The sequence below is a fragment of the Coffea arabica genome, chromosome 3e, assembly GCF_036785885.1.
Source record: "Coffea arabica cultivar ET-39 chromosome 3e, Coffea Arabica ET-39 HiFi, whole genome shotgun sequence".
NCBI lineage: Eukaryota > Viridiplantae > Streptophyta > Magnoliopsida > Gentianales > Rubiaceae > Coffea > Coffea arabica.
Window position 1 is genome coordinate 22,310,896 of NC_092315.1, and position 72,089 is coordinate 22,382,984.

The 72,089-nt window shown below is 37.5% G+C and overlaps 3 protein-coding genes across 8 annotated transcripts; 1 reads left to right on the plus strand and 2 right to left on the minus strand.

Annotated features, from left to right (window-relative positions):
• The first annotated feature begins 21,279 nt into the window (after positions 1-21,279).
• LOC113708624 (co-chaperone protein p23-2-like) lies at positions 21,280-28,059 on the plus strand. The gene is made up of 6 exons (XM_072083347.1): positions 21,280-21,411; positions 21,515-21,701; positions 22,510-22,672; positions 25,351-25,379; positions 25,474-25,516; positions 27,791-28,059. The coding sequence occupies exons 1-6, from the start codon at positions 21,407-21,409 to the stop codon at positions 27,823-27,825; spliced, it is 462 nt and encodes a 153-aa protein (XP_071939448.1). The 5' UTR covers positions 21,280-21,406; the 3' UTR covers positions 27,826-28,059.
• A 1,702-nt stretch (positions 28,060-29,761) lies between these two features.
• On the minus strand, positions 29,762-37,241 carry LOC113735750 (uncharacterized). Of its 6 annotated transcripts, none has more exons than XM_072083341.1 (11): positions 37,060-37,241; positions 35,454-35,682; positions 34,363-34,464; positions 33,952-34,121; positions 33,185-33,318; positions 32,928-33,105; positions 31,919-32,462; positions 31,305-31,417; positions 30,956-31,202; positions 30,273-30,521; positions 29,762-30,155 (listed from the first exon to the last, which is right to left on the minus strand). In XM_072083341.1, exons 1-10 carry the CDS (start codon positions 37,113-37,115, stop codon positions 30,294-30,296), a joined length of 2,001 nt encoding a protein of 666 aa, XP_071939442.1. In that variant the 5' UTR covers positions 37,116-37,241; the 3' UTR covers positions 29,762-30,155; positions 30,273-30,293. The 6 variants fall into 6 exon arrangements, with proteins under 6 accessions (XP_071939442.1, XP_071939447.1, XP_071939443.1 ...); XM_072083346.1 differs by having other exon boundaries at positions 29,762-30,180; positions 37,044-37,217; XM_072083342.1 differs by having other exon boundaries at positions 29,774-30,180.
• A 19,642-nt stretch (positions 37,242-56,883) lies between these two features.
• Positions 56,884-58,137, minus strand: LOC140038446 (uncharacterized). Its single transcript, XM_072083804.1, has one exon. The coding sequence runs from the start codon at positions 58,135-58,137 to the stop codon at positions 56,884-56,886; it is 1,254 nt and encodes a 417-aa protein (XP_071939905.1).
• Positions 58,138-72,089: the final 13,952 nt, after the last annotated feature.

Sequence of the window (72,089 nt, forward strand, 5' to 3'; positions counted from 1 at the left end):
TGCAAAGACAAGCACCAGCAACTTGACAATATCAGCACGAAAGAAAAAAGAAACAAACGGAGAGAGTTGGCCCTGGTTTTGAGTGTAGACAAATTGACGCCTCGATCTGAGATATTTATAATAAAGGAGCGCCGCACATTCAAGGAGAGTTTGGGTTGGAATAATGTTCTAATCTGAGTCCAAGTAGATCTCCTGTCCCACGGGAATTTAGTTAGCAGGATTGGAGGAGTTGATCTTCTTTTACAATCGGAATTGCCACTCTTACCCGTATGAGTCATCACCGAAATATTTCCCCAAGCCCGCAGAGGTTGAATTTGATTGAATTCATAAAGGACATGAAGTCTTGTGCGTGTGATGGACTGACAAAAAGAATTCCACATATCTGGCCGCGGGACTTTCTCATAATTATCAACATTGAATCCTACTTGGAATGCAAATACTACATGGAATCTGGTCTCGGGACTTTCCAATTTGACTATACATGCTTCACAAGTTCCTAACCATCTTCAGGTGCTGCTTGGTATTCACATGCTACTTGGAATCTGGCCTCGGGACTTGTGGGACTTACAGGACCTTCCTAATCATCTTGGAATGCAAATACTACGTAAGATAATCCGGCCTCGGGAAATTGAAAGCCTTAAGTGCATGCAATCCTCATTCCATGTTATCAATTAAGGACCATGACTAGGAGCTTCGTATATTAAAGGATTTGAATTGGAGATTAATGTTGTCCTGCTCCTAGGACAATCGAATTAAGTTGAAAAAAAATTGTCGAAACTCATTCACTCAAATCCTGCTTTAATTTTATTCACGAACGAGTTTCGAGGGGGCATTTGTAGACAATGGAATTTTAATTAATTCTTAAAATTACCATTGGTCTATAAATTATTTTTGTGGCTTATTTCTATCCAATCGGGTATTGCCACATGTCATGTACACTTGGAAAGTTTGGTTATTAAATGGCCAATTATATTTTTCCACGTGTCAAGGTGAGGTGTTCCAAATTTATTCAAATTGTAGGGATATCTCCACCAACCAAATCATATCATATCATATGTCTACTGGATAGACATTTAAATATTTATTTCTTATTAAAGAGATAATATTTAGAGTCGTTTGATCCATATATATCTCTTATATACTGCAATGGTCTGTCCAATCAGACGGCGCCACGTCACTTGTCCCCACAGGCTTGGCCAATCGGGAAATTATCTATCTCTTTATTGATAACTATAAAATGAAGAGATAATATTTAACTGGCACAGTCCTAATATGACTGCACGTCTTGCAAGTAAAGTGGTACACAGGTCTTCAACCTCTACCCCTTGCTACAGCTATAAATAGAGGTCTCTCAACCAAATCAAAGACACACAGATACAGAGGCACACACCAGGAGGCATCTCATACACTCAAGTGGTGAAGTTCCAAACTACTAAGGTCTGGGTCTCTAAGCTCCTCAAGTCTTCCGCATATCAAGGCTTGAGCCTTCAAATATTTTCCAGTTCTTCAAATCTTCCATATCAAGATTTGAAAGAATCGGTGGTGGATCCAAGAACAAGCTGCGAAGCCCTTGGATTGGTGTTTGAGGAGAAGAATCGAGGGAAACTCTCCACAAGTTCGAGAAAACGCCAGAGATTGTACCTACATATTTTTCTAAATTTATATATCATATATTTGTCGTGTATTTCTTTTTCTTGTCGTTTTACAGACTTGAAAAAATTTTTATCGCGTACACATATGTTCTCAAAGGAAGGTCAAGGTGCAAAGGTCCAAGTGTCACCCACTTACACCACTATTAAGTAGATTTATTTTGTAGTGTGATTGACATTCTACTTCCAGAGTTGAATGATCGTTTTACAGAGGCAAATGTTGAATTGCTAATTTGTATGGAAAGGCTTGTTCTAGATGATGGTTTCTCTTCTTTTGATAAGAAAAAGTTGATTCATTTTGCAGAACTCTATCCATCTGAATTTTCTTCAGCTGATCTAATGACTCTTGACAATCAGCGTGATATTTATATCCTTGATATATGCTCTAGCAATGAATTTGCAAAATTGAAAGGAATTGCTAGTCTTGAAGTTCAATTAGTTAAGACTAAAAGGGATATTGTATATTCATTAGTTTATTTGCTTATAAAATTAGCACTTACTTTATAATATTGAAAAGTATGAGGATTGATGAAGAGGAACTTTTTAGCAATGAAAATTGTTAAAAATTGATTGTGTAATCGTATAAGGGATTGATGGATGAATGATTGTTTGGTTACTTATATTGAAAAGATGTATTTAACAAAATTGACAATGAGTTGATTTTGCAACATTTTCAGAAGGTGAGTACTGGTAGAGGACGATTATAATATGTATGTGATATTATAGTTTTGCATTTTTTTGTTCATTTTATATTATAGTTTTTATTTTATAAAATTTTTATTATATTAAAGTTTAACCCAATTACTCTGGGGTCTTGGCCACAAGTAGGAAGTCGGTTATATATTAGTCACGTGCATAGCATAGATATGGAAAGGCGGTAGAGTTAGTTGTAACTAACTCTCCTATCACCGACTTTGCATGCATAAAGGCCAGTGGTGGAAAGAGGAAGATCATCTGGGTCTGAACAATTTCATTTTCATCATAAATCTGTTCTCCCTATCTTGTTATCAATAACATTTCCTCCTTCATCATCAAGGGGTGTTCTCCATCTTCATCCCTTCTGGTAAGGAGTTTGGTCTCTTTCTGTCTTCTATATCAATGGTATCAGAGCCTGGTTCATCCCAAATCAGTTGAAAAATCCAGTAAGAAATGGCAGAAGGCACTAGAGGCCAAGAGAATAGGAAGTTCGAAGAAACTGTCAGAAATCTGCTGACGGAACAGAGGGAACAATTCGAGTGGGAATTGGAAGCAATCAAGAATTTGGTGTTGGAAGTTTGTAGCCAGAGGAGTCAAGGACAGCAAGAGTCACCACACGCTTCTGAGAATGATCATCAAGGAAGTCGTGGGGGCAGCTATCAGGCTCCAACCAGATTTTCTCGCATAGAGTTTCCCAAATTTGGAGGCTTAGACTTCAAGAACTGGTTATACAAATGTGATTAGTTTTTTGATATAGATGAGACACCATCAGAAGCCAAAGTCAGGATTGCTGCTATGCATTTGGAGGGCAAGGCTCTCTAATGGCATCAAGTTTTCATGAAGGCTAGGATCTCTAGAGATCCACCTTCATGGGAAGAGTATGTGAGAGCCTTGGGGTCAAGATTTGGGGACTACCTTCCTATGGGGGATTTGAAAAGCTTGAAACTGAGCAGAACTGTGAAGGAGTACCAAGACTCATTTGAAGAACTGTTGAACAGAGTGGACCTCCCTGAGCAATATGCAGTAAGCTGCTTCATAAGGGGGCTGAAGGAAGAAATTCAGCTAGCTGTGAGGATGTTCATGCCCCGTGATCTACAGCATGCTGTTGGTCTAGCAAAAATTGAGGAGGCTAAGATTCTGAATGCTTGGAAGCAAAGTAAGTACCCTGGACCATCGCGAGTGCTTAGTTCTTATCCCTCAAATGCTGGCTCCTGTGTCAATTATCCAAGGCATAATAGCTCTAACAATGTCCCTCTCTTGCCCAAACCTGGGGAAAGAGGAGTGAATGATTTGAAGGGGCAGAGACGAAATTCTAAATTCTTGAGTACTGCAGAGATGGATGAAAAGAGGGCCAAGAGGCCATGTTATTGGTGTAATGAAAGGTATAGCCCTGGCCATCAGTGTAAGAGAAGGCAACTATACATGAATGAGTGTATTGAAGAAGGGCTTGAAGAACAGGAATCAGAATTCCTTAAGGATGATGAGCAGGCAGTGTTGATAGAAAGCAACTTAGCCCAAATCTCTACAAATGCCATGTATAGCTTAATGGTTCCCAATTTCAGAACTATGAGAATACATGATCAAATCGACAGAAGGGTTTTCAGTATTCTTATAGATTGTGGGAGTTCTCAGAATTTCCTATACCCCAATGTGGTAAGGAAATTTGGCCTGAGAACAGTGCAAGTTGCTCCTGTTAGGGTAGTAGTGGCTTATGGGAATTCCCTCACTACAACCACCCTATGCCCAGGGTTCCAATGGAAAATGCAGGGGCAAGAATTCTAAGGAGATGTGTTGGTTCTACCTGTAGGTGGTTGTGAAGTAGTATTGGGAATGCAGTGGTTATCTACTCTAGGATATGTTAAGTGGAATTTTGCAGAATTGAGGATGGAGTTTGTGCAAAAAGGCAAGAAGGTGGTATTAAGGGGATCCAAGCAACCATCAGTTCAGGTAGTTTCAAAGAAGCAGATGCAGAAACTCTTGAACAAACCTAAACAAATTGAATCAGCTCAACTATGTTTAGTGGCTGCAGAGAGTGACTGCAGAGAATTAACAGCAAATTGCGCCCTATGTATTGATAGCACCTGTGCCACCATGGACCCTGATGTGAAGGTAAATACTTACAAACACCAACTTGAGTTACTTTTGTTGAAATACAGTGAGGTGTTTGACAAGCCAATGGAATTACCTCCTGCTAGAATGCATGATCATAGGATTTATCTTAAGGAGGGTGTACAACCCATAAATGTTAGACCCTACAGATACCTTGCAATTCAAAAAGGTGAAATTGAAAGTTTGGTGACTGAAATATTGAATAATGGCATTATTAGACCCAGTAATAACCCTTTTTCATTCCCTGTTGTCTTGGTCAAAACAAAGGATGGTATTTGGTGAATGTGTGTGGATTACAGAGAGCTTAACAAGGCTACGGTAAAGGACAAATTCCCTATACCATTGGTTGAAGAGCTCTTTGATGAATTTTTTGGAGCTGTCATTTTTACTAAGTTGGATCTGAGGTTAGGGTATCATCAAATCAGAATGCATTCTGATGATATTGCTAAAAATGCATTTCGAACTCATGATGGATACTATGAGTTTATGGTTATGCCATTTGGCCTAACCAATGCACCATCGACATTCCAGAGTTTAATGAATGACATAGTCAGACCTTTTTTGAGAAAGTTTTTACTGGTCTTCTTTGATGACATCTTAATAAATAGCAAGTCCTGGGATGAGCACCTACAACATTTGAAAAGGGTGTTTGATAAATTACTCAAACACCAACTCAAGGTGAAGAAGAGCAAGTGCTCATTTGTTGTTGACTAGATTGAGTATTTGGGGCATTTAATTTTAGCAGAAGGGGTTAGTGCAGATCCTCAGAAAATTGCATACATACAACAATGGCCTACACCTGTTACTATCAAGGAGTTGAGGGATTTTTGGGTTTGACAGGTTATTATCGCAGGTTTATTAAAGGCTATGGACAAATAGCAAGACCTTTTGTGACGCCCCACATCTCCCTAAGGCGGACCAAAGGGTATCTGCGGACGCCTGCCCAGCTCTCGCCAGGACTCAAGCAAATCCATTCAATTTAAAACCGGACTAAACACTTCGAAGAGAACAACATGAATACAATAATGCGGAAGCGTTCAAGCTTATCAAGTCACTTAACATGTAACCAATACATCGGTAATCATAAAACAACTTAAATTCAACATACCCGTCAGGGCCCAAACTTTCAAATTTACAATTTCCAAAAGTACAATCCAAACCAGGGCCTAGTCAAAATATAGCAGGAGTCTTAACAAAAGTGTAACGAATGGTTTCCCCATACTTCTCCAAGATTCGGTCCTGTTAAGGAAAACAAAACTATAGGGTGAGCTAAACGCTCGTGAGGCCAAGAACACACATGCAAGCACTTTGTTCAAATAGCAATCCCAAATTTAATAAATAAAACCATGTCCCTTCAATAATCAATCATTCGAACAGGAAAAGTAATCAGAAACAATTCAAGGATATTGTAGCTCTCAGGAGCAAAGTTCCACTCGTTCTGCCGATGTCATTCGTATACCTTCCCGCATTGACCCTCCTGTCAACCGGGTCGGTATTTCCATTTCCGTAGATCACCACTTACTTCCCTCCGTCCACCGTACACCTCAAGGGCCCACAAGTCATTTATAAGGCGATACTCCACGAGTATGCCGAGCAAGACCTCTCATTAGGTCAAGCTCATTTATATCTCATGGCACGCCTAAGTCCCCGACCAAGCCCATTGCTGGCTCGAGTCTAAGGTCGGCCTATGAGTTTGGGCGTCCCCCATTCATTTGAAAGTCGAGGAGGTTCACTCCAACGACATATGCATTCATAACATAACATTGCATTTCATTCATTCATTCAATACATTTCATTCATTCAATACATTTCAGTCATTCATTTGAAATTAGAACGAGTGCGGTAAAGTACGCACCCGTCCTTAATTTTTAAAACTTCCAACAATTATCACAAATAAACAAGTATCACAGATTCACACACTTGACACTCACCGAGCAATTCAATAAAAATTATTTTCTGGGAGTTCAAGTGTCCACAGTAAGATCCTCTTGAATGCCTTCTTGAGCGCCTGGCAATTAATAGTGGATAATCACACAATTAACCCACTAGTCAAGGAAGATCGTACATTAGTACAATCTAAGGATTATTTCGTAAAAGGAACCTCAATTACACGTAAATCGAGGTTCAACTTCCCTTTTATTATGTACAATATTATTTGGGTTTTTATCATGAAAATCGAGGGCAAAACGTTTGAATAATACTAAGAGAATCAAGAGTTTCGGAAAAACTCCTTTGCCTTGAAAATTGAGAAATTTCAGTTTTATCTTAAATCTTTGAAAATTCATATCTCTTTCGATATAAGCCCAAAACTGGAAAACTTTATACCGTTGGAAACCTTTTGGAAAGTGTTAAAAGTTCTTAGAAGACATCTTTCCACGAATCTAGGTGGAAAGTACTCAAAATGAGCTTGAAGGTACAGGTTCGGCGTACAAGGCAGAATTAAGTTGGATTTCGGCCCACTTTGGAAATTCGGCACGATTCACACGTTGCAAACCGGCCTCTGAAATTTGTAACTCAATTAGAGTTACAAGTGAGGTTTATAACAAAACAAGCGGATAAAGAATCGGAGTTTCGAGTACCGAGATACGGTAGCTCAAAGTTGAGGAAGATTCAAGACTGAAGAAGAATTTCCAGTTTTGAACCTCCAACACTAGCAATTTAATTCGGTATCGAAACGAACTTGAATTGGTGACAAAATTGGCAGTATTTTACTCCTATATGCAAGGTATTTCTCTATCAAATTTCAGGGAAAAATACCCTCGGAAAGGTAGTTAACTACTCATCCAAAGTTCAGGAAAAATTCTAAGGCAATCTGCCTTGTGACTTTCATTTCCCAATTTCAAATCGTTTAACCAAGAGAACTATCCAACCATGGTTCATTGGTGAAATAAAGGTCTAAGATACATCCATGATACCTTTGGTAAGTGATGAGCATCAAGAACTTCAATTAATAAATCATTCCCAAGTTTTGCCCCAAATCAGTCCAAATACTACGTTTTTCCAAAACAGGGCAGTCCTCTTGTTTTAGTCACAACTCAATCAATTTAACCCGGAATGAGGCATTGTTTATGGCGTTAGAAAATACATTCACGGGACTAAAAGTTCACAGAAGGAAATGTTCTGAAATTCGGCAAGCAACCAGCTCAAAATTGAGCCTCAAGTTGCTGCCTCTACAAGCCATTCCAGCAAATCCGAGAGACAGGACAGCTGCCTTAAAACATTTGGTTCTGCTCACTCACAAAGAATCAGAGCATGAATTTTATCTCAAATTAAAGCCAGGAATGTCTAGTTTCAAACGCCACCGACGGCACTTGATTTCGACACCCGAGGACAGAGTTATGGTCAAAATGCTACCGCTGGACAGGGTTACCCGAAAATAACTTTCCAGCTTGCCTAGTTCACGAATAAATTCATTTGCCCATCCAAACGTTAATGTTTTCCAACGAAAATTTCTACACATATAATATAACATATACACATCAGGTTCATGCCAATAAATCACCAAAAATGGGCCTTATCATGGCTGAACAAAACAGGGGCAGATTCGGCAATTTCTGGTCATGACCTCTACTTGAGTTTCCAACAATAACACTCCATAAATCCATCATTATAACCATTAAACTACCATTAAATCCAACATTGATCCTCAAATCAGCAACAACAACCCAAGTGTGGGAATACAAAGAGCCCACTAGAACATTTTACAACCATACCAAGCCACCCAACCACATGCAATAGCTTAAAGATGCATTTCTACCATCATAATCCAAGTTTAAAGTGCAAGATGAAGTTATACCTCCTTAGTGCCTTAACCCAGAAATTTTCGGCCCTCTAGAGCTCCAAGAAACCGTGAAAATGCAGCCCTTTTTGCTAGCTAAATCCAACCTCCAAGTAGTATGCTAGATGATCCTCAAGTTTGGTGAAGATTGGTTGAGGTTTTGGGTTGATTTAGTGAAGAAATTTGTGAAGCAAGAGTGTGAGAGAGAGAGAGATGTTGGCCGGCTGTCTTGAGAGGAAGAAGGAGTGAAGTGTGATCAAAATTTAGCTTCCAAGAGAAGATTAAATGGGTGGTGCACAATCACTCCAAAGTCAACTCTTATTAGGGTGTGTTTGGCGCGATTAGGTTCGATTTTCTCGCGCGTTTGGTTCACTAGTGCACTGAACCTCCAATACATTTATATTCATGTAAGTATTATTCACTCTTAATTGTCCCGAAGTAAGGGTCTAAAGTCCCTCAAATAAAGTCGCGCGTGTGAAAACGCGTACCGTCAATTTTAACGCGATAACGCGAAACTTCCAATAAATTCTTATAACGATTGCACTACTAACTATCACTTGAGTATTTACTCATAAGATTACCTATTTTAGAACCATAGTACAAGTCTCTAATATTCCAAGTTTAATGTGTTACTACGCGGATAAAATCTCCAAGTACTATTCACTATTTTTACTAAACGTACTCCAGGAAATTAATTTTTAGAACGAGTCACTTTAAAAATATAACGAAGTTATATTACCATGTATTTAGGTCTAATAAGACTACAAAATATTTCTCGTGGCAAAAATCCAATTAAATAATTTATTAAGCCATAAATTAGGCATAAAATAATAGTTTTTTTTTTTTACGAGTCCTCACATCCTCTCCCCCTTAAGAAAATTTCGTCCTCGAAATTTACCTTGGTTGACGAACAAGTCTGGATACTTCTCTCTGATTGTCTTTTCAACTTCCCATGTTGCTTCCTCTAATCCATGGTTCCTCCATAGAACTTTCACTAGTGGTATCTGCTTGTTCCTTAGTTCCTTCACCTTTCGATCCAAAAGTTTTACCGGTCTCTCCTCATAGGTCAGGGTTTCATCGATCTCAATATTCTCCGGTTGTAAAACATGAGAGGGGTCTGGATGATATTTCTTAAGCATGGACACATGAAACACGTTATGAATACGAGATAAGCTCGGTGGTAATTCCAGCTTATAGGCTACATTCCCAATTCGTTGAATAATCTTATATGGCCCTACAAACCTTGGTTGTAGTTTCTTCCCTTTTCCGGACATCAAGCTTGCTTTTAAAGGCGTAATCTTGAGAAATACCACATCTCCAACAATGAACTCCAAATCCTTTCTCCAATTGTCGGCATAACTTTTTTTTTGTCTACTCTGAGCGGTTTGAATCCTTTGTCGTACCAATTTTACCTTTTCATTAGCCTCCTCAATCCAAGATACGGTAGTCGGGTCTAAAATTTTTCGTTCACCTACTTCATCCCAACAAATTGGGGATCTACACTTCCGACCATAAAGTGCTTCGTATGGAGCCATTTGAATAGAAGAATGAAAACTATTGTTATAGGCAAATTCCACTAAAGTCAAAAACTTACTCCAACTCTCTCCAAAATCCAGCACACAAGTCCTTAACATGTCCTCAAGGGTCTGAATTGTCCTTTTCGATTGTCCATCAGTCTGAGGATGATAGGTGGTACTAAAGTTTAACTTAGTCCCCAATACTTCTTGCATCTTTTGCCAAAACCTCGAAACAAATCTTGGATCCCTATCTGACACAATACTCACAGGTATACCATGTAGTCTAATGATCTCATCCAAGTACAACCTGGCCAGCTTTTCTAACGGGTATTTCATGTTAATCGGTAGAAAATGAGCCGATTTAGTCAATCTATCTACTATTACCCAAATGGCATCATGGCCTCTCTGTGTCCTTGGTAGGTCTGATACAAAATCCATGGTAATATTCTCCCATTTCCACTCAGGTATTTCTAGAGGTTGCAAAAGTCCTGAGGGTTTTTGATGCTCGGCTTTAACCTGTTGACAAACCAAGCATGTCTGAACAAATTGAGCAATTTCTTTCTTCATATTTTCCCACCAATATAGACCTTTCAAGTCTTGGTACATTTTATTCCCTCCTGGATGTACTGTAAACTTTGATCGGTGTGCCTCTTCTAAAATTTCTTTTCTAAGCCCTTCATCCTTTGGCACAACCACCCGATTTCGAAATCTCAATATTCCATCTGATCCCAATTTGAAATCCGTCTGGTCTCCCATCTTAACTTTCTCCACCAACTTTTGCACTTCAGGGTCCTTTTCCTGAGATTCCTTAATGCGTTCCATTAAAGTGGAGGTTATCACAATATTCCCCAAAATTACTTTCCTTGGTTCTAATCGAGGATTCCAATAGCTAACTTCCTCCAACAACTGAAATTCCTTAACCATCAATCCAGCCATTTGTACCTGACGGCTCAAAGCATCGGCCACTACATTGGCCTTTCCAGGGTGGTACTTAATCGTACAATCATAATCTTCTAGAAATTCCATCCATCTACGTTGCCTCAAATTCAACTCCTTCTGAGAAAATAAGTACTTAAGGCTTTTGTGATCTGTAAAAACCTCAAATGTTACTCCGTACAAATAGTGTCTCCATTTCTTCAAAGCAAAGACCACAGCTGCTAACTCCAAATCATGGGTCGGATAATTTCCTTCATGCGGTTTCAATTTCCTAGATGCATAAGCTATCACTTTATCATTTTGCATCAAAACACATCCCAAACCTTCCTTAGAAGCATCTGTGTAAACCACAAAACTATCATGTCCATTAGGTAGAGCTAGAACAGGTGCTCTAGTCAACCGTCTTTTCAACTCCTGAAAACTTCCTTCACACTTAGGACTCCAAATAAATTTTCCATTCTTCTTGGTCAACTCAGTCATAGGTCCAGCAATTTTAGAAAAATCCTGGATGAATCTCCGGTAATACCCTGCCAATCCTATAAAACTCCGAACTTCCGTTGGGTTTTCCGGTCGTTTCCATTTCGAAACAGCTTCAACTTTAGCTGGATCCACTTTAATCCCATCCTGAGAAATTATATGCCCCAGGAAAGTCACTTCTTTTAACCAGAATTCACACTTGCTAAACTTAGCATATAACTGATGTTCCCTCAAGATTTGTAAAACAATTCTCAAATGTTTCTCATGATCCTTCGTATTCTTAGAATATACCAAAATATCATCAATGAAGATCACCACAAATTGATCCAAGTAAGGCTTAAAAACCCTATGCATTAAATCCATGAAAGCGGCAGGTGCATTGGTTAACCCAAAAGGCATTACTGCAAACTCGAAGTGCCCATACCTCGAGTTAAAAGCAGTCTTAGGTATGTCCTTCTCCAAAATCCTCAATTGATAGTAACCTTGCCTTAGATCCAACTTTGAAAACACTACCGCCCCTTGCAGTTGGTCAAACAGTTCATCAATGTGGGGTAGTGGGTATTTATTCTTAATCGTAACATCATTTAAGCCTCGATAATCTATACATAACCTCAAACTCCCATCTTTCTTCTTTACAAACAAAACTGGAGCTCCACACGGAGAATCACTCTCTCGTATAAAACCCCGTTCCAACAAATCCTGTAATTGTAACTTCAACTCTTTCAACTCAGCTGGAGCCATCCTATATGGTGTCCTTGAGATAGGTGCTGATCCCGGAGTTACATCAATTTTAAAAGCTATTTCCCGTTCCGGGGGTAAAGACTCCAATTCTTCAGGAAAAACATCGGAAAATTCTTTCACTACCGGTGTGTCCTCCAGATTCACCTTATCGCTAAGGGTATTAATAAGAAAAGCCAAATATTCTTGAGCTCCCTTATTCAACAATTTTCTAGCCCGAATTCCCGAAATAAGTGCAGATGAGGCTAACTTACCCCTCACATCCAATTTCAGGGTTGCCTCCCCTGGAATACACAATTCTACAATTTTCGTCCTACAATTCAGTTGGGCATTATAACGGGCTAACCAATCCATTCCTAGGATCACATCATATCCTTTAATCGCTAGGCCTATCAAATCGGCCAGCAATTTTCTTTCCTTCACGCAGATTTTACTATTCTTATACACCAGATTAGCAATTAAACTTTTGTCCCCTGAGGTTGGGCCTGTCTAGACGCTCGTCCACGGCCTCGACCACTCCTTAATCCTTCTATTAGTCTAAAAGTGCCTAGTGCAAGAAATAGATTTATTTAAGCAGAAACGAAGAAATATATCAAAATTAGAACCAACCAAGAAAGCATTAACAATAATTTACATTCATAAGCATGTCAAGTTCGTACAATTAGCAAGTTAGGGACAATTCACAAAATATAGCACACAGGTGCTCAAAAGTATACTTTTAGTCACAGAAGACTAAAGTAAGAACAAGTGCCCAAGAGTAGGCCACACAAGCATGCAAAATACCATGGCCTCGGCACTCGCGTCACCCTAACTAGTCCTAACTGTACTGGTCAAAAGTCAAAAGGGGTCAACGACTAAGATCCTAGTCCTCAGCGGGGCTATCAGGAGGAACCTCCTCCTCGGGATCCTCCTCGGGATCCTCCTCCTCCTCATCAGGAATCACCTCAGTAGCGTCCTCGACCAATCTAGTAGCGTCAGCCATGATCTCGAAAGCCCGGTTACGGACATCCCGTCCTAGCCTAGTGAGTCGAGCCCTAGTATCCTGAAGCTCCTCATTAACCACTGCAGATGTGGCTACCTCACCCTCCAGCACCTCCTCGAGCTCGGCAATTCGCTCACCCTGAGCGCCGACCATCTGCCTAAGCTCGTCTACCTCAGCCTGTAAATCGCGGTTGGCATCCACCAACTGACGACGCTCGTCGTCCAGAGCATGCACTATATGGCTCGGGTAGGCGTAAGTCAACCTACACGGACATCGAGGGTATCTATCATACGGTGAGTAGCGTACTCGAGCTCCTCCCACTCGAGCTCGGTAGAAGATAGTCCTAAGAGGCTCATAATGACCATTCGCATGGCCATTCCCGTTAGCTGTCGAGCCTCCATTTCCGTCATTCATCCCTGCAAAATAATAATACTTTTCAGGTTAGAAACTTAAATCACTACTCAGTCCCATTATCCTGCAATGCATGCCTAACTTAATCGTTGGTTCATCCCAATCGTCACTTGAGGTAGGACTAACTTAGTTGCTAGCTCGCCTCAAGTATCACTTAGGGTAGGATTAAGTCATCCCGTATCGAGTCTTAAAGGTAGAGTATCTAACATGTTTCCCATATAGACCTCTAACCTAGCGCTCTGATACCAACTGTGACGCCCCACATCTCCCTAAGGCGGACCAAAGGGTATCCGCGGACGCCTGCCCAGCTCTCGCCAGGACTCAAGCAAATCCATTCAATTTAAAACCGGACTAAACACTTCGAAGAGAACAACATGAATACAATAATGCGGAAGCGTTCAAACTTATCAAGTCACTTAACATGTAACCAATACATCGGTAATCATAAAACAACTTAAATTCAACATACCCGTCAGGGCCCAAACTTTCAAATTTACAATTTCCAAAAGTACAATCCAAACCAGGACCTAGTCAAAATATAGCAGGAGTCTTAACAAAAGTGTAACGAATGGTTTCCCCATACTTCTCCAAGATTCGGTCCTGTTAAGGAAAACAAAACTATAGGGTGAGCTAAACGCTCGTGAGGCCAAGAACACACATGCAAGCACTTTGTTCAAATAGCAATCCCAAATTTAATAAATAAAACCATGTCCCTTCAATAATCAATCATTCGAACAGGAAAAGTAATCAGAAACAATTCAAGGATATTGTAGCTCTCAGGAGCAAAGTTCCACTCGTTCTGCCGATGTCATTCGTATACCTTCCCGCATTGACCCTCCTGTCAACCGGGTCGGTATTTCCATTTCCGTAGATCACCACTTACTTCCCTCCGTCCACCGTACACCTCAAGGGCCCACAAGTCATTTATAAGGCGATACTCCACGAGTATGCCGAGCAAGACCTCTCATTAGGTCAAGCTCATTTATATCTCATGGCACGCCTAAGTCCCCGACCAAGCCCATTGCTGGCTCGAGTCTAAGGTCGGCCTATGAGTTTGGGCGTCCCCCATTCATTTGAAAGTCGAGGAGGTTCACTCCAACGACATATGCATTCATAACATAACATTGCATTTCATTCATTCATTCAATACATTTCATTCATTCAATACATTTCAGTCATTCATTTGAAATTAGAACGAGTGCGGTAAAGTACGCACCCGCCCTTAATTTTTAAAACTTCCAACAATTATCACAAATAAACAAGTATCACTGATTCACACACTTGACACTCACCGAGCAATTCAATAAGAATTATTTTCTGAGAGTTCAAGTGTCCACAGTAAGATCCTCTTGAATGCCTTCTTGAGCGCCTGGCAATTAATAGCGGATAATCACACAATTAACCCACTAGTCAAGGAAGATCGTACATTAGTACAATCTAAGGATTATTTTGCAAAAGGAACCTCAATTACACGTAAATCGAGGTTCAACTTCCCTTTTATTATGTACAATATTATTTGGGTTTTTATCATGAAAATCGAGGGCAAAACGTTTGAATAATACTAAGAGAATCAAGAGTTTCGGAAAAACTCCTTTGCCTTGAAAATTGAGAAATTTCAGTTTTATCTTAAATCTTTGAAAATTCGTATCTCTTTCGATATAAGCCCAAAACTGGAAAACTTTATACCGTTGGAAACCTTTTGAAAAGTGTTAAAAGTTCTTAGAAGACATCTTTCCACGAATCTAGGTGGAAAGTACTCAGAATGAGCTTGAAGGTACAGGTTCGGCGTACAAGGCAGAATTAAGTTGGATTTCGGCCAAATTTGGAAATTCAGCACGATTCACACGTTGCAAACCGGCCTCTGAAATTTGTAACTCAATTAGAGTTACAAGTGAGGTTTATAAAAAAACAAGCGGATAAAGAATCGGAGTTTCGAGTACCGAGATACGGTAGCTCAAAGTTGAGGAAGATTCAAGACTGAAGAAGAATTTCCAGTTTTGAACCTCCAACACTAGCAATTTAATTCGGTATCGAAACGAACTTGAATTGGTGACAAAATTGGCAGTATTTTACTCCTATATGCAAGGTATTTCTCTATCAAATTTCAGGGAAAAATACCCTCGGAAAGGTAGTTAACTACTCATCCAAAGTTCAGGAAAAATTCTAAGGCAATCTGCCTTGTGACTTTCATTTCCCAATTTCAAATCGTTTAACCAAGAGAACTATCCAACCATGGTTCATTGGTGAAATAAAGGTCTAAGATACATCCATGATACCTTTGGTAAGTGATGAGCATCAAGAACTTCAATTAATAAAATCATTCCCAAGTTTTGCCCCAAATCAGTCCAAATACTACGTTTTTCCAAAACAGGGCAGTCCTCTTGTTTTAGTCGCAACTCAATCAATTTAACTTGGAATGAGGCATTGTTTATGGCGTTAGAAAATACATTCACGGGACTAAAAGTTCACACAAGGAAATGTTCTGAAATTCGGCAAGCAACCAGCTCAAAATTGAGCCTCAAGTTGCTGCCTCTACAAGCCATTCCAGCAAATCCGAGAGACAGGACAGCTGCCTTAAAACATTTGGTTCTGCTCACTCACAAAGAATCAGAGCGTGCATTTTATCTCAAATTAAAGCCAGGAATGTCTAGTTTCAAACGCCACCGACGGCACTTGATTTCGACACCCGAGGACAGAGTTATGGTCAAAATGCTACCGCTGGACAGGGTTACCCGAAAATAACTTTCCAGCTTGCCTAGTTCACGAATAAATTCATTTGCCCATCCAAACGTTAATGTTTTCCAACGAAAATTTCTACACATATAATATAACATATACACATCAGGTTCATGCCAATAAATCACCAAAAATGGGCCTTATCATGGCCGAACAAAACAGGGGCAGATTCGGCAATTTCTGGTCATGACCTCTACTTGAGTTTCCAACAATAACACTCCATAAATCCATCATTATAACCATTAAACTACCATTAAATCCAACATTGATCCTCAAATCAGCAACAACAACCCAAGTGTGGGAATACAAAGAGCCCACTAGAACATTTTACAACCATACCAAGCCACCCAACCACATGCAATAGCTTAAAGATGCATTTCTACCATCATAATCCAAGTTTAAAGTGCAAGATGAAGTTATACCTCCTTAGTGCCTTAACCCAGAAATTTTCGGCCCTCTAGAGCTCCAAGAAACCGTGAAAATGCAGTCCTTTTTTCTAGCTAAATCCAACCTCCAAGTAGTATGCTAGATGATCCTCAAGTTTGGTGAAGATTGGTTGAGGTTTTGGGTTGATTTAGTGAAGAAATTTGTGAAGCAAGAGTGTGAGAGAGAGAGAGATGTTGGCCGGCTGTCTTGGGAGGAAGAAGGAGTGAAGTGTGATCAAAATTTAGCTTCCAAGAGAAGATTAAATGGGTGGTGCACAATCACTCCAAAGTCAACTCTTATTAGGGTGTGTTTGGCGCGATTAGGTTCGATTTTCTCGCGCGTTTGGTTCACTAGTGCACTGAACCTCCAATACATTTATATTCATGTAAGTATTATTCACTCTTAATTGTCCCGAATTAAGGGTCTAAAGTCCCTCAAATAAAGTCGCGCGTGTGAAAACGCGTACCGTCAATTTTAACGCGATAACGCGAAACTTCCAATAAATTCTTATAACGATTGCACTACTAACTATCACTTGAGTATTTACTCATAAGATTACCTATTTTAGGACCATAGTACAAGTCTCCAATATTCCAAGCTTAATGTGTTACTACGCGGATAAAATCTCCAAGTACTATTCACTATTTTTACTAAACGTACTCCAGGAAATTAATTTTTAGAACGAGTCACTTTAAAAATATAACGAAGTTATATTACCATGTATTTAGGTCTAATAAGACTAGAAAATATTCCTCGTGGCAAAAATCCAATTAAATAATTTATTAAGCCATAAATTAGGCATAAAATAATAGTTTTTTTTTTTTACGAGTCCTCACACCTTTGACTGATCTACTTAAGAAGAATGCCTTTGTATGGCATGATGGAGCAACCACAGCATTTGATCATTTGAAAATTGCTATGACCTCTTCCCCTGTATTAACTTTACCAGATTTTTCTCAGGAGCTTGTGGTAGAAACTAATGCTTCCAACTTTGGCATTAGAGCTGTTCTGCTACAACGGGGGAAACCACTAGCATTTTTCAGCAAAGCTTTAGTACCTAAGCATCAAGACTTGTCAGTTTATGAAAAGGAAATGTTGGCCACCGTTAATGCAGTGCAGAAATGGAGACCATATCTATTAGGAGGGCATTTTGTCATCAAAACTGATCATCAGAGCCTTAAATATTTGATGGATCAAAAAATCTCAACACTAAGTCAGCAAAAGTGGTTGTCAAAGTTGATGGGGTATGATTATGAAGTGCAGTTCAAAAAGGGTACTGAAAATGTCACTGCTGATGCTTTATCCAGGTAGCCTCATGAGCCAGTCACTTCTTGGTCTCTCCATGGTATTACCACTGATATGCTGTCTGAGATACAACAATCATGGCAATCAGATCCTAAGGTATAGGAAATCATTCAACAGCTACTCTCGGGTGACACTTCCAAGGTCAAACACTATAGTTGGGACAACCAGATGTTGAGAAGGAATGGGAAACTGGTAGTGGGAGTCGACATGGTGCTCAAGGACAAGTTAATAAAGTTCTGGCACACTAGTTCTTTTGGAGGACACTCTGGAGTTCTGGTGACTTATCACAAACTGAAAGGCACTTTCTATTGGAAACACATGCACAAAGATGTTTATAATTTTATTGCTGCTTGCGATGTTTGTCAAAGACATAAATCTGATTTGGCAACTTATCCAGGTCTCTTGCAGCCTTTGCCTATACCTGAACAGGATGGATAGATATCTCTATGGATTTCTTTGAAGGGCTTCCCTGAAAACAAGTCAATATGGTAGTTGTGGATCGGTTGAGCAAATATGCACATTTTTGCCCTTTATCTCACCCCTATACAGCACTGGAGATTGCTCAGTCTTTCATGGATCATGTTTTTCAATTACATGGCCTTCCTCAGACCATTGTAAGTGATAGGGACTCCATATTCCTCAGCCAATTCTGGAAAGAGCTGTTCAAGCTATTGAAGGTCCAACTGCAATTTTCTAGTTCCTATCATCCTTAGTCAGATGGTCAAATAGAAGTGGTGAATAGATGTTTGGAAGGATATCTGCGATGCATGACTAGCGAGCAGCCGTGAACATGGTATTCCTGGCTACCCTTGGCTGAATTCTAGTACAACACGAACTTTCATTCAGCCACAAAAATCATTCCATTTTAGGTGGTCTATGGGCAACCACCTCCTGTTCACGTTCCCTATTTTCCTAGTTCTTCTGTGGTTGAGGTCGTGGATAGGAGCTTGGCTGCAAGGGAAAATGTACTACATATCCTTATGCATAATCTTCAGAAAGCTCAACATCACATGAAGCAAATTGCTAATGGGCATAGAACTGATAGAGAATTTGCAGTTGGGAATCTGGTTTACGTCAAATTGCACCCTTACAAACAACATTGCTCCAAGGTATTTTGGACCTTTTCCAGTCATAGAACGAGTGGGGAAAGTAACTTACAAGTTGCAACTTCCTGACCATGCACGAATTCATCCAACTTTTCATGTCTCATTATTAAAAAAGAAAGTGGGCTCTCTTCCTGCCACACCTCATTTACCATCCGCTACCACTGATCAAGGCCACCTATTGCTCAAACCAGTAGCCATTTTGGATAGGCAAATAGCTAAGCGGGGAAATCAGGCAATCACTCAGGTTTTAGTCCAATGGAGTAACTCATTTCCAGAAGATGCTAGTGGGAATTCTTGCATGAATTCAAGCAGAAGTTCCCTACTTTTAGTCCTTGAGGACAAGGACTTTTTCAGGGGGGAGCATCTGATACATGCACAAATAATCAGCCTTTATATTTTTGTAATAATCAGACTTTGTATTTTTGTATTTGCTTTTCTTATTTGCATTCAGGTAAGCACCAACAGAAATAATGAATGTAGTGCACAAGTAGGAAGTCGGTTACATATTAGTCACGTGCATAGCACAGATATGGAAAGGCGGTGGAGTTAGTTATAACTAACTCTCCTATCACCGACTCTGCATGCATAAAAGGCCAGTGGTGGAAAGAGGAAGATCATCTGGGTCTGAACAATTTCATTTTCATCATAAATCTCTTTTCCCTATCTTGTTAGCAATAACATTTCCTCCTTCATCATCAAGGGGTGTTCTCCATCTTCATCCCTTCTGGTAAGGAGTTTGGTCTCTTTCTGTCTTCTGTATTAGTTACACTACACAAAGAAACAGTTAGAGCACATATATATACATATGACTTCTTAAATAAACAACCCATGTCAAGATTTGCTTACTGTATTGTGACAATTCATCATGATTCATTGCTCCACAATCTTCCATTTTTTCTCGATATTCTCTAACAAATCCTTCGCGTGGCCAATCCTCCTGCTCGTGGAGTCGATTATCACCAAAGTTGAGTATTCTTGTTCCCTGTACTGCTAGATTTGGTCTTCAAGGAGGAACTTTGTTGGCCTGTTCTTGTTCTAGGATTCGGACATTTTCTCTAACGAGTCTCTCAAGTCAAAGGTTTTGATCTTCTTTTGCCACTTTTTAGCATTTTTCTGTTGTTTATGTTGATTTTTTTCATCCAGTCAAAGGTTAGCTCCAGTGAACAGACCAATATCCCCTTCCTTTTATTGTCCGGTGGTCGTGAAATTTGTATGATAATGGCTGCTTTGGTGCATAGGAATCGATTTGGATTAAAAATTTTTGTTAGAGGATCATTATGTCCCAAACTTAAGATGGAGGACTAAAAGTGGTTTATAGAAAAAGTTGAAGGACTATTCAGGGAATTTGCTCAGCGTTATACGTCAATGTTTTAAAAATCGGACCGTTAATTGAACCGGTGAAATGAAAGGGTCAAGGTTCAACCGGTCGGACCGATTCAACCTTGGTTCAATGAATTTTTTTAAAAATAATTTATATAAATATATATATGCACAAAATAAGACATGTAATGGACTAATTTAATACTTTACATGATGAAAAGTTTACTATTTTTGAACAACTTGGATTTTTAAAAATAAATTATTTATTTTTGAATTATAAGTTAAAACAAATAAATTTCATCTCAATTTCAATTATATCTACCAAAAAATCTTAAATCCAACCCAAAAATATCACAATATTTTGAAATTATACAAAATTCACGTCTATGAGAATTTAGACATTGTGAACTTAAATTTTAATTTACGTTTTGGGATTTAGAGATTGCAATTTAAAAAAGAAAGTTTGGAGTTCGAAAGAAGTCAAGAGAATCGAAATTAGAAATGCAAACTTGATAAGAAACAAAAAATGAGATAAAAGTAAGTGGTTGTGGCATTAAATAATTTGGGTTAAAAAAATAATTCTTTTTTAACTTTTTAATTTAATGGACAAAAATTAAATTAAAAGATGTAAGAAAATATCAATAAATTAAAAATAAAGATGTTTGATTAAAAAGGGAGTGACAAAAGAAAAGAGGATAGAGAGAGAGAGAGAGTTGAAAATTAAAAAGAAAGAGCCATGAGAAAATGAGATTTTGTAAGAAAAATGAAAAAAAGAAATATGAGTGTTTGTTTTATATAAATAAGTTATAAAAAAAATTAATAAGATGTGATAGTTCAATGGTTATTATATTGGTCTTCTATTACAAAGGTCATGAGTTCGAATCTTGAAAGCTACATTTTACAAAACAAAAAAAAAAGACGAAAACCGGAAAAAACCGGTTCAATCCGGTTTCGACGGTTGGACCGGTTTTTGATCGGTTTTCGAACATGTTCAACCCTAACATAGAATCGGACCGGTGCATGGCCGGTTCGCGGTTCAAACGTGCGAACCCGGCCGGTCCGGTCCGATTTTCAAAAACATTGTTATACGTATGTAAAGATGTCCGGACCGACCTGATACCGAAGATGCACCCAATAAAACCCGGTGCTAATAGTACTTCTTCAATCTGCACATCCTGGAAAATTTCCATAATCAGAAGCTACAATTTCTTCTTCAGAGAATGGGGTGCGTTGCGGCTTTCCTTTCCCTTCTTCATTTTCTTTTCTTTTTTTCCCCTCGTCCATGTTAATATCGTTTTCTTAAGCCCTTGAAAATTTTGCATTTGCAGAAGCAGACAGCCAGAGGTTCTTTGGGCACAGCGTTCTGATAAAGTTTACTTGACGATTGCTTTGCCAGATGCCAGAGACGTTTCTGTAAAGTGTGAGATTGATGGCCTTTTCAGTTTCTCTGCCGTTGGAGTTGATGGCCAGTCCTTCAGTTTCACTCTCCAACTCTATGCAAACATTGTCCCTGAGGTTTAGTATCAGACTCTCTCTCTCTCTCTCTCTCTCTCTCAATTTTTTTTTTAAGAATTTGAAGTGATTGAATTACTAGACAATTGTTTTTGCACGTATGCTGCAAATCAAGCATCGCCTGTTGAATTACTTTTCCTTTACAACTTTTATGGGAGTGTCAAGTGGTGGTTGCTAGTTGCAATATGGTACAATGTAACTTCCATGGGGCTGCATTTTTTTGGGGTAGATTTAACTTTATGGATTCAGTTTAAGATTTAGCGGGTTACCCCTTTTCCTTTCCTTTCTTTCTTTCTAATGGGTGATTCCTTGCTTTTACTGATTTTTGTTGGCACATAGCTCGTTTGTATGATGATTAAAAGTGCTGTTTTACATCTTTCTTTGTGATATGAGTTATTTGACCCGCTATGTAATATTTTTGGACTTTTACCTTGTATCGTTAGAATTTGTTTTTCATGTCAGATACATTTTATAGTGATTGTGAAGTCCGCAGTTTATATTCGAGGTTAATATCTTGAAGAACCTCAGTGTAACACCATGTAATGCGTCTAATCCAAAGCTGTTTTGTAAGTCATTGGCCAATGATACAATAGTTGAGACTTCAAATTTTTTACCCTTTCGGGCAATACTCTTATAAAAATCTTATCTAAATTTGGCGTATAGAGATGACTATGTGCAACACACTTAATGAGTAGCTTACTATGTTCCGCTAGTCGTGTCTCTTCACGAAATTCTGGACTCTCTGGTATTTTCATATCTTGAAACTGTCTTCTCATTTTACCTGTGAGATTTGACATCACTTCTATTGCAGGGATGTAAAACGAAGATTGGCTTAAGAAACATAATATGTTCAATTCAGAAAGAGAAGAAAGTTTGGTGGAAGAGACTGTTGAAGTCTGAAGAAAAGCCTGCTCCACATCTTAAGGTTGATTGGAACAAGTGGTGTGATGAGGATGATGAAGAGTCAAGTGACTGTAAGTTTTTTACCTGCCTGTTATTGTTATAAAGCTTTTGCATCTTGTGATGATTTCTCATGAACTTTAAGTGATGGATTCTTTTATATCTTTTCTAGTAAATCACATGTTATGGGTTATGTGAATGGAGTGTTGCGTTTTCTTTGCTTTAATGCTCTTAATTTATCTGATGTGTCTACTCCTCATAATAATAAATAGTAAATTAATCCCGTAGAATTTTCTTGCATAATGCGTATCCATCAAGTCATTCTTTGTAATTTGTGAAACAATCTGGTGAAGCATGGTCTTCTATTCTGATGTTCACCTTGTTCAAATGTTGTGTGTTTTCATTGCTCTTGTTCTTCATTTTTTTTCCAACTTTTTCATGGGGAAGAGGTGAGTATTGTACAGTAAGCTTATTGCTTCTCTATTTGATTTTCCAGCTTGTTGTACAGTAAGCGTATTGTACAGTAAGCTTTTTTTCTCTATTTGATTTTCCAGCTTGTTTCCTTTTTTTAAGCTGTGTATTAAAATCCACGTTATATTCTTTGTATTTGTTTACTTCCCAGATGTTGAGATACAGTTTTCTGTACTGAATTAGACATTTTAAAAACTAGCCTTTTCTTTCTCTCTATTTTGCTTCAGCTTTTTGTTCTTTTGATTATGCTTCCTAGATTTTTGACCTATTGAATTGCTCCTTGGGTGGCTAACTTTACTGGCAGCAAGTTGTTGTTAAGTAGCTGCTTGTCATTTTCCATCTCGTTTGCACACCATTTTGAGTACTAGTTCAAAGCAAAATGACTTCCCTGATTGCTACTTTCTTAAATCTGCTCTGTTTACTTACATTTCTTGTTCAATTTTCTAATACCTTTTCAACTAGCCATTGTGTCTGCCTACCTCGTTTGGATTGTAAAAGTATTCCTATGTGCTGAAAATTTGAACCATGAAACTCCTGATTTTGTAAGGGGAAAAAAGAAAGGAAAAAGGAGAAAAATAAGATTCTTTTTCCTGCACTTTCAGCTGTATGAACTCTGGGGAGTGGAGATGTTCTCTTTCCTATGTCCCATGGTCTCTTTGAAGAGCACCCACTCTCTCCCTTAAGTTTACTATTATTTTCTTTTTACTGCTTCATTTTCTTACACATTATTCTGTTGTTAACTATCTGAACAAGAGCAATCTAAGGAGTTTTTTTTCTTGTCTTCATTCATTTTTTCCGTGTATGGTTATAAAAAATGTCACTAGTTCATTGTTGAAATAGATAAGAAGTGCCATCATTCCTTGTTATGTGGAAAGTTTTGGAATCTCTTAGTTTAATTGGAGGTGGTCTGTAACTTAATACCTGTAATATTTTGCCAAGTAGTTACAGAGCAAAAACTGGTGAATTTGGGGAGGAATGAGGTTAAAGTTTCTTTTTAAATTCTCAAAAATTTATAGTCAAGATGCTTGGTTGAAGGGTACGAGTATCTAGTTTTTAGTATGCAAACCTGGTAAAAGTGGCTATTGTGTAACTTGAAACAAAAGTCTAGTTCCAGCTTGTAAATGCATGAAAGCATGTCACAAGGAATGAAGGAATATTATTAGGTATTTAGCTTTGAGTAAATGAACTTAGTACCTTTGCACCAAGTTATTGTACTGTTGTCTATTTGGAGGGTGGTCCTGTTGTGGAAAAGCGGCGGTGGCTGGAAAGACGCGTATTTTAAACATGCAGGACGTATTTTAAACATGCAGGAGTTTTCTTGAAGACATTCTAATTGTCACTGAATTAGATATGATTGCTCAGCCAATTTTGCTTTCTGCAAGTTTCAATTTAAAACCTCAAGGTAGAAGTTTGTGTGCCTGGTGAATGAGTAGAGATGCTTGACACCTACAATATCATGGGAATACGTCTGTAGCGACAAGTCTGCTGGCTTTTATTCTGCTTTTCAAACTGAATTTCATTAGTATGCTGCAGAACATGCTACTCGTATCTTTATTATCTTTCTCCTTATCCGTGGGTGAATGACAAGTGATGCTATTCATTTTGTGTGGTTCAAACAATGTTGCTTATATCCCGTAAATAAGTGGTGCCACTCTTTTTCATATTATGTGAAATCTTTCATGGATAATGTTGGATATGTTGTACCTGAAACTCGCTTTACTGTTTTATTTTGAAGAAAAACTTGCCTGCCTTTCACAATGTGTTTGACCAAGAGACGTTGTCAGCACTTCACTGCTGGTGAACTTAAGTTGCTTCAACTAGATGATCTCAAAAACAACATTGGATGTCAAATGTCAATTTGATAGAGTAGGAACTGTGTCATTGGTCTTGCCATGAATTTTATCACATTTGTATGGAATATCCAAATATTTGGGGAATAAGTGCCGCAATATGGCTTCTAATTTTTTTTTTTTAAAGTTAGTTATACATATTCTGCTTATAGATTGTTAGCATAAAGGAGATGTACAAGTAGTTTAACGCAGGCCCTATTTATAAACAATCTCCTGAACCCTACCAAAGGCTAGTTATATGTTGCTGCTGATTATGTGGCATTATCTTCCCTGCTTATGTGAAGCTGATGTACATAAGATAGATTTTTTTATCTTATATGCTAATTATGGATTTGAGAACAAGAGTTTAGTTGTTCCTTGGTGACTTTTTTGAGTTGATTCTTGGGGGTTGCCTATTTCGAACTGAAAATCTTATGTTTTCATTGCTGCAGACTTGGGATCTGATGACGACGATGTTGTGGTAGTTGAAACATCCCCCTTATCCTCAAGTACTTTTGGCAGAAGACAAATAGTCATTTGTAATTTACTATAACACTTATTTTGTTGTTATGCAGCATACTGGTGAAGATGGTAGCAGCGATGATGAAGGAATGCTTTGTAAGTTCCCATTTTCCTTTCATAAAATACCTCATGCTGAATAAATTTGCTCATAGACAAAAGCAAGCCTGGAATTTTACATGATTAGAGCCTCCTAATTCTCAAATTTAAATGCAAGTAGTGCTTTTGCCGCACTCTATCTCTCTTTTATTGTAAAAGTATCATACTTTTAGTGGGACCTCTTTTTGGGATTTTGCTTGCTAAAGTTGCATAGTTATTGAGTTACATCATAAGTTTGACATAGGCACAGAATTTTGCTCATCTTTTCCCAGTTGAATTTTACGGCATTTGGATATCCTTATAACTGTTATTTTTTTCCCCCAATCTCTGTCCCTCTCTCTTTCTTGCTTTTTTTTTTTTTTTGTTACTGAAATCAAATGTTTCAAAGAACTCTGACTATTTTATTTCTGTTGGCATACACATGATAGATGTAGATGTGCCTGTAACTTGGGCTGCAGTTAGAACGTCTAAGCTCCTGTAGTAGTATGACTTGCTAAGGATAAGTTTTTAGATGTGTCTACGTGCAAGAATATAAGTTCAGACGAGCACATAGTTTATTGGTCAATTGAATAAGAGGAGCATGTAATGATCAACATCAAACAGCAGATGCCATGTATGGATGAAACACTTGTATATGGAGTAAGAGAATATCTGATAAAAAGGTTTCAAATAGTTTGATTGACAGTTCCTGGTGAATGTTTTTTCCTGAAATAAACTTAAAGAAAATTGTCTTGTGAAATTGTTCGATTACATCTTTAATGAGGACATGAAACACCTAAAGTCTCCTACTTACATGTGAATTTTGACTTTTGCTTCCTGCTTTTGATGTGGGTGAATAATAAATATGCTTATGAGGTGCTCTCGGGGATGAAATGCTCCATATCTGCCAAGCCAAACAAAATCTTGGCCTTGCGCTTGCTCTTAGATGCAATGATGCAGGAGTTCTTATTCTGGGGAGCCTTTACTGGGAAATGGCCAATCACTGTCTGGTGTGATCTATGAATGTTATGCTGAATTTTATGAGCACGAGACTGTTGCTGAGAAATATGCTCCTGATTTTACTTTTCATTAAATACATTTTGAGTCCCTCATTGAGATTTACTCAAATCTTTTGACTGGAGAGTCTACAGAGAAAAAATCTTGGTGCCACCCTCAATGTCATGTCTAATACCTTTAAAAAAAAAAAAAAAGATAGTTCAAACACTGCAGAAGATGCCCTTCTGCAAAGCATGTGGACATCCGCATGCTTGCAGATGGATAGACTTTAAAAGCCATTCATTTTCAAAGAAAGTAGACTACACGCAAACACTTCGTTGATAAAGGACAAACTTAAAATCTAAGCCTCAAATATTAGTGAGCATATACGTGCAAGTGCCATTTTCCTCTCACGTTGTCTACATAGCTTCCCCATTGCACCCTGAAACACATGCATGCTGGATATTTATGCAAGGAAAGAAAAATGGACATGCACTCCCTTAAAGGCATTGTCAGATTGCAAACGTGTAAATACAACTTACCAGCTGGGAAGGTTTACTTCAGGTGAAGGTATTGTATTTGATGAAGCAAGGGGTAGGATTTGATGGTGGTGGATAGAACTGGGAAATGAAGGGGATATATGGAATTGGGTGGGCTTTAGTGCCTAAAAGGAGATACTTGTTGGAGTTGGGGAGATTCAATTTGGGGTTTGAATGGGATCCATATTGGATGCGGAAGAATATTTCTTGGGCTGTCTGGTGGGAGGTGTAGAATGGTTTGCAGCAAGGGCTGAGGATGGATTGGAGGTGGGACTTGTACTTGATTAAGCGGTGGGTATTGGATCTGACAGCTGTATCAAAATGGTTTTGGATGATGCTATGGCCTTGGGGATAGATAATCTCTTTGAACCTTTTTTTATATTGTTCCTTTTCTTAATGATTTTCTGCTACTAATATTGCAAAATCCACTGTGTTACCTGATTTTGCCCATTTCATTTTCCATAGCGGTAGAACCTGTATTCAATTCTGATGGCTTCTTAGCAGTTACTAGGAAACATCTGGATTCTTGTTACGAGTACCCTGTTGTCTATCAGAAGAAACATGATTTGTCCTTTTGTTCCCTTGATAATTTTGTTACTTTTCTTGGTAGTTTTCCCTCTATAGGCTGCAACTGCGTCTGGAGTCTTTCAGTCTTGAAATTTTGTTACTAATCATGCTAATACCTGACCAGATTCTAATCATATTATGTGTAGAATCTGCAACCCTCTTGTCTTGTTTATTATCTGACTCCATCTTGCAGATTTACCAGACTTGGAGAAGGCAAGAGGAAACTGAGAAGACCTTGTCAACCAACATAGATAACAACACAATTTCGGTCTTTCTCAAGTGGAACTCTACTTGAACAGAACACAAGACATAACTATGGCTTGCTCCCAATTCTGCTCTCTGGTCTCTTGGGCTAGTTCTCTCATGCACAGACAAGCTAGTCCTGTTGCCAAACAGTGACTGACTGACGTTAGATTCAGCAGGTAGTATTTATGGAATCATTACAATCCCCAATTGATGTCTAGGGAGGTGGTCTTTTTTTGTTTTTTTTTTTCCCTCTCTATAGTGTGCTGTAACAGTTGTGGATGATATTATTTACCTCTAGGCTGTCTTTCCTATGATGTTTAACCAGAGCTGATAAAGAACTTAGGCTTCACTCATTTTAAACTTTAATGATACTCCACTGGTTCCCAGCTGGTAACGTTTTATGCTGAGGTTACGGTGGAATTAGATGTGTGAACAAAAGAATCAAACTTTAATAGTGCACTATTTGAGCTCAACTTATTTGAAAATAATGTCTCTTGAGCTCTATGAGTCCCCAAAAATAGGCCCTGAGCTCAATGCTAGTCCTAAGGAGCTTGAATTTGGCACGTGTATGCTTGAGCTGAAAATGTCCATCTCAAGCTCGAGCCTATGAAGCCAACTCTGGAGCTCAATGTTGCTCACAAAGACCTCTTTTAAGTCTTGGTGGAAGTAGGAGGTCAAGGGTTTAATCCATGCTTCCCATCAGCCCCTATTTGTGGCTTTTCCCTTCCTTTCCCTTAAATTAGGTTAGAATAGATTATACAAACTGTGATCGTTGTGGGAAAAAAAAAATGCTCGAGCCTAAGAAGATTGAAGAAATGCGAGATCATTTGTTTTAGGGATATCATCAAACACTTTTTCTACTCAGCCAAACTAAAAAAATTAATCTCAAGCTCGAGTCATAAAGATTGAAGATATGCAAATTCATTGAAAGGTTTCATTGATCTTCTACCTGATTTGTTCAGAGGTACAACCAAAATATTTCAAATAATGCTAGTGAACACAAAAAATATGATATATATAAAAGTGAACATGAAACAATTGTAAAGTTGGCATCAATTATGATCTTTTTTCGGGCAACAAGGTTGGAGAAGGAGATGATTTGGACGTTTATGGAGAAATCCAAGTAGGACAAATTGGCGTCTAGGAGTGTGCTCCCAATCTAGATGGCTGCAGAGATTTTGGTCAATGGGGACAAAATATGAGGAGGGGGCAACCAGAGGTGGTAAAGGCCCCTGTTAAGGGCTGAGGGCAGAAGTAGAAACTTGGAACAAGGCTGCTTTGATAGGGCTGGTGAAGCATTTCTCGTGTTCTAGATCTACCATTGGTGCAATGGGTTTCTACAGATGTGCCATTGCTGCAATGTTACGGTATGGAAATCGGGAGTTTGTAAGGATTTTGTTTAACATTTTTTACCTTTTAAATTTTTACTTTACAAGCTTTATTGCCTTTTACATAAATAGGGTGACACAAAAATTGCACACATGCTATTCAAGTCTAGAGAAGCAAAAAGATCTAATTTATTCAAGAGGCAAAGACATTTTAATAATATCACAAACATACAGGTTCAAAGAGGTCAATGAGCTCTGGAGCCGAATACAGGCATTCAGGATTAGCTTTAGCTCGACGTATCCGAGATTAGCTCTAGCTCGATGTATTCAAATCAGCCGTAAGCTCAATGTATTAGACCATTGAACTAGAGTTGACCTTTGGCCAAACTGGTCACTGCCGGCAGCTTGAATTGACAGCCCTATTAATCTTCGCCTATAAGCTGATTTACATGGATCTAAGCTGCTTTTTATCATGTGGTTAATGCCCTGTCTATGTTCAAAACATAAAGAATCAATTGATTGCTCAACTATACCTTAGAGTAAATGAAATTGATGGGAAATATTTTGGCTTAGGCAAATCTTGCTGGTAGTTTAGGCAACAGTTATCAAGCGTTTTGCTTTTGGTATTACAACGATCAATATTTCTTGTGAACAGCATTACAACTATTTAATATTTCGAGTGATCATTGGCAGAGTTGTGGTTGCTATACTAAAGCTTTTGCTGCTATTACTTTCCTCCAAACAGAATGCACTAGAATAATGTAACACCTACTCGGTTTTGGGAAGAATTAGAGACATCCTTTCCCCCTACCCGTCCAATCTCAGAACCACTGGGACTACAGGATGAATGCTACATTAGCACTTGCACAGAGAGAGAGAGAGAGAGAGAGAGAGATTTTATTCAGCATATTTACAGCCTCATCAAATTTGCTGCTTGTTCAGTCGCAATCTTGATTAGGAAAGCTGAAGAGCAATGGTCACCAACTTGAACATAGCATGACAGAGTTAACTAATGTCAGCCAAAAGGAACTAATTAAGAAGAATGAAAACAAGAATGCAAACAAAGAGAATGTAAAGCAAGTAATGGACCCGTTACTGAACCTGATTATTCACCTTCCCATATCATGTTGAACATTCTGTAGCTTTGTCTGTAACTTCAACTGGGGGAACTGGAATAGATTCCCACCATTCCTTTAGTCTTCGATTACCTTGATCACTTTGTATATGCTTTGTCAGCTTTGAGCTGATTAAGAAGCTGTAGATTGTCAAAGTGATAAGGATATATTTGAAGGGAAGCACTGCAAGTACAATGGCGGTTCCGGCTAATACTATCATCACCATATCCGTGTGCTGTAATTATAAGGAATAAAAATACATTAATGAACTAGTAGTACAGAATCAGATAAATAAAACCTAGAAACAGATTCAAAATTATAACACTTCCAATTAAGAGGAAATGTGCTATGGCTAAGACATCTAAAATTGCACATGCACGTTCCAGCCACAGCAACAAAATAACTACAACACGTATATTGTTGTAAATGCGGAAATCTTTATTTTCTCCTTCTTCCCCTCTTTTTTTTTTCTTTAAAGTTTTCTGTGTCAGTGGGGTGCACATTTTCTTTTTTGTTTTGGTAGTATGATTTACTCCATTTGGTCCTTTGGGAGCCGTAGCCCCCAGCTATTTGAAATATCCAACTACCAAGCTACAATACCTATGGCAAGAAATGTTTCCCAGCATTTATCGGTCTCTGCTAAATTTTTCTGAAGAGACGAGAACTCACCTTAGGAGATCTTGCAGTTAGTATTGTGTAAAGCTTTAGAATTGCTATATTCATCTGCTGCATCACCTCATGTACAGTTCGCAGTCCCTGTTGTGCTGATACAATGTTTTCCATTGTGGATTGGTCAGATGCAGTGCAAATCACAATTTTCTCATAGTTGCTTGGAATCCTCCTCCGATGCCTTATTAAGAACATACCGGCCACCATCCACAATAAGAATGCTGCTAGTGCCTTTCCTACCCACTCTCTGCATTGTAAAATGGTTGGAGTCAAATGATGGGAATGACCACATGGAATTAGATTTGTTGGTTTCAAAATGATAAAGTGAGGAAAGATCTGAGGAACTCACTTGTAAATTACTAGTACCACCAAGACAATGAGAACAATGTTAGCTGCAGGTCTTTCCCATGTAACGATCCCTTGAAACCAAGGGAGCATCTTTTTAAGTGGCGTGAGAAGTCCCTGCCAAAAAAAAAAAGCACCATTTTGAATATTTCAATTGATGAACTTGAAGAATCACTGGGAAATTGCATTTTAAGATGTGTACTTGTTGAATTTGGTGCCATCCATTCATAATGTTAGTTGGAATCTCCTGGGACATTTTATTTAGATAATTTGATCAACTAACCTCTGTAATATCAAAGGAAATGCAGATATCTAGGTGATAAGTTAGATACAAGGGAATGCTATTACTAAGAGATGTGCTGAGCAGTTTATTTTAATACGCTACCCACATTTGCTCCTCATATTGCACAAAAATGTTTCCATTTCTTTTGATCACACAACACCACAATATTTCCAAGTTGCCTATAAAGCTTTTCTATGTGGAATTATTAGCAGATTTGGAAAATTTTCCCTATAAATTCACTGGTCTCCCCTGTATCTGCTAATTAGGCATTCTGCTTCCAAGATAGAAAGCACTCTCATGTAAATCAAGAAGGATACAATCCTCTTTTTACTTACCAGAAGAACCTGAGCAGTAGAGCTGACCCCTTCCTCTTTCAATTCCTCTACAGTTGCTCTGGCCATGTCCATATCTCTTGCTTCCTCTCTTGCTTGATTTATAGTGCTCTCCAACGAGGATAGTTTTTCAGTTTGCACAGTTTCACTTATTTCGTTCATGTCCGGACAAGGAACACATGGTTGGGATACATTCAAGTTCCTAAGGATAGTGCTACCACTGCATGGATGCTCAGTATTTAACTTCTTCAGACTTGCAGCAAGCTCTTGTAGGACATAATCTCCCTTTGGCAATTCCTCGCACAAGGTAAAGATTAAGAAGTTTTTGGGAATTGGTGGTGACATTCTAAGCAATTCTCTCGCAGCATGGAGCCTTATAATCCCCAATATGCTCCTTGCATGCATCTCCCATGCTTCTACATATGATTCCACATTGAACTTCTGCAGAAAGTGATGCAATGACATAACCTCCTTCACTAGGGCAAGCCAATGATCACGTCTAGTTGAGCTTGTCATCTCTGGAAACTCTAGGATTATGCTCTCTTCCCTGCAGATTCATGAAGTTACTGAATACTGAACAATGTCTACTGCAAAATTGGTATTTGAAGTTCATTTTATGGTTAAGCAACCAGCAGTCATCTGTAACTTCATGAATTTTAATTTCATATGAATGAATAAATGAATAGGTCAATTATTCTGTTGAGCAGCCGATACGACATATATCCAAAAAATAGACTAATGTTTCACTAACTAAAAGGCCCCTGGTTTCCACAAGCCTCCATTTTATAGAGGTTTTACAAAAAACTTGAAGCAGCTCCTACTGAATACCTACACCTCCCCCAATATCCTCTTTTTAGAGGTTTCCAGAAAACTAGAAGCAGTTGCTACTGAATTTACCATTCCCACACCTTCCTTCTCCCAGACCAGAATCTCAACTAAGCCATATGCACAGATATATTATATGAGAAAAGCTTAATCAAGAATATGGAAGTTACACAATATTTATACTCACAACTCTGAGGACTCATATAATATAGCCTTGTCAAACAGAGGAGCACCCCATGGACCAGTGGCTGTTGGTTTTATGCTTTGATTCATGTTCTTGGAAAGATCAATTTTAAGTGCATCTTCATAAGTCATGACTCCAGATGCCTCAAAGTAGAGGGCATAGTTTGTCAGCATCAGCCTCCCTGCAAAGTACAAGAAACCATTAAACAAAGCAATCATAATGTCAGTGAGAAAAGGGTCATAAACATATTTAAAACAAACCAGGCCAACTTGTGCCTCCAATGTGGCGCACTACTCTGTGTGTGCTTGCAGTTCCCTCAACATGCAATATAAACTCATCGTCTGCCAGCTCCACGCCTACTGGTGTTGCTTGATTTTGCAAGTGCTTTATGCATCTAGGAAAGTATTTAAGTGATGATGGGAAGATAAGTTGTTGAAATAAGAACACAGGAAAATGTATATTTGAGAGAGAGATGCCAATGAAACTAGTAATAAATTGCAAGAAATTAAATAGAAGGGATTATACATTTTAACTATGAATAGTCCCGTGCTAGATGTCCTGAAGACTCCAAAATGGCAAGTCATAGTGTGCAGGGATATATTTCAGAGCAAGTCCAATGCAAGTTATTTTTCCATATCGGGGACCAAAAAGTTTAACCAAAAAGGGGCATCACTAAATTGAATGTAACAGAGATGCAAGGACATCACACTGCAGTATATACTTAGTGAGGTATCAGTTAATGGTATAGGCTTTACTTGCATGCCGTTCAGAAGTTTGATTGCAGATTAAGGACAGTCCTGATTAACTGCATTTCATCCAGAAACTAACGGTTGAGTCCAATATGTTCACTAACCATGTCCAGCTAAGCCCAAACATAAATTACCAGAAAATCAACATATATGTTTAATAATCAGAAAATTAACACCTCTTTGTGCATCTAAAGAATCTTCCTTGTAAAAATCTGATTTACACAAAATATGGTCAATAATCTATGTAATAGCAGAGAAGTTGTTACAAGAATGATTACTTGTCAATTTCTTTTATGAATTTATCATAAGCAGGAAAATGAAGTTCATATCCTGTAGAGGCAGTAAGAGTCACAAAGGTAAATCTCGCATTTACAACATCAGCGACAAGAGGAACAAGTGCTGCAAGCCACACAAAGGCATCTTCACCAGCACTTGCTGTGTGATCAACCTGTCAACAAACATAGCTGTCAATTACAACAAATGAAATAAATTAGAATCATTAACCAACAAATGTCGGCAACTTTTAGCCTAACTGGGGATACAAAATGGACTTTTTATTTCCATCAAAGCACCACTTTCTCATTAATATTCTGACTTAATGTATCAGGAACTATAGTTTCAAGAACTACTGTTGTTTTACTGAACTTCCACAATCTGCAATAAAAAGACAGGAACCAGAGATCACTTACAAGAAGTGGCATAATATCTGAATAGAAAAGGGATGTTTCATCTTGTTCTGGATTAGTTTTTGCATACACTTTCCTGTCCTGTCTTTCTTTGGCCACACACTCCTGTAAAATAAAATCACATGAAGATCAGGTACATAGATGTTTAAGCAACAGCATACCTCCCATATTTAGAAATGGAAGTTTTAAATATTTAATTCAAGACATTGTTGTTTGGTAATACAATTCGAAATTTTATAATACCGTCATTTTGTTATGAAGAAGTTGAATTGCAATCAAATGTTCCATAAAAGCTTTACTGCATGAACAGAAGCAAAATTTTGTGTTTGAAGATTAATTTGTGACATGAAAGATCATTTATTGTTTACTTGGGTTTAAACCAAAAAAAAAAAAAAGAGAAGACTTAATAAAAATCTTTTTCTTTTTCAAGACTTAGTTATGTCTTGGAAAGTAGAAGAAGATTTCAAAGAGGATTGGTTGACGTGAGATTGCAGCATTAGTTTTGATACTCTATCTTCTATATCTGTCATTTTCATTCCCTCTGTTCTGCTCCAAACAAACTCTTCCATCTTGGTGATCCTCATAAGAAGATTACCAGATATCACATTCTCCATGATTGAATCAAACAAAAAGACTTCACCATCAGTTAATAACTAATCCTGGAGATAGGACCGGACACAGATGGTTATGAGTTGGAGACCTGAACATGATGAATTTATCTGCTTTGTGAAATAACTTGTAAATCTCTTATATGAATCACAACTTCCAGTTGTTAAAATATACAAAAGTAATTTTTCTTAGCAATTCTGATATCCACCAGCAAATCTAAACTCATATTTCTCATGTGCATTTATGAAGACATAGTTCTAATTGTCCTCAGTGTAAGACGTCAACTTAGTTTCACATCCAACATCTCAAACATGTCATTTTTTAAATGAGAGTTGATAGATATCTAATATTTTTCAGAAACACACTTTGTGATTGAAACTCTATCCTACTTAATTAAAATGAGTTCAAGCATGGACATTCCAGCTAATTAGGTTTTTAAGCACATAGAGGATGGTTGTATCTGAATGCAAAGAAAAGACACCCACCATGTATGACTCTTCATCGGTTGAGTTTGGCATCTCCCAAGCAAGCATCATATCAAATGTGAACCGACTAAAGGAGCCATCACTAACTCTTTCATGCATACTATTGCACAAGTTTTTAAGCGCTTTTGAGCAGCAATACTCCACCAGTTTCCTTGAATATCCATGCAATATTGGATCCAATCCTGACTCAAATTCTTTTATCAATGCATCAACTGAAGTGTCCAGCTCTCTGAAATTATTTATATGCTTGTAAGTCCTTTTTATGTCAGCTTTGTGTGGAACTCATAGTTCCTCAAGTCTAACTCGAGTAAATGTTTCATTCAAAAAGAACTATAGGCAACCAAAGGAGAATGCACTCCACATACGTTTGTGTACTTTATGTTAAAGGAAAGCAAAGTGTCGGTTTAAAATTTGCAAATTTTGCAAAGCAATCTTCCCTTTCCAAAGGAGCTACAATATTGAGCCTATTACTAGAGCTATCAAACAGGAAACACTCTCATTCCTGCATATGCTATACAAATGGTAAAGAATTCTCAGGAGAAACTAAAAAATTGGGTAAGAGTAAAGGATTAAAGTGAGGAATAAGATATGACACATGGGATATTGGATAGGTGTGACAAAAAAACTGTAACAATATTCGTGCATCTTACATAATAATTTAGATTGGTAAACTAATAGATGCATTTGTGTCTGGATAAATTTTTTTTTTTATGTTTTAAAATGAAGTTCTTTGAAAACATCTCTTCTTCCATTTCTATGGAATTTTTGGATAGTACTAGCAAGTTCAAAAGAGGTTTCATATGCCTCTTTACCCTACTCAAGTTCAATATGAACATAAAACCAAGTTTGTACAATTTCTTGCTGCATCGTTCTGATTTCACAGAATCAAGCACGATGTTGATGAAATAAAATCCTTAATCTAGCGCACTAAACCATAGACAGGTGCAAAGAAAAGGCTGTGAATGGTTTCCAACAGTTTGAATAACCCCTCCAATGAGACAGCCATATCTGATATCTGAGATAGTTATAATGTATCCATTATATTCAAATAGCCGATTTATTAACTAAGACTCCATGACAACTAGAAATCCTATTGTCCTGCCCTTTGCTACACTTCCAGACCAAAACTAAGGAAATCATCACAATGGATAGAAACAAAAAGATAACTGCTACGAAAATATATTATATTTGAAACCAATTAGTGCAAAGAAAAAATGGTAATATCAGTACTCAAGAAACAAGTTCATCTAGCAGTGTCAAAGAATTAATTGGACTCATCCTTCATTGCTACAAAATGAAAGAGTCTACTATCCCTGCATATTATTTCTCAGCCACTCAAGAAAGCAATCACTTGGTATACTTTTGTTCTTATTCTTGAGCATACCTAAAAAAAAAATAAAAATTCCCTAACCATTTGGGCAATGGCAACCCTTTTTTTATTACAAAAAAAAAGCATATTACAGGGACATCCTAATTTCCATGTAGAAACAAAAACAAATTTATATTATTTTCTAAATGTAAAATGAAAATCATATGAAAAATAGCCAATCTTCTAACATAACAAACAAGAGATCACAGAGGGAGAGAGACAGAGGAAGAGATATACTGGGCACAGCGAAGAATGACATCGTTGACAATGGAAGAGAGATGCTTCTTCTCCATAGTCTTGCAGAGGCTTTTCACTTTCTCCTCTTACCAGATAAAGGGACGAGAGATACTTGTCATTGGTGTTCGGTTTCTCTGTATTTGGAGATTAAACTGAAGGCGTATACATTGACGTGAAGCAAGCGAGAGGTGAGCTGAGGGCTGCACTACTGACGAAAGTGTTTTGCCTCCAGTGAGACACTTGGCAACCATGCAACACTTGTTGGCATTTGGCATCTGTAGCTTAGACTCGGCTTTAGTCTAACGTCGGGAATTCGGACCCTGTGCTTTCATACATTTTTTCTTTATTTTTGGTAACCTCCCCACAATTGTTAAACGAGTCTATAGTAGCAAGGCATGCATATGCCTTCGATGGCTAATCACATGATCTATATTATTGGCTAAGTCACGCTCCGAGTCGTGTTTATCCTACTATATACTCCTTTCATCCCAATATTAGAGTTGTTTTTTGAAATCCAACTTTTTATGGAGGCATGATAATCATTATATGTAAATAAGGTAGCATTGATAAATTTACATATGTATCATTTGAATTCAAAATATTCTCTTGATATATGTGTATTGAAATTTTAAAAAGTTATTTTTTTAAATGGCAAGATTGGAAAGCACATGTAAAATTTAAAATGATAACCCTTATTTTGGGACATCAATAAAATGAAAATATGACAATAACAATGAAGCGGAGGGAGTACATTTTTTTAATGGATAATTCTTTAAAATCAATGATTCAAGAAATATGCACACACACGCTACTCAACTCAACAGTACATCTTCAAAAAAAATGAAAAAAAAAAGCACAAAAGGGAATTCGCTGTGAAGTAAAGGTTATTAAGATTGTAGAAAGCTAGCACTATCCCACAATTAAACAAAACATCCTCAAGTTAACATCCACCAGTTAGCATGTACTATTATAGTATGCAAAATGAAAGGTAATCAAAACAAAGTACCATACATATGTTGGAATATGAAACCGGCTTGTGATGTTGGAAATTTTTTTTTTTTAAATTGAAGATGGCAGTCCTGGAAAACTGGGATAAGTAGAATAGGGAAGCAGCAGTTGCCTAAATTTGGGGATATGGAAGTTAAGATGGTCACATAGTAATTGCCTAAACATGGGGTGTAGAAGTTGAGATTTTTGCACAGTGCTCTATCATGCAGGGGCAAAATAGGAAAAACAAATAATAACCAGATTTTTTAACACCAAACCTTGCACTCGGCATTATATATAAAAGGGTATATAAAAGCAAGTTTTTCAATTACATCATGTCCATCTATTATGTGGCATAACTAATCGAACAGGATTAATGGGATCTAATTGGGTTAATTTTTTTGAATCTAGCCAATCAAAAGCAATCTCTCTTTTGAAAACTTTATCTTCCAAAAAAAAACTTTCATAAGTCCATTAAATTTTGCTTTTTAAGAGTCAATATGGCAGGTGCCTTGATGTGGATAAAGTTACTATAATTTATGAATTTTAGTATTTAAAAAGTGATATTTTTAATTTTGGAAACTTATGCCTTAATGCGGAAAAAGTTACCACAATTTATGAATTTTAGCATTTAAGAGTTGATATGTTTAATTTTGAAAAACTTAAGTAAGAAAAGAATTTTATAGATGAAAAAGAAAGACCATTTCAAATAAACTAACAAGTTGGTGGAGTGAAGGTTCTATGGCTATTTGTGCTTCAAATTCTTCTCTTCCTTTTTCTTTTCCTTTTTTTGTTTAGTTATCATCTTTTTTTCCAACGTAAGTTCAAAAATCTAATAATTCTTTTTTTTTTTTGTAAAACTAAGAACAAAAGTGTGGCTAATTTTTTGCTATTTTTTTTCTAAAAGATGTATGATCCTATAACGGTTCCTAAAGTGATTTATTGTTATACCTTTAAAATTTTTTAAACTACAAAGAGATAGTTGGTTCCCAAATTCTAAACCAAACCAAAACAAAACCATAACAACTTTGCCGAAAAAAAGATGGAACTTTTTATCTCCCATAGAACGACAAATTGAAAGGAAAATATAATTTATTTTGGAAGAAGGCATAGAATAATAGATTTGTAAGACTTGTAGAAGTATAAATAATAAATTCAATAAAAATGACAAAACAAGCAAATCATAGATGATATTCTAATTCTCTTCATTAAACAAATCATATGTGCTAAGTTTAATAGGTTTACTTTTAGGAAAAAGGTTAGATATGACATTTATCATGTGAATCCCTTAAAAGTAACTTTCCAAAATATGAAATAGTTAGTCCATTCATTAAACAGGTTGTTTCTTAATGGCATCCATTATAAAATTCCTTTAACAATATAGAGTAATTGAGTTGTTAGTCTTATACAATACGTTACACATCTATTATTTTATAGTAATATCTTGACTCCCCTTTAGTCGATAAATATGGAGTAATTGAATATTAATAATAGAATAAATGTATATAATAACAAAAATATATATTCAATGCATTTATTTGTTTATCTAAATTTTATAAAAAAAAATTCTAATAAAAAATATTAAACTTCTCATTGGCAATATCTTGTTTCAAGTTAAATATTTTTTAAAATTTAGAAAGTCTTGATCTAATGGCTATGGTTGAGACTCTAGAAATTAGAGATCTTGGTTCAAATCCCTTATTCCCTCTCCACTTTTTCCCTATTAAAAAATAATTTTTTAAAACACTTAAAGATTTAGATGCAAAAAACTATCATGACCATTCATTAGATAAACAAACGGATAATATGAGGATAATATGAGTGTCACAATCCGTAACTTAAAGTAACTTATGGACACATTCTAACCATAGATTTCTATATATTTTGATGGAAAAAGGGCAACTGATTTGTCCAGTTAAATGTAGGAAAATAGAAAATTTAGTATCTTCTTCTCTCTGCCTATTCTTTTTCCAAACTAGTTTGTCAAATATCTTTTTCTCCTCACTCCCCTTTCTATCCAATAGCACCTACCATTTTAATCTTTCAATGACGAACTTGACTTGTCTCCAATCCAAACATTCTTATTCTTCTTTTTTGAATAGAAGACCAAAAAAAAAAAGAAATAGAAAGAATATTTAATTGAAGATGCCAAAGAAAAATTATAGAGATAATTACAACTAAGGAAGAAATGAAAAAAAAACGCTTGAAAAATAAATCTGGAATAGGGAGGCAGTAGATGGGGGCAAGTAAGGGATGAGGCAGATCAAGCAAGGGTTGAGATGGATAGGGAGCAAAAGAAGAGGGATATTTGAATCATGAATATCTATATGTATTGCAGAGAGGGTTTTTAGCAGAGACCCTGTGAGAACCCTCACTTAAAAACAAAATTTTTCCTAAATCACTTGCCTTGCCTTATGATTAAATCACTTAAAATGTGTCCTTGCATTGCATTCTACTTGCATTATAACATTTCCCTTGTATTGCATTTCATTACCTTTTACTTGAATTAAAACATTTCCTTTACTTGGTATTATTTTATTTCACCACATACTCGATCAATGACCAAATATTCTTTTATTTGTGGTTGGGACTTTATATGATAGTTTAGGGGTGTTAGTAAGACAATGGAAACATTTGGAGAATAGAAACATGATTTGACAAAGATTAGGGAGAGAATGGACAAGATTGAGACAAGTGGTCAAACCTTAGCCATCCAACCTTTGACCAAAGAAATTAGAGAAATTTTAAACCATTCTTGGCTCCATTTTTTCTTTACTTTGGCCGGCCCTCTTAGCTTCCAAGAGAAGGAGAGAAAACTCCATTTTCATGCTTTCTAAACCTAGTTTGATCTTGAGAGAAAAATCAAAAGTGAAGGACTTGAGTTAGTAAGTGAACTACTTCCAACCCTAGTGTGTGATTTTCAAGCTTGAAGCTTTTGGTTTGGTGGTTGTTTTGGATGACTCAAGCTTCTTACAAGAGAGGTATATGATCCTTAATCCTTGGTTTTATGGTGTTATATCAAATATTTAAAACTTTGAGGGTAAACTAGAAGTTGTATGGATGTTACTTGTGGTTAAATTTCTTGAACTAATTGAGTGGTAGTTGGGTTGGTTGGTTAGCCTACCATGTATTCGATTAATTTTTAAAGCTTTGTTTATGGTTTATTTGATGTATTAACATGTTTTGGATCCTTTTTGAGTTAAGGATAACACTTGGTATGATGTTTAAGTTAGTCTTCATGAAAGGATGAAAGTTGGTGAAACAAGTGAACTAGTGGACTGTTTTCTTTTCCCTTGGCTGACCGGTTTTGGAAGGGGAGGTTTCTCCTTGATTTTATGGTTCATTTGCACCCTAATTAAGCCTAAGAAAAATGGCTAAACATTGGTTAAGTTTATGTGTGAGTTGAGATGGAAATGAAGCAATTAAAGTGGTGGTTTTGGACAACTAGTGGACTGTTTTGGTTGTTGTTGTTGGCTAGACTGTTTTGGTTCGCTTGATCATTATGTGTGTTGCATTTTGAGCTCCAATGGTATTAGATAACATGATCCCCTGTATATGAATTTTAGGAGGTTGAATCGGATGAATTTGAGCCAAAACAAGTGAAGTTAGCATCAAGAACTAATGTAACTTTGCTAGGGTTTTAGGGCTGATCAGAACCTGAAAATCAGCCAACTTTCCTGAACTAATGGTATTGATAGGAGACTAACCAGAGTGTGAATTTGGTACTGTTAGAAAGCCCTTTGAGTCTAGTTTCCAACGCCGCTAACAGCACCTGATTTTGACCTTCCTACAGTGAGTTATGGCCGTTTTCCCGAGACTGCGGGGGCGTGACTGTTTTACCCGCGAAAAAGACTTTGAGCTTGAATTAAAATTTTCTTTTGCCCAACTTTCTTGCACTTGTCAAACTTGTTTTCTCATGAACTTTTACTACATTTTTTGACCTAACTTGCATGGTGAATTTAGTAGATTTAACCACTCACTTGGTCACCTAATAAACGCACATTTGGGTTGGAAATGAACCTAGATTGTTAACGATTTCACTCGTTGCCCTAGGATTGGCAAACGGAGATGATCGTAACCAAAGGACTTGACGTTTGATCACTGCATTGCTTGACAGGTGAGTGTTCCACTGTCTGTTAACTGTCTATGTGAAATATCTGAATACTTGAATTACGCCTTTAATTGGTTATGTGCTTACGTGTTTATTTGGAACCTCACTGAGTGTTAGCTCACCTCATTTCTTTTGTTTTCCTTAACAGATCGGGGATGGACCTATGGTCGAAAACTTTTATAGTTTAACTTTTGTCTTGAACTTGTACTTTGGATTGTAATCTTTTGTTTTGAAAACCTTTATTTTGACTCTTGTAAGCGTAAACTGTAAGTTCGACGTATATTATGTAATTTAAGTATGGAGTAGTAAGTTTGACTTTTAGCCTTATATTCTAAATTTGGAAAGTTGGCGTGACGATTATATCTCCCTTAGGGTTTGTACTCCTTTCTTTGGAGATATTCATTAGTTATCTTGAGTTACTAGTTCTTTATTCGACTGAGCCCCGGCGAGATTTGGACAGGCAGTCCGCTCGCCCTAAAGAGAGGTGGGATTGTCACAGACCCTCTCAATGACTTCTAAACTTCTCATTCTTTTTTCTAGATTTTTATATTTATTTTAATACATAAAATCTAATTAAAAACTTTAAAATAGTGAGTTATAATTAATCCTATCACTAGTCAAATTTAAAATTTAAAACTTTTCCACTATCTCCTTCATAAACCGTTTATAGTTGGTTATTTATACTTTAAGTCCTTTTTACTCCTTAATTAAATAAAATATATCTGTCAAGCCAAAATTCTCAAGGATAATTGATTAGTCTCATTTTAAAATTATTCACCCTATTATATCTTTATCACTTTAGGCCCTTTTATTCCTTCATTAAAGAGGATTAATTTATCTAGCCAAATCCTCGAGATAATGTAATTAGTCCTCTTTTTTAGTTATTCACCCAATTATTTCTTTATCGCTTTCCTTCTAGGTACAATTGCTCCTATTTTTTAATAATTTATGTTACAATTACTAAATCAATTTTCTTGCAGTCTTCAACTTATTCTTTTTCTTTGTATTCAACAAGCTTAGGACACTTTAATAGGTTTGCTTTTTATAATATTTATAGATTTTGATGTTGGATTTTATTCAGTAGGTTTGTTTTTTTAAAGTTTTAAAATTTGAATGTTAAAATTATACTCTAACATTAAATTGGAGTATGTAAATAACAATTATGACATTTTATTTGCACTTAGAATAAACTCAATATTAATATCGTGCAAGCATCTAGATGACTTTTCATTTAGCACATGTACACCAAAAAGTGCATGTAAAGAAAAATTTATGTATGAATTTTAAATTAATAAATGTGTATCTAGAAGGTTGCTTTTGGTGGTATTTTAGTAAAATTTTGATAAAAAGATTGTATTTCACCAAATTTACATCCGAAGTTTACTTTTTCTCGATGATTGCAATTCTAGCTTTTTATTTGATTAAAAACACTTAAAACTGAGGCATCAACTTGGAAAAATAATTCTAACTTTTTATAAGTCCAAAAACACTTAAAAAGTGAGATGATGAATTCTAAATAGTGAAAGGATTAGAAAGATAGGACTGTAGGGTTAGAGAAGGTAAAAATTAGGGGAGAGTTATTAAATTAGATGATTCATGTGAGTTTGGCAAGTTATAATTAGATTAACCTATATATTCCTACTTAGTAAATGGTTCAAAATAGTCGAGTCATCAATGAATATAGTTTTATGTGAGTTTGGATTATCCAATCACCCATTCACAGCCCACTACTAAATTTTATTTACTTTTTCATCCACATTTTGTTTAGCAACAAAATAGTAAATCATATCAACATATCAAGTTAATAAATCAATTTTTACCTAAAGAAAGAGAAAAAACAAAAAAAAAATACTTAGAGTAGCCTAAAACGGTCATCATATTGAGTTTCAAATTTTATCACTTTACGACAATCTAAAAATAATTTAGGTATTAATGCAAACAATCAATTAACATTTACGAAATTTATTAAACTTTTATGAAAGGAATGGAGAAAGTAGGATAAATTTTAAAAAATAAAATAATAGAAATTAAAGAAGAGAAAAAATGATGAATACATCTTTGCAAAATTTAGAATATAATTATTAGAGTAATTTAGATTTACCCACTAATGATTGAGTTTGAATCTACGTCTAATTTAATTAAGTCAAAATAAGTGATCCAAATCTGTCAATTTCATACCCACTAATTAATGGGTTAATTTGGTCACCTATTTGAATCCAATTAAATTACATATGCAAACTCATTCGTTAATAGGTGAGCCAAGTAAATAGGTTACCATTTACATTTATAAATGAATGAAAATAATAGTAGAATAGAAGACAAGTGGGCTGTAAAATTTAGTAAGAGATAGGGTAATCAGGTGGGAGCGAGATAGAGCAAAGAGAAAATAGGATTTGATGAAACGAGAAAGGATTGTAGGGATACAAGAAAATTGGGTAGGAAATGAAGAAACGAAAAAAGGTTATAGGGATGCGAGAAAGTTAGATTCAAAAAGTGAAAAAGATAGCAGTAGAGAATAGGGGGAATATTGAGGAGAGAGGAGGTTGAGAGGTAAAAAAAGTGGCAGGAAGGGGAGAATATGAAAGAAATGGATAATAATGTTGTATTTGGCTATATTTCTTCCTCCCTCCTATATAAACCCGTGCAATGCATGGGTCAAAATACTAGTTATTTGACTATTCATAAGGGATGACAAGGGATAATTTTCTGGTAGCGACAGGATTACCTGGGAAAAGAGTGAGTGGGAGGGAGATTGCGAAGTAGCAGATATGGTGATTTTGATAGGGGTTATTTTGATAAATTTGGACCAATTTAAGGATTCTCTAGAAATTAACAAATATCAGTAGTGTGGTAGTAAGCTGATTGCTACAAATGTGTGTAAGTTGGGAACTTACTGCGTCTATGATAGTACCACTGTCCATAAACAAATAGGTTATTCCTTGAAATATATGCATGAATTAAAATCCAGTGTCACATGATATCACAATAAAATTTAGGCACCTCTATAGTCATAATGTACTTGCAGATGGCGGTCTACTAGGTCTAACCAATAATTTTTTGATAGGTGAAGAGACCAGTTTTTTTAAAGCGATTTTCTAACCAATGCCCCATTAATGTGGATAAGAAATCACTTGTTTAATTAATGCATTAATTATTTCATATTTTGGGTAGCTAATTATTAGGGATTCACATTATAACTGGCATAACTAACCTTTACCCTAAAAATAAACATTACAAATATTCTACTGGCACTCAACTTTCTACTACCAAAATACTCTCTCTCTCTCTCTCTGTGTGTCTCTCTCTGGCTCCAAAAATAGCCAAAAATAATCTTTCCATCTATGGCAACAAAAATAATGCTTTTAACAAAAGGCTGGCAATACTGCCAGAGCAATAATCTTCTTTCCAGAGCGATATTTATCCAAATGCCAATATTATCTCAACTAGTAAATCCCATGTATTTTCAATGATTTTGTTGGGTCTATTATTCACCAATTATTCATTTTCTTATCTCTCTAATTAATTGAATAGCTTACCTTCTTCTTCCCTCTCTTAAATTCATTTATCTATTATTTTCATAACTTATTGATTTGGTTTTGAGTTTTTACCATTTTTTTCTTATATTGTAATTCTTTTACTCTAAAGCACTCTCATTTTAATTAATTAATTATATATATATATATTCTTTGTTAAGTTGATTATGTTTCTAGATTGGACTTTTTAATGAGGTCTTCCTTGTATATCCATTTCCTAGTGATGTTATGGTTCTTGATGAACTTGTTAGAATAGGGTGTAATTGTTGCTGCTCTTTTCTAGGCATAATGTGTTTTACTCTTGTACATATAGTGAATTTTTTTTGGCAACCAATACATTACTACAAATTTTCATCAATTTGCTTGTAACTCCTCTATGTTTCAAGTGCTTCTTACTATAAGTGCTTTACCTACTCTTGGATGGTTTCATCAGTTTTAGTTGAACCTTAAATCTTTGCGGTGCAATGGCTACTTTAGTTGACAAGTTCATATTCATTAGCAAGAGAAGAAAGGGGTTGTTAGGCCACATCTAATCTTCCAAACTAGAGTTATTTTTTCATATTATAAAATTAGAACCTTGGTGGTCTACTATATTCTTTTTTTTAATTCTTATTTTTTTATGAAAGGCCATGGGAAAACCATGTGATTACTATTGTGATGTCATTCGAACTCAATCTTGTGATATATTCAACATATTTTATTTCTTTGAATTTGTTTGTTTATTGTACTAGTGTGCGGTTGATCTTCTTGTAAACTTCACTATCTTTCCACTTTTCTAATTATTATATAAATCTTGACTTCAACATGTGTCCATATTTTTCAATAACTTGATTAAAATTACTTTAAATTGTGTTACATTCTATATCCCATGAATATTGAAGGAAAAAGCGTGTGTGTAATTTTTGGATTATTTTCATTTTAAATTGTTAGTTTTTTTAAATAAAACTCTATTTTATTTATTCATAAAAAGATACAACTCATGAGGATCTTAAATAAGGAAATTGCGCCCTATCTGGTGCAACCATTCCCCTAACAAGCGGTGGTAGTTCATGAGAGCGAAAAGAAGAGGAGAGTTGGCTGGTGCTAGCGAGACAAGCAAGGGCGTCAACCGTTGAATTAACCTCCTGGTAACCATGGTCAAAATGGAAATGGTGATAGCGAGAGGCTGCCTAGATATGGCGAATAACTTGGTCAATGCGTCACGGACACGCTGCTTGACAAAGGACCACATCTAGTAGAAACTTGGAGTCCATTTCGACCAAAACCTTCATGTAGCCAAGAGTCATACAAACCTGTAATGCCTCGAGTAAAGCCCATGCCTCAGCCTCCAAATTGGCACAGGAGCTGTAAAATGTAGAAAACGTAGTAGCTTTCACATAGTCGAAGTGATCCCAGAGTATTCCACCTCCACCTGATGGTCCAGGATTCCTGAGTGAAGATCCGTTGACGTTTAATTTAAGAAGAGCGTGCGGTGGAGCCTGCTAGGTCAAAAGCTTAAGCATCCTAGGCTTTGTCGGGATAAGAGAGGAGACTACCCCTGCAGCAAGGAGCCTCACATCAGATTCCTGACTGCGGGTCAGAGGCCACGCAATCAAGACCGCCTGAATTTCAGTAAGAATCCGGCGACAGAAGTGGGAAGATGGGAGTACCACACCTTCAAAGACTTGGAGGTTCCATGCCTTCCAGATACCCTAACAAACTATTGACGGTAAAACCTGTATGAGGCAACCCATAACAGAGGAACTTGATGCATTAACCCAAAAGTTCTGCAGCCGAATGAGAATGTTACCATGCCATGTGCTTGGAAGATCCAGTAGCTATTCAAAGAAACCCCAAACTACCTCAGCAAGGGAATAGGCGGAGAAGAGATGGTCCACCATTTCACTGCTTGAGCAAAAGGGATATTTCGAGGGCATATTAAAGCCCAGGCATTCGAGAATTTTTGCCAGCGAGAGAGCATTGTTCAGCAGCCTCCACATTAAAATTGAGATTCACAAAGGAATCTGAGCACTCCAAATATACTGCCAGGAGACCATTGTCGACTTCCTTTGTCGAATAATTTCAAAAGTGGATGAGACAGAAAAATGACCTGAAGCGACTGGACACCACCCCAGCACACCCGTCAAGTCATTGGATAAAAACCCTAGTGTATGGTAGTCTCTTGTGCCCTAGAAATGTGTGGTTGCGATGCGTCAAGGTGCCTCCCCCCATGAAGTCAAAAGTCTAAGATTCTAACTTGCAAATGAGGGAAGTCTAACAAATTGGTAGCAAGAGGCCCCTCGCCCAACCAATTCTCAAACCAAAAAGATGACAATCCATCACGAACAAGAAGGCACGTATTCTCTTCCACTATGTTCCTAGCTCACAGTATCCTCTGCCATACCCAAGAGCCAGAGCGGCGGAAAGTGACTAAAGGCACATGATCTAAATTGTTGGCATATTTTGAAGCCATAAACTGAGCCCAAAAAGAGTTCCTAGTCCAGAATTTCCACCAGAGCTTGCACCTAAAAGCCTGTTAAATATCTTCTAGCCTCCGAAATCCAAGGCCGTTTTCCTCTACCGGATAGCATAATCTGTCCCAAGAAAGCCAATGTCATTTAGGGTCTCCATCTATTGTTCCCCAGAAAAACCTCGACATTAGTTGCTCTAACCTATGCAGAACCTGCTTCGGGGGTTCCTGGGTTAGTAAATTGTGCAATGGTATGGCTACCAGCACATGCTTAATTAAAATCATCCTCCCGCCAATAGTTAAGAGCTTTCCCTTCCATCTAGCGAGACGTTTGTTGAGCTTGTCAATCAAAGGCTGGAATTGTGTCGATTTTACTCTCCCTTTGACAAGTTTGTAGCCCAAGTAGTCAATTGGAGGATGCTTGCTAGCCATACCGGCAAATGACGATATTGACCTTACTTTAACCCTGGAGCACTTAGCAGAGACTGCAAAAAAACTCTTTGCCTTATTCATCTTTTGACCAGACCCTCTCTCATATAGAGTTAGGAAGTCCATCAAACCTTGCAACGATTTCCGGTCAACTCTAGTAAAGATCATAAAGTTATTCGCAAAGCATAGGTGGGAGACCTACAAACAACCGCGTGGCAAACTGTAGCACGCTATCTTCCCGACCATGATTAAGTGATTAATTTCCCTGCTAAGTGCCTCCGATACTAAAATGAACAAATACAGTGATAATGGGTGTACGCGATTAAAATTTCAAGTCTGCAAAACGACAAGGAAAAAAGAAATACACGACAAATATGTAATATATAAATTTGGAAGATTATGTGGGTACAATCTCTGGAATTTTCTCAAACTTATACAGAGCTTCCTTCGATTCTTCTCTTCGAACGCCAATCCAAGGGCTTCGCAGTTTGTTCTTGGGTCAACCACCGACTTCTTCAAATCTTGATATGGAAGATTTGAAGAACTTGAAAATATTTGAAGGCTCAAGCCTTGATATATAGAAGACCTGAAGAGCTTGAAGACCCAGATCTTCATAGCTTGGAGCCTCAATACTTGAGCGTATGAGATGCCTCTGAATGTGCGTTTGTGTCCTTGACTTGGTAAAGAGACCCCTATTTATAGCTGTGGTATGAGGTAGAGGTTGAAGACCTGTATACCACCTGTTGACCTTGGTCGATAAATCCTTGGTTTTGATGATTAACAAACCAATATGTAGATTTGGGTTAATGTTTTTATGTGAGTAATTTGTTAGAACAGATTCTTGTGGCATAAAAGAAGAAGCAAAAACAGGGCACTCATGTCGGACGCTATCGGACGTCCGAAAGGATGAAGAACATCAAGAAGGAAACTCTGTCGGACGCTCGTGAGGAAGCATCGGACGTCCGGAAGGATCGGACGCACGCCTCGGACGCACATCGATCGCATCGGACGTCCGAGAAATTTCGCAAAGATTTGATGACTCTCTGTCAACGTTCGGACGCAGGGTTCGGACGTCCGACAGGTGGTTTGGACGCAGGGTTCGGACGTTCGACAGGTGGTTCGGACGTCCGACAGGCCAACGGCTAGTTTTGACAGCATTTAATATTTGACCGTTAGAGAGCCTTTTGAAGCCATTTCTCACCTTCTATAAATACCCCAAAGCACAAGAAGACAAGGGACTTTTGCCAACACAAAATACAAGCTTACAAGTGAGATTTTTGAGAAGAAAGATTCTTTGTTGGTTGTATAAGGGGTTGGGGAAGTTGGGTTGTGAGGTTGCTCAAGTGAAGGTTACTCTCTAAGAGGAGTAAAACCTTGGTGAAGGTGAACCTATCACTTGGAGTGGTAAAACCTTGGTGAAGGTTGCCTCATTTGTATAAAATAGTTCTTATTTGGGTGAGTGATCTTTCAAGTGTAGGTTGTTGAGGGTTAACTAGAATAGTTGTAAAACTCCTTGGCTCAACCAAAGTGTGTTTGGGGTGAGGAAGGAGTGAGCCTTCACTTGTACATCTTGGTTAGCATCGCCATCTATTGAAGAGGCTATTGGATTGATATTTGGTTTGCATTTCTTATCTTTTCTCTTTAATTAAGTTTTCTTTATTGTGCTTAAATTTGATATATCTTTGTGCATCATTGTGAAATTGTTTGTACTCATTGGGTTGCACCAGGCCTTATACCACCTTACTTATCTTGCAAGACATGCAGTCACATTAGGACTGTGCCAGTTAAATATTATCTCTTCATTTTATATTTATTAATAAAGAGATAAGTAATTCCTCGATTGGCCTGACTCGTGGGGACACGTGACGTGGCGTCATTTGACTGGACAAACTATTGCAGTATATAAGAAATATACTTAGATTGAACAACTCTAAATATTATCCCTTTAATAAGAAATAAATACTTAGATATTTATCCAATAGACATGTGACATGATATGATTTGATTGGCGGAGACATCCCAGTAATTTCAATTGATTGGGATACCTCAATTTGACACGTGACAAAGTATAATTGGCCATTTAATAACCAATTTTTCGAGTGTACATGACATACAACAATACCCGATTGGATAGAAATAAGCCACAAAAATAATTTATAGACCAATGGTAATTTTAAAAATTAATTAAAATTTCATTGTCTACAAATGCCCCCTCGAAACTTGTTCGCGAATGCTGAAGATTGAAGCAAGATTTGAACGGACAAGTTTCGACATTCTTTCCATTTTTTTCTCTCTTTTTTTCCAATTTGATTTGAATGCCGCAAGGCTAAGATTTAAGCATCAATATAGCCATGGGTCTTTGATTAATTCATACCATGTAGCCATGCAAAACATTTAAATCCCACCACCGCCCCAATCATCAAATGCATGTACAAGTCCCGTAAGTTCCGAGGCCAGATTCCAAATAGCATATGAATTCCAAGTAGTATTTGATGCTGATGATGATTAGGAAAGTCCCGTAAGTCCCGAGGCCAGATTCCAAGTAGCATATGAATTCCAAGTAATATTTGATGTTGATGATGATTAGGAAAGTCCCGTAAGTCTCGAGGCCGGATTCTACCATTTAGCTTTCCTTCTGTTAGTCTACCACATGCACAAGAATTCTTGCCCTTTGTGAATTCCATCCACTTCAATCTCTGGGAATTTGGGAAATATTTCGGTGGTGACTCAATAGATAAGAGGTCAACTTTCAAAAGAGAACTACATCTGGACGAACCAATCGCAAGCTTGTTTATTGAATTTCCGTAGGAGCAGAGATCTAGTCGGATTCAAATTAGAACCTTCTTCAATCTCGATTCTTCTTGGACGTGCGGCGTACATCAATTATAAATACCCAGGACCGATGCATCAGTTTACTCACAATCGAGACAAGAGCCAACTCTCTCCCTTTTTTCTTCGTGCTGGTACCATCGAGCTGCTGCTACCTATTCTTTGCAAACTACTCCTATCGTGTCATCTTCAACTTGCTACGCCGTCGGACGTAAGCCATTGCAAGATTTAGCCACTGCCACCACTACAATTTGAAAATAATTATCCCAAACCCTTGTTCGTAGGTATTCACACATTCCTATACTAATGGCTTGCGTGCTTATTTTAATTCACTTTGCTACTTTGAGTATGACTAATATTTGGAGTTTGTATGCACTTTGTTGCATCTAGTATGACTAATACTTCAGATTTGCATGCTGAGCCTGTTGTGTCTTGAACCTATAGGATAATATAGTCTTGTAACGTGATTCCAATTCAAGTTCAATCTTCAACATCATATTTGGCTCACTTATTTCCCATTAGCTAAGTATTACTCGTTAATGCTTTGGACTTCAATCATTGTAGACTCGCCCTCTTGCAAAAAGCCATCGACGAGTTTGAGAATCAAATTCGGGATCTTGACAAAAGACAGTCACTTAGGTAATCTAATTACCAAAAGTTTGTAAGAAATTTTTTTTTTCCTCTTCTTATTTTTTAGCACCTGATTTTTTTTTTCAAAATTTCAGAAACCATGCAAATTAAAGACTACACCACGCCGTTGCCCCATATTTCATTAACGGATAAGAGGGGAGGGTCTCAATCAAAAAGTTTGTCATTATATGTGAACAAGCCAGCGATCGACACCTTTGCTGATTCTTTTATACCCCTTGAAGGATGCTTTCATCCCAAAGATTGGACTAGCAAGTGGACTAAGGAAGTGGTAGCACCATCGATTTTCTCCACTACGTCGAGGAAAGAAGAAGTGGTCGTCTTGAACTCGTCACTTTATAATGGAGATTTAGAAATAGCCAAATTCATGCTTCCGTTCGTGGGATTCAATATGGACAACACTACATGGAAGATTGCTTCGTCCTTCTTTGGCGAGGCGTGCTTCACTTCTCATTATTGGGAGTGGGTCGAGGACATCCTTGGAAGACATAAAGAAGTGCTCACACGTACTGGCATATTTGAAGCTGTCTACGCGTCGAGATACTCTTACGACCGCTGTGAAAATATCTTGCGAGCTTTCTTCAAATATTGGTGTCTCTCGACAAATACACTCCATACGCCCGTTGGGGAGTTATCCATCACACTTTGGGAGCTTTATCGACTTGGTGGCCTTTCAATTGATGGCTCGTTCTTTGATGAAGTTGTTCCTTCAACACAGGAACTTCTCACTCGTGATAAAGAAGGGAAGCCACTTCTCCCCGAAAGCTACAGGTATCTCCTTTTGGCTTACTACCACCTCTGGACGAATGGCCAAAGAGTATGGATGAAAGACTGGATTCGCTTCTGGTTCAAAGGGAAGGCTAAGTATAAGGTTCCTCCGAGCAGGGCGAATAGAAGAAAGACCACATCTAAACCAAAGATGACCTATAACCCTTCTGGAGGCGTAGAGCCTTATGATCTTGCCGATACCAAGGATTTCGACGTCCCTTTTGATGCATTGAACATCCCAGAATCTTTGAAAAAGGAAACTTATATTGCGACATTCATAGCGTGTTGGATTTGCAAGTTCCTTTTGCCAAGCAAAAAGGTCGAACGTATTCGCCCAAGTGTTTTCAAGGTTGCATGCTTAATAGCCACAGGGAAAAGATTTTGCCTTGTAATCCCCGTTCTTGCGAGTATATATCATGGGTTGAGGGAGATCGTCTACGCCCCTAACCTTGGAGAATGCGGGGTAACTTTTTCCATCCATTATGTCTACGCTTGGATCGGCCAATACTTTGATGTGTATTATGAAAATAATCAAGTGAGTAGCCACCACGCGCGCATGACAAGATTTAATGGCGAGAAAATGGTAATATTTTATAGTAAATCAGAAGTTGAGGAAATCTTCAAAGAGGTGAATCCTTGATGCTTTCCAAACTGTGCTGGACTGAGAATGAAGAAAAAATGTTGATCGATGATGGATCCTTATCATCAAGACTCACGAGTTACTTCATTAGTCAACGTTCTTGCCATTTAACTCTACGTAAGGACAATACTTTCATTATTGAAAAATATAATCCTTGCAAGTTTAGCAGACAATTAGGCTTTTGTCAGGACATTCCCAACAACTTGAAAGAGATCACTCACACTTATACCTTGGGTGAGGCTATTCAACTATGAGATTCCTCAGTTCGCATACAGACGCAATCTCGGATGACTATACCCACGCACAGGAAGCATCCATTGATCACAAAAAACTATGACGTCTGGTGGTCAACTCGGTCAAATAGTGTCTTTTCAACTTCCTTTAAATTTACCGTTAAGATCCCTCAGCAATCATCGAAGAAGGGTAAGGTTACCTCCGCCAATGAGTTAGTGCATCATAATGTAGCTATAGAGATTGTAACGGGTCTTACCTCATCCACCTTGCGGAAGAACAAAATTATTAGCAGTCCCTCAAAAAATATTGTCACAAAAAATAAGTTTTCCAAAGACTCTCGACAGGCCATCAAAGAGGCACAACCAGTGATTCCAACAAAGAAGACGCCGCCCAAAGTTTCAAAATTCTTATCCGTGACTCACATAGAAGAAGATGTCGAAATTGAAACGGTGGACGATCGTGATTCTATCGAGGCTATAGAAAAGGAAGAGACTCAAGTTCAGGGCATCGGATCTACCCAAGGAGGAACCCGTTCGTTGGCGAGCTGTAGTAGTAGTCAAGACCGTCATTAGAACCGATCGAAGAAGAGGACATCTTCTGATTTGGAGGAGGTTTCCTTCACACCACCGTTGGTTAGAGTGTCGCCCCTTAAGGTAATCATCTCTCCATTTTTCTTTCTTTTCCCTTTTTGTAATCCCTTTTTTTCCTTCTTTTTTTTCCTCTTTTTTTTTGTAACCTTTTCCTTCTTTTTTTTCAGCCCTTATTTTTTCAATTCCGTCAAGAAATTGTTGGTACCAATTCACCAATTGAACTTGAAACTGATGATGCAATTCCAAACAAGAAAGGTGACGAAATCGTTATCAGTATTCCAAAACAACTTGCCCCCAGTGGAGATATCTCATCAATGCATAAGAAGGAGCTGACTAGTTCGTATGAGATCCGGAAAAGACCTAAAGTAGCATTGGTCTCATAATTTCACGGGCAAAAATTGATCCAAACGCATCGAAAGAAATACTTGCAAAGTTTATGGATGAATTTTTGTGAGCAGATTCTTGACACTCCTATTGAGCATATCTCTTCTTTAAAAGAGTGCGCGGAGAAAATTATTGCAGAAATTGCAATGACGGATCCTACGAATGGCCTCCCTTTAAAAGACTATCTGATAGAATTGTTTTCCAAGGCGGAGGCATATGATATTTTGGCATCTTCATCATGGGAAAAGATGAGTAAAGAAACACATGCAGAACTCCTTTCCAAAGTGACTGCCCAACTCGGGAGAGTCAAGGCAAAAAAGGAAGAACTAACTTGTCATTTGCAAAGTCTTGAAGAAAAGTTACAGTCCATTGAAGACAGGAAGAAAGTTCTGCAACAGGAACTTATCAATTTGGAGAAACAGGGCCTAGAAATCAGCTCAACCATCGACCAAAAGCACGAAACCTTCAAAGAGATACAGACTGAGATAAGTCAAGCACATGATGAGCTCTCTTCTATTGAAAATACTAGCATCTTGACTGATGACGTAGTGAAGGAACTTGAAAGCATGAAGTCTGCACTGGAATCATGTAGAATAACTGTAGTGGACTACAAATTTGACATTTAGACTTTTCACCATGTTTTTTTTCTGAATTTTTTCTTTTTTCTTTTCCTCATGTAATGAATTTTTTTTATGAATAATAAAATGCTTTTCATTTCTTATCTCTTTATTGTTTTTAAGAGAAAAGAGCTTTTAAATTTAGCATTTTATTTCAAAGAAAAAAAAAAGATTTTTTTTTATAAAGAAAGAGGGTTTGGTTTAGGAGGTGTAACTGAACTTAGAAGTCACCCTCTAAGCTGCCTACGTATCCCAAAAGGGAATCAAGTCACACGTAGTTCCTGCCGTTCACATTTTAACCTCATGGGGGTCAGGAATATCTATTTGTTTACCATCTTAGATTTTGTGGAGTGTTTCAGCAGTTTAACCACATACTACACTATTGGTGGTTGTCATCCACAGTTTTAGCTCATGCGGGTTAGGAGTAATAAGCTATTCCGATCATGCATAGTACCTTTTCAGGTATTTGCCGTTGATAGGGCCAACCCTTAATCCATTCTCAGCAACCAATTTATATGAACCATTCGTATACACTTCTCGAACAACATATGGACCATCCCACTTAGGAGTAAACTTCCTTTGTCCGCCATGAGTGAGAATGATCGGTCTCCGAACAGCGAGTACTAACTCTTCAATTTGGAAAAAGCGTGGCCGGACATGCTTATTGAATGCTTTTGAAATGCAGGCATGATAGCACTCAATTCGTTATTGCGTTTCCAATCTCTTTTAGTCAAGTGTTTCTAACTCCTCAAGGCGAAGACGAACATTATTTTCTTCACCGAGCTCTTCTTGAATTGCAATTCTTAGCGAAGGTATTTGACACTCAAGTGGAAGAATAGCTTCAACACCGTAAACAAACGCATATGGGATTTCTTGCGTGGGAGTTTGAAAAATAGTTTTGTATGCCCCAAGCGCTTCTCCAATTCGAACATGCTAATCCCTTTTCGATTTATCCACGATTTTCTTCAACAGATTACATAATATTTTGTTGAATGCTTTAACAAGTCCATTTGTGGCAGCGTAATACATGGACGAATTGTATTGTTTGAAATGAAACTTTTCGCAAAACTTATTCATTGCTACATTGCAAAAAGGTTTACCAGTATTGGTGATAATATAACGTGGGACTCCATACCGATAAATGATGTGCAAACGAATGAAATCCACTACATTCTCCTTTTTTATCTCTCTTAGCGAAACTGCTTCAGCCCACTTTGAGAAATAATCTGTAGCTGCCAAAATGAAGATATGTCCACTTGAAGATTTTGAAAGTGGTCCAACTATATCCAAATTCCATGCATCGAACGGCTAAGAAGCCACAGTTGAGTGCAATGGTTCAGGAGGTTGATGGATGAAATTGCCATGGAATTGACAAGCTTGATATCTTCTAGCAAAGTCGATGCAGTCTTTCACCATCATTGGTCAGTAGTATCCCATTCTTTTAATGCGAAAGTGTAATTTCGAACCAGATTGATGAGCACTACATATCTCATAGTGAGCCTCCTCCATTGCTTGCATGGCCTTATCTTCTCCAAGACATCGTAGAAACACTCCATCAAATGATTTTCGGTAAAGCGTCCCTTTGTAGTAAATGAAGCGTGGCGTTCAACAACGTATATCAACCCTTTTCTTGGGATCTTCTGGTAACTTTCCATGATTAAGGTAATCCATAATAAGATGACGCCAATCCTCCTTTTCAATCTCATGGACAAAAATATGATAAGCATTTTCTTCTTCACCATTATCTTCTTCATCGAACATCGGAGGTATGACCCAATTTTGGCATATTGACATTTGATTTCGATAAAAAGGTAGAGTGATCATGGACGCCACCCTTGCCAAAGAGTCAGCTTGTTGGTTGAAATTTTTAGGGATGTGTTCTATAGTGACATTGTCCAGATATCCCACGAGTTGTCTTACGTACTTATAATATGGGATCAATTCAGGTTTCTTGACATCATAAATACCAAAAAGTTGATTTACCACTAATTTTGAATCATCATATACTCTAAGATGCAACTGCTTCATGTCTACAGCCGTTTCAAGATCGAGAATTAACGTCTGATATTCGGCCACATTATTTGAATACCGACGTGTTAAAGTGAAAGAATACGGCAGTATATCTGTTTCAGGAGTATAAAAGATAACTCCCGCACCAACTCCATCGCGGTGAGCAGCTCCATCGAAATACAATGACCACGGAGATTCAACCATAAACACTTCTTCATCGAGGAGTTCATCAGTCAATTCCCACTCGGCAGACATGAGATGATCGGCTAGAAAGTCTGTCAATATTTGTCCTTTGACAGCCTTCGCAGGTACATAAATAATATCGAATTGTTGAAACTGAAGGTACCATCTCGCAAGCCGGTCAGACAACACAACTTTTGCCATGATATACTTAATGGGGTTAGACTTGGATATGAGTCGGACAGTGTGTGATTGAAAATAATGTTTCAACTTCTGGATGGTAAATATAAGCGCCAAACACAACTTCTCGACGGGTGAATAATTCAACTCATTAGATGTCATCATCCGACTCAAATAATATAGCGCATTCTCCTTACCTTCATCATTTTCCTGAGCAAGTAAGGCCCCAACCGATCGTTCTTGAGCAGAAATATAGAGGATCAATGGTTTACCAGAAATTGGTGCAGCTAACATAGGGGGATTCATGAGATACATTTTAATGCTTGTAAAAGCATTTCTACAAGTTTCATCCCACTCGAAGGGTACCCTTTTTTTCATCAGTCGACTGAAAGGTTGGCATTGTCCAGCCAAATTAGAGATAAACCTTCGGATGTAAGCCAACTTTCCTTGAAGGCTCTTCAATTCATGGATATTTCGCGGTTCAGGCATATACACAATGGCATCAATTTTAGATCGATCGACCTCTATTCCTCGCTAATGAACGATGAAACCGAGAAACTTGCCAGAAGTGACTCCGAATGCGCACTTCAAAGGATTCATCTTTAGTTGGTATCTCCGAAGGCGTTGAAAATCTCTTTGAAAGTTTTAAATATGATCTTCTTGCTTCTTTGATTTTATCACAAGATCATCGACGTAACACTCCACATTTTTATGGAGCATATCATCAAAAAATTTTTGTATTGCCCTTTGAAATGTTGCTTCAGTATTTTTCAAGCCAAACGACATCACATTGTAGCAATAAATTCCATTAGGAGTGCGAAAGGCAGTGTGTGAGGACCCGAAAATTTTCTTGTTTATCGAATATTACAAGTTTACTTAAATATTTATTTATTCATTTTCTCCGAATTATTTATTTCGACCATTTAAAATCTATTTAAATGGAACAACGCCTCTTTTATATTTTTAAAGCGTTTTGTTGGAAAATTCACTTTTCGAAAATTCGTTTAGTTCGGAACAACGAGTGCACGTCTTTCGAGACTATACTTGAATCGGAAGTGTATTAATATTGGAGAGTTAATAATGATCAATGGTAGATCAAGAAAGGTTAATTGAGGATTTAATACTCGACTCATGTAAAGACTCATAAAAATTTATCTATTTTTACATCAAATTTTAGCTCATTTAATTATTTACTTGGCCATTTGCTCCGATTATTATTTTCTAACCTTTTTAGACCTAATTAAAGGGGTCTATGGCTTAGTTATATTCTTAAAGTGACTCGTTTCAAAATTTAATTTTCAAAAACTCGTTAAGTGAAAATAGTAAATACGCGATTGGAGTATATGATTGAATCGAGGACAATGAGGTTGGAAAATTGGAGACTGTACATAAGTCCTAAAATTGGTAATTTTATGTTTAAATATTCAAGTGATAGTTAGTAGTACAATCGTTATAGGAATTTCTCGAAAGTTCCGCGTTATCTCGCTTAAATTGGTGGTACGCGTTTTCACACGCGCGATTTTAATTGAGGGACTTTAGACTATTATTTTGGGATGATTAAGAGTGAATAATATTTATATGTACATAAGTGCAATAGAGGTTTAATGCACTAGTAAAACAAACGCGAGAGGAATCGAGCACGAAACGCGCGAGAGTGTGCGCGGTAGAAGAGTTGACTTTTGCACCAATTCTAGCCACACAAATGAAGCTTCCTTAGGAAGCCAAATTTGAACCAAACTTACCCTCTCTCATGCTCATTTCAGCCGGCACCCAAGCAGCAAAAACAACCAAGGTTTCTCAAATTTTTCCATCTCCAAATTCTTGCACAATCCTCAACTAAATCCTACCAAATTTTCACAGCACTTAGCTCTACACTAGAGGATCATATTGAGCTATAAAAAGGGGAAGCTTTCACGGTTTTTCTTGGCCAAAGGGGAGACCAAAATTTCTGGTTTTTGCACACCAAAGAGGTAAGTGATGATCAACTCATAGAATCTTGTCATTTGGAGGTTATCTTACCTAGTTAAGTTCATTTATGCCTTTGGTTAGCTTGTTTATGGTGTAAAATGAAATGGGTGGGTTCTATGAACTCCCACCTTTGTCTTGAGGACTGATCTCATGCTTGATGATGGATTTAATCTTGGTTTAGTGCTCAAAATGGTAGATTAATGGTGTATAATTAGAAGAAACTTCAAGGAGTGCATGGAGTAAAAAGTTTCGATTCTACCCCTGCTTTGGACGTACCCTTTTCTGTAGAATTTTGAGGGTTTAATGGCTGGTATATGATGTTTATATGTTGTATAGATGGTGTATAAAATTTTATTGAAAAATATTGAGGTTTGGTTGGTCAAATGGATTAATTTCGTGAAGCTAGTAAACCTGGAAACAGTTCCCGTAATGCTCATACTAGCTTTCTTGTTTCATCCATAACTCTGTGCTCCGACGTCGAAATCGAGTGCCGTCAGTAGAATTTGAAACTAGACATTCCAACCTTTCCAATGGTATAAAATGCATGTTTTGATTCCATGTATGTGAACCGAACCAACCATTTAAAGTCGGCTGTTCTGTTTCTCTGTTTTCCTGGAATGAAATGCTGAGGCTGCAACTTGTGGCTCGAATTCGAGCTATTTGTGTGCCGAATTTCAAAATGATTTCTTCTGTGAAATTATAGCTCTATGAATGTATTTTCCAACGCCATAAACCATGTTCAATTCCGAGTTAAGTTGAGTGATTTGTGATCAAAATATGGAACTTGCCTTACTCTTGAAAACCCTTACTTTTGGACAGAATTGATGCAAGGCTTGGTGTAGACTTGCTAATTGAATTTCTTGGTGTTAATCACCCATAAATGTTGTTTTGGGATGCCCTTAGACCTTTTCTAGGTAAATGGACCATGGTTGAGGAACCCTCTAGGTTAAACGTTTTGAAAACGGCAAAACGGAACTTACAAGGCAAATTGCCTTGGAAACTTTGAAACTTTGGTGATTTAGTTCACCAACTTCCCGTGCATATTTATTCATGAAATTTGGTAGAGGAGTAACCCTCATATGATAGTATGTCCATACCAAATTTGGTACTATTCCAAAGCCGTTTCGATGTTCAATCAAACTTCCAAAATTCATGATTTAAGCTGAAAAACCCTTGTTTATCAAGGAAATTTTGGTAACTTTGGGTCACCATATATCGATGCTCGAAACTCCGTTTCTTGTTCCACTTATTTTGTTGTAAATTTGGATTACAACATGTTTATCTCAATTCACATCTTTTGATGATTACAAAACAAATGGATGTTACTAATACTCTTTGTAAAGATCCTTTTTCAGAAATAACACTAAACAGGTCTGTGGACTTAAAGCAAATAAAAGAAGATCAAAAAGGATGAAAAGTGCTGAGGAAGTTGTCGGACGTACAAAAGGAGAGTATCGGACGTCCGACATTCTTTGAGTATCTTCGGACGTGTGAAGAACTCAGACTTGGACGTCCGAAGAAGACAAGCCAGGGCTTCTACAATTACTGATCACGATCGGACGCTCAACACCTAAGTATCGGACGTCCGACAAGCGTTGCTGCACTTCGGACGCAACACTCTGGACACATCGGCCGTCCGAAGGAATTGAAGAGGAAATTCCAAGTGTACATCTTACCCTCGGACGCATGATGATCAGGGATCGGACGTCCTAAGAGATTCAAGAAAACTTCCAGAACTCATTGACCACGTTCGGACGCATAAAAACTGAACATCGGACGTCCGACAGCACCAACGGCTAGTTGACTCTTCAGTTGCCTTCTACCCGTTGACAGCATTGATTGAAGAATTTTCTGGTCTCCTATAAAAAGAACAAAGTCAACCATTTCAGAATAACTTTGCACATCAAGTCTACATCAGATTGTGAGTGATTCAAGTGTTAGAATACTCGAAAGGAACATTTGTATTCTTAGCTTGTGCAAGTCTCTTGTAGTTTTTCAAGTGTGACACAGCTTCTTCAATAGTGTAGCATTGAGAGGGTTTTTCGTTTGTTTGTAAAACTTCCTTGCTTGACCAAGTGTAGTTTGGGGCAAGAAGGAAGTGATCCTTTCCTTGTGCACAGAATATTGGTTGCAAGATTGTTCAACTTGAAGTAACCTGGTATATAAAAGTGCTGTTCGAACTCCAGTTGAGTTTGAAGCCTGGTTTGTTCCACTATTTTTGTTTACAGCTTTTCTATATAAACTGTTCTCCTCTTCATCTTACGAATATCTATACTTTTGTGTAATCTGATTCATTGGATGGTCTTTGAGAAAAGAAAAGTAGGCCGTGAAGAAAAGTGACCTATATCTTAGTTTTTTTTGAAAACCTAATTCACCCCCCCTCTTAGGTTATTTTCGATCCTTACAATTGGTATCAGAGTTTGGTCTTCTAGAGATTAAGCTCAATCGGCTTGGGAGTAGATATGACAACCAACAATGCCATGTTCTTTGAGGGACAATCTGTTACTAGACCTCCAATGTTCAATGGATCAAACTATGTGAGCTGGAAGGAAAGGATGATTATATTCTTACAATCTATTGATATTGAGTTGTGGTTTATTGTTAGTGAAGGTCCATATGACGCAACCATTATTGATGAAACTACTCATAGGCCGAGACAAAAGGCCAGAAGTGAGCTGATTGCTGAAGATAGAATTTATCTCACTCTAAATTCCAAGGCCATGAACGTTCTATACAGTGCATTGGACTCTAATGAGTCTATTAGAGTCAAAGGCTGCAGATCTGCAAAAGAAATTTGGGATAAACTTAGAGAGATCCATGAGGGAAGCGAGAATGTGAGAGAACAAAAGAAATTCATTCTGGTCACTATGTATGAATCTTTTAAGATGGAGCCTCATGAAAACATTGACAAAATGTATTGTAGATTCAATGATCTGATCAAGGATTTAGAGGTGCTTGAGAAGGAGTACTCTCTAGGTGAGAAGAACAGAAAAATTCTGAATGCTCTATCAAAGGACTGGGAAAGCAAAGTGACTGCCATTGAGGAAACCAAGGATCTAAATACCTTATCCATTGAATCTCTGATTAACTCTCTAACTTCTTACGAACTGAAACTTAAATCTAAGATGCAGGATGAAGAAGACACAAAAGTAAGAAAGAGTATTGCTCTGAAAGCTTCACAAGACGAAGATGAAACAGCCTCACAGGATGAAAATGACTTGGAAGGTGATGACAGTGATATTGCACTCATCACAAGAGATTTCAAAAGATTTCTCAACAAAAAAAGATTCAGGAAAGGCGGATCCAGCTATTCCTTACCAAATCAGTCTAATGACTTCAGAAACAGAGGGAAACTGGAGCTCAACAAGAAGTTGACTGATAAGTGTTTCGAATGTGGTCAACCAGGACACTATGTGAATGAGTGTCCAATGAAGAAAAAGAAGGAGAACAAGGTTGAACGAAAATCAAAGTTCAACAATTTCCAGATTACCTGGAATGATTGCAACTCAGAAGATGAAGTTGAAGAAGAAGAGGAATCTGCTCAAGTGGCTTTCATGGCCATTGGAGATGAAGAGGTAACACAATGCAACTCTCAAACCGACAGTGATAGTGAATCTGATGATGATGTTAATTCTTTTCTAGAAAAAAATGCATAACAGCCTGAAAGAATCCTATGTTAAAAACAAGGAACTAAAGCAAAAAATTAGCTTTCTTATACAAGATAATGCAAATCTTTTTCGACAAAACAAGTATCTTGAGCATGAAAATGAGAACCTGAAAAGGGTTGAAACTGATGTGATTGCTGAACTTTACAAAAAGAAAAATTTCTGTGACATACTCAGAAATGAGCAATGTAGCTTAAGAAAGAGGATGGATGATTTATGTCATTTGTTACATCATATAAAACAGAACCGTCTTCAAAAGAATGACACAGAACCTTATGTTAATACTCATCAAATAAGACTGAATCAAAATGCCAATGAGTTTGCAATCCACAGGAGAAGGCAAGTCAGATTTATTAAACCTGTTCATTTGATTGATTCAATGTCAGTATGCAATTTTTGTTATCAATTTGGTCACATGAATAGCAACTGTTATGTTAAGAAAAATATGAGGAATGGCATGAGATGCATGTGGATAGTTAGACATAAGACTAACTCTCAAGGACCCAACATGTAAAGGGTACCAAGTATTATCCTATGGGTTTATGTGTGTAGGTGAACCAGGATAACATTGCTAAAGAATCAAAATGGTTCATTGATAGTGGATGTTCAAGACATATGACTGGTGATGCATCACAATTCGTTAAACTCAAGCAAAAAGCAAGTGGAAAGGTAACGTTTGGAGATGATAACAAAGCCAAAACTGTTGGTATTGGTGATGTTGGTAAGAATGGTAAAACCTCTATCCACAATGTTCTTCTCGTTGATAATCTGAGCTACAATTTATTAAGTGTTAGCCAACTGTGTGATAGGAATCTGTTTGTATTGTTCAAAAAGCTTGAATGTCTCATATTTGACTCAAAGTTTAACATTATTTTCAAAGAAAAAAGGGTTAATGATGTCTATGTAGTTATTCTTGAAAAAATTGATTCCTCCTATTTCAAATGTCTCAAAGTAGCAAATGAGGACCCATGGTTATGGCATAGAAGACTGTGTCACTTCAACATGGATTTGCTGAAGGAAATCTCTAAAAAGGATCTTGTTAGAGGTCTCCCAAAAATCAAATTTGAAAAGGACCGGATATGTGATGCTTGCCAATTTGAAAAACAAGTCAAGGTATCTTTTAAATCCAAGAAATGTGTGTCTACTTCAAAACCACTTGAACTTTTGCACCTTGACCTGTTTGGTCCTACACAAACTGCAAGCCTTGGTGGTAAGAGATATTGTTTTGTGATTGTTGATGATTACTCTAGATATACTTGGGTGTTATTTCTTGCTCATAAAGATGATACCTTTAAGAATTTTACTTCATTGTTTGCTAAAGTGCAAAATCTGCTTGGCTTGAAAATTGTTAGGATTAGAAGTGATAATGGGTCAGAATTCAAGTTCTGTGGTTTTCCAGAATTTTGTGATCATAATGGCATTACTCATGAATTCTCTATTGCTAGAGTCCCCTAACAAAATGGAGTTGTAGAAAGAAAAAATATAACTCTCCAAGAGGCTGCCAGAACCATGCTCAGTGAATGCAGTTTACCAAAATATTTTTGGGCTGAAGCCATAAACACAGCCTGTTATACCATGAACAGAGTTCTCCTAAAACCAATTTTGAACAAAACCTCCTATGAGCTTATGTTTGACAAAAAGCCTGTTGTTGGTTACTTTAAAGTATTTGGCTGTAAATGTTTCATTTTGAATATCAAGGAACATCTTGGAAAATTTGACAAAAAATCTGATGAGGGAATTTTCTTGGGATATTGTGAAAACAAAAGAGGCTTCAGAGTTTATAATCGTAGAACACTGATCATAGAGGAAGCGATACACATTACATTTGATGAATCTAATGGTGACATTTCTATGAGTTGTGGTGAAGATGATGATACAGGTGTTCAAAATGAACTAAACAAGTTAGTAATCAATGATCATGACTCTGCTTCACCAGAAATTGATTTAAAGGATGCTGATACTCAAGACAGTCCAGCTGGAGAAGTGAATGAAAGAGATACCGCTACTCCTAATGATCTACCAAGAACCTGGAAATTTGTTCATAACCATCCCAGGGAGCTTATAATTGGTGATCCATCTGAAAAGGTCAGAACTCGTTCTTCTAGACACCTAGTAGATAATCTTGCTTTAGTATCACATATTGAACCTAAAAATGTTGTTGATGCATTGAATGATGAGCACTGGATTTTAGCTATGGAAGAAGAGTTAATCCAATTTGAAAGAAACAAGGTTTGGACCCTGGTTGCTAGACCACAAGACCATCCTATCATTGGCACAAAGTGGATTTTTAGAAACAAAATGAATGATAAAGGGGAGGTTGTTAGAAATAAGGCCAGGCTGGTGGCTAAGGGATACACTCAATAAGAGGGGATAGACTTTGATGAATCCTTTGCACCTGTAGCTAGGTTGGAGTCCATAAGAATGTTTCTAGCATTTGCATGTTTCAAGAATTTTAAATTATTTCAGATGGATGTTAAGAGTGCTTTCTTAAATGATTTTATAGATCAAGAAGTCTATGTTGACCAACCTCCTGGCTTTGAAAATGTATCTTATCCAGATCATGTTTTTAAACTCTCAAAAGCTTTATACGGATTAAAGCAAGCTCCTAGAGCATGGTATGAACGTCTGAGTGGATTTTTGATTGAAAATGGTTTCAAAAGGGGCATTGTAGATACTACACTCTTCACAAAACAAAGCTCACGAAATCTTTTAATTGTGCAAATATATGTGGATGATATCATATTTGGTGTTACTAATGAGAACTTGTGCAAGGACTTTTCCATCATCATGCAAAAAGAATTTGAAATGAGCATGATGGGAGAACTGAACTTCTTCCTTGGACTCCAAGTGGTTCAAACCGAAGATGGAACATTTATAAATCAAGCAAAATACACCAAGGAGCTGCTGAAAAGATTTGGAATGGAGGATTCAAAGCCTGTTGGAACACCTATGTGCACTTCTACCAAACTTGACAAGGATGAGGAAGGTACGAAAGTTGAGGAAAAGAAGTACAGAGGTATGATTGGAAGTTTACTTTATTTAACTGCCAGTAGGCCTGACATCATGTTTGCTGTATGCTTATGTGCTCGATTTCAATCCTGTCCAAAGGAATCACACTTGAATGCAGTAAAAAGAATTTTTAGATATCTTAAAGGAACCTTAAACTTTGGTTTATGGTATCCAAAATGTCATGAACTTCCTTTATATGGATTTTCTGATGCTGATCTCGGTGGTTGTAAAATAGATAGAAAAAGTACTACTGGTACATGCAACTTTCTTGGAAATTGTTTGGTATCTTGGTTTAGTAAAAAACAAAATGCTATCTCATTGTCCACTACTGAAGCTGAATATGTTGCTGCTGGTGCTTGTTGTGCTCAATTGCTATGGATGAAAAACACATTGAATGATTTTGGTTTAGTGTATGAATGTGTACCTATGTACTGTGACAACACTAGTGCAATTAATCTGACAAAAAATCCCATTCAGCACTCTAGGACTAAGCACATTGATATAAAGCATCATTTCATTCGCGATCTTGTCTCAAAGGGGGTAATCCGTGTCCAGTTTGTTTGTTCTAAAGAACAAATCGCTGATATCCTCACAAAAGCTCTTCCACTGGATCAGTTTGTGTTCCTGAGAACAAAACTGGGCGTCTCAGAAAAAAGATTCTAAGTTTTGCTTTTTGGTCAATCCTTATCGGACGTCCGATGAATTGGAACGGACGTCCGACAATGTTCTTCGTCCAGTTTCAGAAAAATCCTGGTTCGGACGGATATGTCGGACGCATCAATACGTTCGGACGTCCGACACTCAAAAATTTGAGCACTATAAGGCAGTTACCTATTCTTCCTAGTTCATTTTCTTCCAGAGTCTCGGACGCAACCTTTCAGTTTCCTCTCATATTTGAAATTCAAATTCCTCTCTTATCAAACCAAGTTCCAAGAAATTGACTCAACTAACTCCATTACACCCCTATTGCTCATTAACCACTCATAAAAATCACTCCTAACCCCCAACTACCCCATTGTTCCCAATTCACATCCGAAACCCTAACTTTTTATAATTCTCTCCCTGCGGCATTTAAGTACATTCTCATTCTTGCTCATACTGCATTCTTCCTCTGTACAACACGTTCTGCATCAAAAACACTTCTACATTGCATCATGGTTAGAATCAGAGGTGGATCTACTAGTGCCGGACGGTCCTTTAGGCTTAGAGATGAGGACATTGAGACTGAGGAACCACCTCCTATGGCGCCTAAGAAGAAGATTGTGACCCGTGGTGGTAAAGCGAAGCAAACTGTCCAAAGAAAATTGGTTACTCCAACTGCTGAATCATCTGATGAGCAGTTGGAAGGGCAGAACTTTGAAGGGAACATTGTTGGTGGAAATAAGGAACCAGAGCAGGCTACCCAGGGTGATGAAACTGTCACAAAGTCATCTGGTAAAAGAAAGAGAACTGCAAAGAGGAAGAGCACTCCCCAATCCAAGAAAAAGCAATCTGCTGATCCCTCTGTTGATCAGCAGAATGAACGAAACATTGTTGAGAATCAGCAAACACCTGAACCCTCCACCAGGAAATCTCCAAGGACAAGGTCTGAGGCTCAGAATGTTGGGGCATCTACCACACAAACTTCGAAAGGGAAACGTTCTGGGAAAGATCTAGTAACACAGCCCATAACAGAACCCACTCCTCTCCCAAAATTCATTGATGACGAAGCCAAAGACAGATTTGAGTTAGTCTCTCAAAAAGGGCTCATCACCCAAAGGCTCATCCTTCCCTACGAATTTCGTAAGATTGATCTTGAACCTGTCATTAAACTATTTGAATTCCAAAAATGGACTCATCTTCTGACCATTCCTAATGTCTTTTACCCTGACATGCTTCATCAATTCTTTGCTAATCTTAGAAAGGGTAAATCACACACTGAACTCATCTCTAGGGTCAACTCTATAGACATCACGTTAACTCCTGACATTGTGAATTTCATTCTGAAAACTAGCATTGAATCTGGTTTCAAAGGAAAAATTGCAAATTTCTTTTCATATGAGGAATTTCCTTCTGCCTACCATCATTTTTACATTGCCAAACTCATGACCTATTTTCAAACTCACTTCAATACTCCTGCTGAGGCAAGATTAGATGATCTCAGTCCTCAAAATCTGATCATCTTCACCATCATTTCGAATCTGTTGGTGCCAACTGATGGCCACAGAATAGATGCAAATAAAATGGAACTTTATCTTTTCTACTGTTTTGTTGAAAAAATCTGCATTGACTTTGGTTTTATAATGTGCAAGTTTCTGCTCAAAATTAGCACTGACAGTCGTAGGAAGCTCTCTTATGGCAGATTTCTGACTCCTATCTTTGCACATTTTGAAATACCTTTTTCTGGAAAATCTCCCAAAGACAGTGCTTCATCAGTTTTCTCAAAAGCTTATTTTGAAAGAAAGAATTTAAGATTTTTTGATGGCCATTGGTGTTATAAGGAGACTGTGGCTGAATCCAGAAGAAAAAACTTTCATGAAATCCCTGTCACTCCTAGGACTTCTCGTGATCAGTCAGACTATGTCTCTCCCTTCACCATTCATCCCAGAAAGTCTGCCAGCAAGTCCTTTGCATCCAATTCTGAAGTCATCTCCCTGCTTGAAGACCTCAAACAGCATGTCATGCTTATTGAAGATGGTCTCATGATGACCATGACCCCTGCCCAACAATCCTCCTTCACTGAAAAAAAGAAATCTTGTTGTCCCTCCAATACCTGAAAATAATGCAAATGTTCATGGGAAAGAGCCAAGACCTGAGCCCACAGGGCCAACTACTGGTACTGAGACCACACCAGCTTCCAGTTCTCAGCCCAAGGATAAAGGCAAGGCTCCAGCAACTGAGGAAGCATATGAAGATGATGATGAAGAAACTGAGGAAGAAGAGGACCCTGAACAGTTTCGTCTGGCCAGGAGGAGGCCTGGATCATCTAAAATCACCATCTAGGCACTACTAGGTCACTGCACTTTAATCTAGGACTATAGTTCATCTTTTGCATTGCAAAACTTTTGGCTAAGTGATGTACACCTGGTCTATACAACTGGATATTTTCTACTGTTTATGGATGTTAAAACTAAGTGTTTGTCATGAATATTCGTTATGAATGATTGTTTGTTATGGAATGTGTTCGTTATGTATATCTCTGTTGATTCCAAATTGTGCTGAACATGAATGGATTTTGCTGATACTATCTGATATTGCGTGTTATTGATAATGTTTCTGATGGATCATACTGATGTTGGTATCAAAAATGATACTCACTTTTGTGATGACAAAAAGGGAGAGAATTGGATTAGCATTGATGGTATAGAGTAACTATTGGATTATCATTGATGGTATTGAGTAACTAGTTAGGGGGAGTCAGTTTCAGGGGGAGTTGCGTTGCGTTTCTTTCTGAATACTCATGCACTTCGTTAGGGGGAGTTGTTATATCCCAGCTCGTATATTTTTGCTTGCTCGATCCAAATGTTTTGTCATCATCAAAAAGGGGGAGATTTTCACAACACTATTAGAGTTGCAAATTTCAAAAGCTAGTTTCACTCAAGTGAATTTTGCCGAATTTTCAAAGTTGGCCAAAAACCAACTTAAATCTGCCTTATGAACCAAAACAGCAACTTTGAGCTCATTTTTGAATGTTTTCCATTTGGAATCTTAGAAAAATGTATTCTAATAACTTTTGGTACTTTCAAAGAGGTTTCCAACGGCACCCAGTTTCTAATTTCTGACATATAGAATGGGAGATACGATTTTTCAAAGTATCGTATCAAACCTGAATTTTTTTCCCAAATTCCAAGGGAAGGGAGTTTTCAAGTACTCCTTATTCCTTCAATATTTCTTGAACTTTTTATACTTGATTTCCCAAAATGAAAACTCGATTACCGTGTACGTTGAGAAACTCCATTTAAACCTCGATTTATGAGTAATTGATGTTCGTTTTCATGAAATTTCCTTAGATTGTACTAGTGTACAATCTTCCTTGATAATTGGGATATATGAGTGATACTTCACTATTATGTGCTTAGGCGCACACGAGGACCCTCAAGAGGATCCCACGGTGAACGCTTAAACTTCGGTTGAGACTACTTCTACTTGGTGAGTGTCAAGTGTATGGCTACTTGAACTCTATGGACTTGATTCATGCTTGGCTTACCTGATTACATGCTTAGCCTACTTGGTTTTGAAAAATGGAGTAGTGTGTACTTTATCGCACTCGTTCTCATTTGAAACAAATGACTCATGCTTAATATGTTTTGCCTGGTTTACATGACCTGAAATACATGCTTAAACCTGTCAAATGCTTGAATACATGACATGGTATGCTATGGCTGCATACGTCGTTGGAGTGAATCTCCTCGACGCTTACATGATACATGGGGGACGCCCAAACTCATAGGCCGACCTTGGGACGCGAGCCGGCATGGGTTTGGTCGGGAACCTTGGGGAGTCATGAGAATCACATGATAAGATTGATCTATTTGAGAGATCTTGCTTGGCATACTCGTGGAGTATAGCCTTATAAATGTCGTGCGGGCTCGAAGCGGTGTAGGGTGGACGGATGAGAAGTAAGTGGTGATCTACGGTTTGAAAATATCAACCCGATTGACGGAGAGTCATCGCTGGAAGATATACGAATGAACTGACAAAGCAAGTGGAATTTAGCTCCTGAGAGCTACCATATCCTTGAATTATTTCTGTTTACATTTCGTTGGCTTTATGAATTACTTGTAATTTATCACTTGAACTGTTATTTGGGCTTGTTACCTGAACAACGTGTTCTTGGCCTCACGAGTATTTTATTCACCCTGTAGATTTGTTTTCCTTAACAGGATTGGACTTGGAGAAATGTTGGAGAAACCCCTCTTGGCGTACTCTTGTTTTAGGGTTTCCGTTGCACTTTGGGGCTAGACTTGTGATTGATGTATATTTTGAATATTGATGTATTTCGAGATCCCGATGTAATGATTGGGCAGATGTTGAATATTGATAAACTTGAATGCTTACGCACTAATTGTATTTATGATATTTAATCGTAACGTCTATTATTGTATTAAGTTTGGACGGAAATGGCTTGAGTCCTGACGAGAGTTGGGCAGGCGTCCCGCGGATACCATTTGGTTCGCCTTAGGGAGAAGTGGGGGCGTCACACAGTGAACTCCTCATCTTCGGTTGCCATGCGTATTTGATTGTAGTTAGAAGATCCATCAATAAAGGATAGTGCTTCATGTCCTGTTGTAGCATCTACTGCCAATTCTGTGATGGGGAGTGGAAAATCATCTTTGGGGTAAGTCTCATTTAAGTCTCGAAAATCAACACAAATTCGAATTTGCCCATTCTTCTTCCTCATAGGGACAATGCTTGAGATCCATGTTGGATATTTTACTTCTTGTATGAATCCAGTCTCAATCAATCTATTTATCTCATTTTCTATCAAAGGAATCAATTCGGATCGAAAGCGTCTTTGAGTTTGCTTGACAGGTTTTGTTCCTCGTTTGATAGACAAATTATGGACAGCGATCCTTTGATCCAAACCAGGCATTTCTGAGTAATTCCAGGCAAAGATGTCTTTGAATTCGAGTAGCAAATCAACATACTCTTTCTTTTCTTCAGGAGTCATACAAGAACTTATGTAAATTGGGCGAGAGTCATTACTTGTGCTAAGGTTAATTTCTTTTTACATATCAACTGTATTTTTTATTTCTTGTTCAAATTCAGAGGGAGCGTCATCTGCATCTTACTCTTCTTCTTCAGGATCGCTGATCGTAA

Excerpts from the sequence above, each read along its gene's own strand:
- LOC140038446 (XM_072083804.1), bottom strand. The coding sequence starts at position 58,137 with ATGCCTGAACCGCGAAATATCCATGAATTGAAGAGCCTTCAAGGAAAG.
- LOC113735750 (XM_072083341.1), bottom strand. The coding sequence starts at position 37,115 with ATGGAGAAGAAGCATCTCTCTTCCATTGTCAACGATGTCATTCTTCGC. Across the intron at positions 32,463-32,927 it reads TTATATGAGTCCTCAGAGTT|GGAAGAGAGCATAATCCTAG; the intron begins GTGAGTATAAAT and ends ATGAATCTGCAG. Across the intron at positions 31,203-31,304 it reads GTGGTACTAGTAATTTACAA|AGAGTGGGTAGGAAAGGCAC; the intron begins GTGAGTTCCTCA and ends TTTACAATGCAG.
- LOC113708624 (XM_072083347.1), top strand. Across the intron at positions 22,673-25,350 it reads TGATGAAGAGTCAAGTGACT|ACTTGGGATCTGATGACGAC; the intron begins GTAAGTTTTTTA and ends TCATTGCTGCAG. Across the intron at positions 25,380-25,473 it reads CTGATGACGACGATGTTGTG|CATACTGGTGAAGATGGTAG; the intron begins GTAGTTGAAACA and ends GTTGTTATGCAG.